At 42.4% G+C, this 51,536-nt stretch overlaps 1 protein-coding gene across 1 annotated transcript; it reads left to right on the top strand.

Annotated features, from left to right (window-relative positions):
• The first annotated feature begins 2,917 nt into the window (after nt 1-2,917).
• DDX47 (DEAD-box helicase 47) lies at nt 2,918-22,869 on the top strand. The gene is made up of 12 exons (XM_060166850.1): nt 2,918-3,021; nt 3,701-3,794; nt 14,044-14,232; nt 14,480-14,551; nt 14,770-14,888; nt 16,426-16,497; nt 16,623-16,739; nt 17,293-17,439; nt 17,988-18,125; nt 19,802-19,872; nt 20,446-20,575; nt 22,285-22,869. Exons 1-12 carry the CDS (start codon nt 2,935-2,937, stop codon nt 22,414-22,416), a joined length of 1,368 nt encoding a protein of 455 aa, XP_060022833.1. The 5' UTR covers nt 2,918-2,934; the 3' UTR covers nt 22,417-22,869.
• Nucleotides 22,870-51,536: the final 28,667 nt, after the last annotated feature.

The following is a 51,536-nucleotide window of genomic DNA, read 5'->3' as shown; positions in this document are numbered from 1 at the left end:
TTAGCGACCAGGGTTCTTGGACTCCTTAATCAACAGAAATTGATAAGAGGCTGGGACTTCCCTGCTGGTGCAGTGGTTAAGACTCCGTGCTTCCACTGCAGGGGGCATGGGTTCGATTCCTGGTCCGGGGGTGGGGGGTGGGGAAGAAATTGATAAGAGGCTAGATGCGAAATTCAGGGAAGGCTATATTGGGACTCGTGCTGCAGCACGAGGGAACAAGGGAGTGAAAATAAGTAACAGGTTCCCTTGCTCACTCCCCGGAGCGGTGGAGCTGGTCCCTTAAATGGGGTGAGCGTAGAGGTGGATACAGGGGTGGGGTCAGAGGCGCGACCTAGGTGGCCTGCCCACCCCCTTGGTGGTGCTGTGTGCAGGGACCATGGGTAGTACCTTGCTTTTGCTCCTGACACCCAGGTCCCAGCCTGTCTCATACTCAGTTGAATTTTGTTCTTATCACAACAGGAAGAGGAAGAGACAGAGCTTTTTGGGTGGGTTTTCTTTAGGATAAATCAACTCCCTCTTATCTCAAAGCATGTTATCTGCTTTGGACGTCATCTAAAGTGGCCTAATCCCGGTCCTAGGAAAATGGAGAGGTGGCCGTGAGGGAGAGCTGAACAGCGGGCCTGAGCATCTTAGGCTGCCGCGGCGTAAGCACCTGTTTCCGACTGCCTGATGGAGCCGATTTCAAGGTGACCTCTTGTTTCATACAATGTGTGTCTTCTCTCCTTACCTTTAACTTGGAGTAAATCAACATAAAAAGACAAAAGGCCTATTCTGCAGTGGTGTAATCTCAAAGATGGAAACAACTTCATTCCCTAAAGAAACAACCATTGATGTCCTTCCTGATCTGCCACCCTGCCTGATCCCAACGCTCCGCTGAGCTGTAATTCATTCAGGTGGGGTTCCTGGGTGTCTAGTTCGTGTCAGGCTGGGGGTATGCAGATCATCTCTTGCCTCTTAGATGACCTCTCTTTTTCATTATTTCCTCTCTGCATATAAAGTTAGAGTGATATTTTAAATATGTAGATCATGTCACTCACCTGCTCAAAACCTTCCAGTGGCCTCTTTCATATTTAGGATAACATCCAATCCCCATACCTTCGACTCTAGGGCCCTGCAGGGTCTGACCCGAGCCTCAGGGCCTTTGTACTTGCTGTTCCCTCAGCCTGAAATCATTGTCCCCTGGGTTCTTGAAGAAACTTTCTTCTGCTTCCCAGTGACGTCTCAGCTCAAACATCACTACTTCAGAGAGGCCTTCCCCAATCTTGCTGTTATCCCCATAATCCACCCCCCAAGTTGCTCTCCATCATTTGAAAGAATTTTATTTTATTGAAGTATAGCTGTTTTACGAGGTTCTGTTAATTTCTGCTGTACACCAAAGTGATTCAGTTATACACATATATACATTCTTTTTCATATTATTTTCCATTATTGTTTATCACAGGATATTGAATACAGTTCCCTGTGCTATACAGTAGAACCTTGTTGTTTATCCATTCTATATATAGTAGTTTGCATCTGCTAACCCCAAACTCCCAATCCATCCCTGCCCCAACCCCCTCCCCTTTGGCAACCATAAGTCTGTTCTCTATGTCTGTGAGCCTGTTTCTGTTTTGTAGCTCAGTTCGTTTGTGTCATATTTTTTAAATATTTTTTTATTTTATTTATTTATTATTTTTGGCTGCATCAGTCTTAGTTGTGGCACACGGGATCTTCGTTGCGGCACCACAGGCTGCTCTCTAGTTGTGGCGTGCGGGTTTTCTTTCTCTGGTTATGGGCTCCAGAACGCGTGGGCTCTGTAGTCTGCGGCACGTGGGCTCTCTAGTTGAGGTGCTCGGGCTCAGTAGTTGTGGCGTGAGGGCTTAGTTGCTCCGCGGCACGTGGGATCTTAGTTTCCCGACCAGGGATGGAACCCACGTCCCCTGTGTTGGAAGGCGGATTCTTTACGACTGGTCCATCAGGGAAGTCCCCATTTGTGTCATATTTTAGATCCGCATATAAATGATCCAAAATTTACAAACAGCTCATACAAGTCAACAACAAAAAACCCAAAAAACCCAATCGAGAAACGGGCAAAAGACCTAAACAGACATTTCCCCAAAGAAGATATACAGATGGCCAACAGGCACATGTAAAACGCTCAACATCGCTAATTATTAGAGAAATGCAAATCAAATCTCTATCATTTTTATATCTGTTGCATCATCACACTTTCCACAAATTGAAATGATCTGATCGCTTATTTATCATCTGTCTTCTCCATGACGGTAGAGGTCGCTGTCCTGTTCAGTAGGCATTTAGCATAGCCCTAGCATATGGTAGGCTCTCAAGATATTATTATTATTATTTACTTATTTATTATTATTATTATTTTTTGCGGTACGCGGGCCTCTCACTGTTGTGGCCTCTCCCGTTGCGGAGCACAGGCTCCGGACGCGCAGGCTCAGCGGCCATGGCTCACGGGCCCAGCCGCTCCGCGGCATGTGGGATCTTCCCGGACTGGGGCACGAACCCGTATCCCCTGCATCGGCATGCGGACTCTCAACCACTGCGCCACCAGGGAAGCCCTCTCAAGATATTATTGAATAAATGAATGAAATAATATTTATAATAAATAAATAGTACTGTAATATGAACATGTTCAAAACTCTATGGTTAGAAGAGGGAGGAGCACAGCGGTTGTGAAAGGTGGGGAAAACTTTCTAAAGGGACCTAAAGGGCAGATTAGAGGTCCTGGTCATCAGGCCCTTCTGCACTTGGCTCAGCTCCGCAACTCCAAACGCTTATACCCATACCTAATTTTTGTTTTTAACTGCTTTTCCGCGAAACCCCTCCAAGCCCGCAGGGGGCGCCCACAACACGCCACCCGGGAGAACGAGAACTACATTTCCCAGCATCCCGCGCGCCGCCGACCCACTTCCGGAGCCCGCGGACAGCATGGCGGCGTCCGAGGAGCGCGATTCACCGGCTGAGGTGCCCCAGATGGCGGTGGAGGAGGCGGAAACGAAAACCTTTAAAGACCTGGTAAGTGTAGATGACGCCGGTTTCCCTTTTTCCTACTGGCGCCAGGCGTGGGCAGAGTACGGTTGCCTTCGATACAGGCCGCTGGTGTGCAAAAAACAGCCGGGGCCTAGCTCAGGTTTCCCCCAGGGTGTCCGAAGCTCGGGTTCCGGACGAGCTCCCTCGGCTCTGAGTTTGGGTAGTGGGAGGGCGGCCGGTGCCCGGGAGCCCCCATTTGCCCTTTTGAATTCCACCTCGGTGTGGCAGCGTTGTGTCTGTGCAGGGTGTTGTCCATGCGGCGAATCCGAATTTTGTGTATCTTGGGCTTTGGATTCAGATGAACCGGTATTGAATTCTGACCCAGTCACTGACTAGAGGCAAGTTATCTCGGTGCCTCACTTTCCACATCTGTAACTTGGGGATTATGATAAGTACCGCATAGAGCTGTTTAGATTAAATGAAGTAACACAGGCAAAGAACTTGGCTTTGGCCCCGGCGAGTGGAGAGTGATTGGTAAGTCTTAAGTTCCTGTCCCAGTTCTCAGAGTTAAGGAGAAGACTGGGTAGACTCACAACAAAAACCTTTTGAATCAAAGCGTAGGGGACGCACATGTCGCCAGCAAGGCGGCCCTAACAGTCATTTAATTATGTGGGAGGTGAGTGTGTGTTTTCCTTTGCTAAACTGTGTTTTTCCGAATTCTAAGGGTGTGACAGATGTGTTGTGTGAAGCTTGTGACCAGTTGGGATGGACAAAGCCAACAAAGATCCAGATTGAAGCTATTCCTTTGGCCTTACAGGGTAGGTTGAAATTAAGTGTGTGGCCTGTTTCAGATTCAGTATGAAGTTACACATATTCAATTAAATACCACTTTTGAGAGCTATTGCTTTGCATACGTCAAGTGAAATAAAATATGGTCCCTAAAGATAAAAAGTTTGTGGCTTATTGCTTTTTTTTTTTTTTTTTTTTTTTTTTTTTTTTTTGCGGTACACGGGCCTCTCACCGCTGCGGCCTCTCCCGTTGCGGAGCACAGGCTCCGGACGCGCAGGCTCAGCGGCCATGGCTCACGGGCCCAGCCGCTCCGCGGCATGTGGGATCCTCCCGGACCGGGCACGAACCCGCGTCTCCCGCATCGGCAGGTGGACTGTCAACCACTGCGCCACCAGGGAAGCACGGCTTATTGGTTTTTGAAACAGTAATTCTCCAGTTTTACGGAGCTTACTTTCTACGAGGGGGTTTGTTGTCTTCTGTTTTCCTAGCCTTTTCTTTCTCAGTTTCCTTTGGCTCTTTTCCCTTTGCCTTGCGGTGTTAATTCTGTCTTTATCCTTTTTTCTCACTCTAAAATGTTACTAAGATTTCTCATCCAGTCCTGAAGCTTTAATACTGTCTGCATCAGTGAGTTTCAGCCAGTGCTCATTAGAATCACCTGTGGAACTTTTAAAACACTAGCGATTTCTGGGCTCCAACCTAGACCTTCTGAATTAGAATTTCCAGGCATGGGACCTAGGCATATATAGATAGTTCTGGGACTTCCCTGGTGGTCCAGTGGTTAAGAATCCGCCTGCCAATGCAGGGGACACGGGTTTGAGCCCTGGTCCGGGAAGATCCCACATGCCGGGGAGCAACTAAGCCCATGCACCACAACTACTTAGCCTGCACTCTAGAGCCCGTGAGCCACAACTACTGAAGCCTGCGTGCCTAGAGCCCGTGCTCCGCAGCAAGAGAAGCCACCACAATGAGAAGCCTGTGCAACGCAACAAAGAGTAGCCCCTGCTTGCCGCAACTAGAGAAAGCACGTACACAGCAATGGAGGCCCAGTGCAGCCAAACGTAAAAAATAATAATAATAATAATTAATTTAAAAAAAACTTAATAGTTTATTCTAATGTGTCTTCTCCTGGGGGAGCACACATGAGCACTGGTCAGATGCTCATGGCTCCCATGTCTATATTTCTAGCCCACACTTCTTTGCTGAGCTCCAAACAAGTATGTCCAACTGGTTTTTAGATACTTTTCTCTAAGCTTACTGCAGGAATCTCAAGTTCCCTATGTCCAAAACAGAGTCCTTATTTTTCTCACCAGAACTAATTTCCCTGTAGCCCTTATCTCAGTATATGGCTTTTGAGTTTCCCAAGCTAGAAACCTCTGTGTCAATCACATTTTCTTTTGTTACTTTCTTTTATTTTTTTATTTTCTTGAAGTATAGTTGATTTACAATGTTGTGTTAATTTCTCTTTCCTTTTTTTTTTGGAAGTCGCATGAAGAAAGAAAATGTATTCAATATATTTTTAACAATTTTGAGAATACGTGAACTTTACATTTATATTTGCAAAAATGTACATGGAAAATATGATGAGAATAAGTAACAGGTCAACAGTACTAACACCAGCAGAAACAATAAATTGTGTACATCACACCTATGAACTTTCTACATAAGAATGATTCCAAAGGTCTATAGAAACAAAATAACACTCACGAGAGAGGTTATTTTGTGAATAATCATATATGTGTTGATTCAAATAAATTAGAATTTCATGTTGTAATGCTTTGTAATGTTCCAGTTCTCATACAACTTGAGTTTATTATCCAATACTGCTTAGTCCTCTGGAGTCTCAGCAACAACATAGACTTTTACAGCTTGATGATTTTTCAGTCTCTAACCGGCCACGTAACATTTAACGTCAGGCCTAGTGTTACGGAAGCAGCTCTTGAAAAACCACCTAAAGAGGGCTTGAGATCCCCAGGCAGAGCCTGGTGTTTAAGGTTGAAAGGCAGTCTGTGATAAAGTAGCAAAGTGGAGCCTTTGATTTATTTCTTTATTTTAAATTAATTAATTAGCTAATCTGTTTATTCATTTATTTTGGTTGGGCATTGGGTTGTCTGCCTGACAGAGAGCATCCTTCCTCAGGAAATTCGACTCTTGCCCACTAAGGGAGAACAGAATAGTCGGGAAAGGCATGGATGACCTTTTTAATTTTTCTAATATGATACAATATAACATATCTCCTCAGAGCTCTGATTACAAAGGAAAATTCCCCACTGCAGTCTGGTGTGCCATCCCATTATTCAGTTTTAGAAGCATAAAATGAGCCTCAAGGCAAGACATCAGAGAGCTCACTTAACACATATTCTCCAACGTAAAGACAAAAAAATAAATGGAAGAATGGAAGGAAGGAAGGGAGGGAGGGAGGGAGGAAGGAAGGAAGGTCTTATTGTTCCACATTGTTTTGGCTATTATCAGCTTTTGTTAGATGTTTCCTTCTTTCTCTCCAAGGTGTGTGAAACCTAGGAAGCTGTATGTGCCAGACATTTGTCAGGCAATGTGGTCCTAATTATATAGCTGTTATTTAAACAAAATTCCAATCACTGATGTTAACAGCAGGTTATCTGCCTATGGCCTAGAGATTTGGATCTATACTGTACTATCAACTTTTATTGCATATAAACGAAAATTTGAAATTCATAATTCTGTTATTTGAAATCCAATCACAGTTTACATATCTGTATCTATACATGTGATCTCATATAATCTTTATCGTATCAGTTTTACAGTAAACAATATGATCTTTCTCCCTCAAGCTTTATTGCCAACTTAATGGGAAATGCACTTATTTTGATGACCAAAAATTGCCCCCCAAAATTGGATGCAAATTTGTCCAGTGGAGTATCATATTCTGACTCTGTAGTTGACTCAACTTAAGGATTTTGATGTATTTTATTCCTACTTACTTCAACTTGATGTGCTTGATAGCCCATTTTTATGCCAACTATCTGCAGGAAAACAAAAAGATTAGTAAAAATCATTAATCACGGCATTTTGTTGTTCATGTTCCAAACTGAGAGCAAAAGTTATGCAGATAGAGTATCTGTTCTATTTCTCTGAATATAATCAACAGTAACAATTTTAAATGCCTGTTTAAAGAATTGTAAGAAATAATTTCAGTAAGTTTTATCTATGACTTTTTTTTTAACATCTTTATTGGAGTATAATTGCTTTACATTGTTGTGTTAGTTGCTGCTGTATAACAAAGTGAATCAACTATACGTATACATATATCCCCATATCCCCTCCCTCTTGCGTCTCCCTCCCAACCTCCCTATCCCACCCCTCTAGGTGGTCACAAAGCACCGAGCTGATCTCCCTGTGCTATGCAGCTGCTTCCCCCTTGCTATCTATTTTACATTTGGTAGTGTATATATGTCAATGCCACTCTCTCACTTCATCTCAGCTTACCCTTCCCCCTCCCCGTGTCCTCAAGTCCATTCTGTACGTCTGCGTCTTTATTCCTGTCCTGTCCCTAGATTCTTCAGAACCGTTTTGTATTTTTTTTTAGATTAAATATATATGTGTTAGTATACGGTATTTGCTTTTCTCTTTCTGACTTCACTCTGTAGGACAGATTCTGGGTCCATCCACCTCACCACAAGTAACTCAATTTTGTTTCTTTTTATGGCTGAGTAATATTCCATTGTATATATGTGCCACATCTTCTTTAGCCATTCATCTGTCAGTGGACACTTAGGTTACTTCCATGTCCTGGCTATTGTAAATAGTGCTTCAGTGAACATTGTGGTACATGACTCTTTTTGAATTATGGTTTTCTCAGGGTATATGCCCAGTAGTGGGATTGCTGGGTCATATGGTAGTTCTAATTTTAGTTTTTTAAGAAACCTCCGTACTGTTCTCCATAGTGGCTGTATCAATTTACATTCCCACCAACAGTGCAAGAGGGTTCCCTTTTCTCCACAGCCTCTCCAGCATTTATTTTTTGTAGATGTTTTGATGATGGCCATTCTGACCGGTGTGAGGTGATACCTCATTGTAGTTTTGATTTGCATTTCTCTAATGATTAGTGATGTTGAGCATCTTTTCATGTGTTTTGTTGGCAATCCGTATATCTTCTTTGGAGAAATGTCTGTTTAGGTCTTCTGCCCATTTTTGGATTGGGTTGTTTGTTCTTTTGATATTGAGCTGCATGAGCTGCTTGTATATTTTGGAGATTAATCCTTTGTCAATTGCTTCATTTGCAAATATTTTCTCCCATTCTGAGGGGTGTCTTTTCGTCTTGTTTATGGTTTCCTTTGCTGTGCAAAAGCTTTGAAGTTTCATTAGGTCCCTTTGTTTATTTTTGTTTTTATTTCCATTTCTCTAGGAGGTGGGTCAAAAAGGATCTTGCTGTCATAGAGTGTTCTGCCTATGTTTTCCTGTAGGAGTTTTATAATGTCTGGGCTTACATTTAGGTGTTTAATCCATTTTGAGTTTATTTTTGTATATGGTGTTAGGGAGTGTTCTAATTTCATTCTTTTACATGTAGCTGTCCAGTTTGCCCAGCACCACTTATTAAAGAGGCTGTCTTTTCTCCATTGTACATTCTTGCCTCTGTTATCAAAGATAAGGTAACCACATGTACATGGGTTTATCTCTGGGCTTTCTACCCTTTTCCATTGATCTATACTTGTTTTTGTGCCAGTACCATACTGTCTTGATTACTGTAGCTTTGTGGTATAGTCTAAAGTCCGGGAGCCTGATTCCTCCAGGTCCGTTTTTCTTTCTCAAGATTGCTTTGGCTATTTGGGGTCTTCTGTGTTTCCATACAAATTGTGAATTTTTTGTCCTAGTTCTGTGAAAGGTGCCATTGGTAGTTTGATAGGGATTGCACTGAATCTGTAGATTGCTTTGGGTAATATAGTCATTTTCACAATGTTGATTCTTCCAGTCCAAGAACATGGTATATCTCTCCATCTGTTTGTATCACCTTTAATTTCTTTCATCAGTGTCTTATAGTTTTCTGCATACAGGTCTTTTGTCTCCTTAGGTAGGTTTATTCCTAGGTATTTTATTCTTGTTGTTGCAGTAGTGAATGGGAGTGTTTCCTTAATTTCTCTTTCACATTTTTCATCATTAGTCTGTAGGAATGCAAGAGATTTCTATGCATTAATTTTGTATCCTGCTACTTTACCAAATTCATTGATTATCTCTAGTAGTTTTCTGTTAGCATCTTTAGGAATCTCTATGTATAGTATCGTGTCATCTGCAAACAGTGACAGTTTTACTTCTTCTTTTCTGATTTGGATTCCTTTTATTTCTTTTTCTTCTCTGATTGCTGTGGCTAAAACTCCCAAAACTATGTTGAATAAGAGTGGTGAGAGTGGGCAACCTTGTCTTGTTCCTGATCTTAGAGGAAATGGTTTCAGTTTTTCACCATTGAGAATGATTTTTGCTGTGGGTTTGTCATATATGGCCTTTATTAAAGGGTTAGGTCCCTCTATGCCTACTTTCTGGAGAGTTTTTATCATAAATGGGTGTTGAATTTTGTCAAAAGCTTTTTCTGCATCTATTGCGATTATCATATGGTTTTTATCCTTCATTTTGTTAATATGGTGTATCACATTGATTGATTTGCATATATTGAAGTATCCTTGCATTCCTGGGATAAACCCCACTTCATCATGGTGTATGATCCTTTTAATGTGTTGCTGGATTCTGTTTGCTAGTATTTTGTTGACGATTTTTGCATCTATGTTTATCAGTGACATTGACCTGTAGTTTTCTTTTTTTGTAACATCTTTGTCTGGTTGTGGTATCAGGGTGATGGTGGCCTCATAGAATGAGTTTGGGAGTGTCCCTCCCTCTGCTATATTTTGGAAGGGTTTGAGAAGGATAGGTGTTAGCTCTTCTCTAAATGTTTGATAGAATTCACCCGTGAATCCATCTGGTCCTGGTCTTTTGTTTGTCGGAAGATTTTTAGTCACAGTTTCAATTTCAGTGGTTATGATTGGCCTGTTTATATTTTCTCTTTCTTCCTGGCTCAGTCTCAGAGTTGTGCTTTTCTAAGAATTTGTCCATTTCTTCCAGGTTTTCCATTTTATTGGCATATAGTTGCTTGTAGTAATCTGTCATGATCCTTTGCATTTCTGCAGTGTCAGTTGTTAGTCCTCCTTTTTCATTTCTAATTCTGTGGATTTGAGTCTTCTTCCTTTTTTTCTTGATGAGTCTGGCTAATGGTTTATCAATTTTGTTTATCTTCTCAAAGAACCAGCTTTTAGTTTTATTGATATTTACTATCATTTCCTTCATTTCTTTTTCATTTATTTCTGATCTGATCTTTATGATTTCTTTCCTTCTGCTAACTTAGGGTGTTTTTTTTTTTTTGTTCTTCTCTCTCTAATTGCTCTAGGTGTAAGGTTAGGTTGTTTATTTGAGATTTTTCTTGTTTCTTGAGGTAGGATTGTATTGCTATAAACTTCCCTCTTAGAACTGCTTTTGCTGCATCCCATAGGTTTTGGTCCGTCATATTTTCATTGTCATTTGTTTCTAGGTATTTTTTTATTTCCTCTTTCATTTCTTCAGTGATCTCTTGGTTATTTAGTAGCATATTCTTTAGCCTCTATGTGTTTATATTTTTTACAGTTTTTTTCCTGTAATTGATACCTAGTCTCATAGCATTGTGGTCAGAAAAGATACTTGATACGATTTCAATTTTCTTAAATTTACGAAGGCTTCATTTGTGACTCAAGATATGATCTCTCCTGGAGGATGCTCCATGAGCACTTGAGAAGAAAGTGTATTCTGTTGATTTTGGGTGGAATGTCATATAAGTATCAATTAAGTCCCTCTTGTTTAGTGTATCATTGAAAGCTTGTGTTTCCTTATTTATTTTCATTTTGGTTGATCTGTCCATTGGTGAAAGTGGGGTGTTAAAGTCCCCTACTATTATTGTGTTATTGTTGATTTCCCCTTTTATGGCTGTTAGCATTAGCCTTATGTATTGAGGTGCTCCTATGTTGGGTGCATAAATATTTATAATTGTTATATCTTCTTGGATTGATCTCTTGATCATTATGTAGTGTCCTTGTTTGTCTCTTGTAATAGTCTTTATTTGAGACTATTTTGTCTGATATGAGAATTGCTACTCCAGCTTTCTTTTGATTTCCATTTGCATGGAATATGTTTTTCCATCCCCTCATTTTCAGTCTGTATGTGTCCCTAAGTCTGAAGTGGGTCTCTTGTAGACAGCATATATACGGGTCTTGTTTTGTATCCATTCAGCCAGTCTGTGTCTTTTGTTTGGAGCATTTAATCCATTTACATTTAAGGTAATTATCAGTATGTATGTTCCTATTACCATTTTCTTAATTGTTTTGGGCTTGTTATTGTAGTTCTTTTCCTTCTCTTGTGTTTCCTGCCTAGAGAAGTTCCTTTAGCGTTTGCTGTAAAGCTGGTTTCTTGGTGCTCAGTTCTCTTAACTTTTGCTTGAATATAAAGCTTTTGATTTCTCCATCGAATCTGAATGAGATCCTTGCTGGGTAGAGTAACGTTGGTTGTAGGTTTTTCCCTTTCATTACTTTAAATATGTCCTGCCACTCCCTTCTGGCTTGCAGAGTTTCTGCTGAAAGATCAGCTATTAACCTTATGGGGATTCCCTTGTATGTTATTTGTTGCTTTTCCCTTGCTGCTTTTAATATTTTTTCTTTGTATTTAATTTTTGATAGTTTGATTAATATGTGTCTTGGCATGTTTCTCCTTGGATTTATCCTGTATGGGACTCTCTCTGCTTCCTGGACTTGATTGACTATTTCCTTTCCTATGTTCAGGAAGTTTTCAACTATAATCTCTTCAGATATTTTCTCAGTCCCTTCCTTTTTCTGTTCTTCTACTGGGAACCCTATTATTTGAATGTTGGTGCGTTTAATATTGTTCCAGAGGTCTCTGCGTCTGTCCTCAATTCTTTTCATTCTTTATTCTGCTCTGCGGTAGTTATATCCACTATTTTATCTTCCAGGTCACTTATCCGTTCTTCTGCCTCGGTTATTCTGCTATTGATTCCTTCTAGAGAATTTTTAATTTCATTTATTGTGTTCATCATTGTTTGTTTTCTCTTTAGTTCTTCTACATCTTTGTTAAATGTTTCTTTTATTTTCTCCATTGTATTTCCAAGATTTGGGATCATTTTTACTGTCATTACTCTGAATTCTTTTTCAGGTAGACTGCCTATTTCCTCTTCATGTGTTTGGTCTGGTGGGTTTTTTTCTTGCTCCTTCATCTGCTATGTGTTTCTCTGTCTTCTCATTTTGCTTAGCTTACTGTGTTTGGGGTCTCCTTTTCGCAGGCTGTAGGTTCGTAGTTCCTGTTGTTTTTGGTGTCTAACCCCAGTGGGTGAGGTTGGTTCACTGCGTTGTGTAGGCTTCCTGGTGGAGGGGACTGGTGCCTGTGTTCTGGTGGATGAGGGTGGATCTTGTCTTTCTGGTGGGCAGGTCCGCATCCGGTGGTGTGTTTTGGGGTGTCTGTGAACTTATGATTTTAGGAAGCCTCTCTGCTAATGGGTGGGGTTGTGTTCCTGTCTTGCTAGTTGTTTGGCATAGAGTGTCCAGCACTGGAGCTTGCTGGTCGTTGAGTGGAGCTGCGTCTTAGCATTGAGACGGAGATCTCTAGGAGAGCTCTCATCGATTGATATTACGTGGAGCTGGGAGGTCTCTGGTGTTCCAGTGTCCTGAACTCGGCTCTCCCACCTCAGAGGCTCAGGCCTGACACCCAGCCAGAGCACCAAGACCCTGTTAGCCACTTGGCTCAACTTGGTACGAGGGATGCTTGCCAGTGAATTAAGGTGCGAAAAAGACATAAGGCATAAATACCAAAGGTGTTGCCTGCGGTGCCAACTCTCTGGTTCCACGGACCTCTTTCCGTACTTTGTAATTCTCGCTTCAGCTGGCCTCCATTCAGGCCACCATCATAGCTCCCCTGGTACCCTAACTGAGCTCTGATTTTCCTGTGTGTTCCCCATTCTGCACTTTAGTTCATTTTAAGTTGTAGGGAAGAGAGTCATATTCAGGTTACCTCAGGGGAAGGGGGTTATTCTCTAGGTGAGGAAGCCTCAGCAGTCAACTGTGGAAGTCATTACTCGACAGGAAGGCTTCCCACTGGGTGCTGTCCTCGTGCTCAGCTACTTTGGGAGCTGCAGCACAGAGGCGGTGGTCTTGGCTTCGAAATTGATTGCCAGGTCTTCTCAGTTATGGCTTGATTGGTGACAACAAACCATGGGGATCCATTCTTAAGGTATTACTGCTGGCATTCTTCCCTCAGAAGGAGCAGTGTAAGTGGCTTTACTGTTAAGCTGCTTGGGTCCTTCTTATGCCATCAGGCCTGGGGTTTATCTTCTTAATGAATAACATTGGTCATGATATTCCCTGCTTAAAATCCTTCAGTTCCTCTCTCGTATAGGAAGATGTCAAAACTCCTTAGTATGGCTGTGGGTTTCCTTATTCTTCTCCCTTTCCCCCTTGACTTCTGTGTTCTGGCCACGTTGTACTTCTCCCTCTCTGAACTCATGCTGTGTTCTTTTTTTAAAATTAATTTATTTAATTTATTTATTTTTGGCTGCATTGGGTCTTCGTTGCTGTGCGTGGGCTTTCTCTAGTTGTGGAGAGCGGGGGCTACTCTTCGTTGCAGTGCACAGGCTTCATATTGCAGTTTCTTCTCTTGTTGCGGAGCTTGGGCTCTAGAGCGCAGGCTCAGTAGTTGTGGCACACAGGCTCTAGAGCGCAAGCTCAGTAGTTGTGGTGCACGGGCTTAGTTGCTCTATGGCATTTGGGATCTTCCCGGACCAGGGCTCGAACCTGTGTCCCCAGCATTGGCAGGCGGATTCTTAACCACTGCGCCACCAGGGAAGTCCCATGCTGTGTTCTTTAAAGCATCTTTCCTCATAAGGGACTGCCCTTCCTTTCCTTCTTTGCTTACTTACAGATTTAATTTACTCATCACCTCTGTTAACCTTTCCTGACTCTTCCTGGCAGTAGGTTGCTCATTCCGTTTTGTTCTCACTGTATCCTGTAGGGACCTATCATATTAGAACATATTTGTGTATTTCAGCCCTGGATTTTGAGCTAATTTAAGACAGAGACCGTGTCTTCTGTCTCATCAACTCCCCCTCCCCTGAATTCATCAAATATTTGTTCATGGTCTACTGTCTGCCAGCACTGGGTCCTTGTGGAATAATGTGGGAATGGTGCAGAGATCACTTCTTTGCTATTAGGTGTTTTCTTTGTCTTCTAGGTCGTGATATTATTGGGCTAGCGGAAACCGGCTCTGGGAAGACCGGGGCCTTTGCTCTGCCCATTCTGAATGTGCTGCTGGAGACGCCCCAGCGTTTGTTTGCCTTAGTTCTCACCCCCACTCGGGAGCTAGCCTTTCAGATCTCAGAGCAGTTTGAAGCCCTGGGGTCTTCTATTGGGGTGCAATGTGGTAAGTGTCCAGAGGAAAGGAATCTTCAGAATTTCTTCACAGGTTGAGAATGAGTGTGAAAGGAGAATGGAAGGAAGTGTCGTTAACATAAGTTCATTGACCTAAAGGGCTGATTTGGTATTTTAGCTTCGGGGAAAGTTGTAATTGTAAGGGAAGAAAAATGAAAGTAGAAATGTGTCATTGGCTTTACAGTGAACTATGGAAAAAAATTAAGGATCTCTTTTCAATATTCTTTTTCTTTCTGTAGCTGTGATTGTAGGTGGAATTGATTCAATGTCTCAATCTCTGGCCCTGGCCAAAAAGCCACATATAGTAATAGGTGAGTAATGACAACGGTAGAAGACACTGGTGATGATGAATTGGAGAAAATCTACTGATATTGGGTGCAACTTCTTTGTGCAGAAAGAGTTCAAAGAATGGATTTAATTTTTTGTTTAATTTTTTTTAATTTCTGAAATTCTGGTTGGGAGGGGGTGGTCACTTTCTTTCTGTCCTTTTTCTTAAACATTGCCCTCTCTCCTCAACTTTTCTTGTTAGCAACTCCTGGTCGACTAATTGACCACTTGGAAAATACAAAAGGTTTCAACTTAAGAGCTCTCAAGTACTTGGTCATGGATGAAGCAGACCGAATATTGAATATGGATTTTGAGACAGAGGTGAGCTCAACATCTTTCCTCTTCCTAGAGCATCTCAAAATCTGTTCAAAATCTGGTTCATTGCATACCTGCTTTTGTGGAGCACTTAACCATTGTTGGTTAATTTAACATCTCTGCTGCTTTTTTCATTCTTGATGCTCTTTACACTGTCTGCCTCAGCATCCTCTTTATTTATTTTTTCTTTCTTTTTTATTGAAGGATAGTTGATTTATATTATTATATTATTTTTAGGTGCAACATAGTGATTCAGTATTTCTGTAGATTATACTCCATTTAAAATTATTACAAAATAATGGCTATATTTCCCTGTGCTGTACAATACATCCTTGTTGCTTTTAAATTAAATTTAATATAATTAATTTTTTACTGAAGTATAGTTAATTTACAATGTTGTGTTTCTGGTGTACAGCAAAGTGATTCAGTTATACATACATATATAAATATGTGTATATATATATATACACATATATATATGTGTGTATGTGTGTATATACATATACCTACACAAACTCCTAATTTTCCTTCCCTCTTTTCCCCTTTGGTAACCATAAGTTTGTTTTCTATGTCTGTGAATGTGTTTCTGTTTTGTAAATAAGTTCATTTGTATCATATTTTAGATTCCACATATAAGTGGTATTATGTGATATTTGTCTTTGTCTGACTTCACTTAGTATGATAATCTCTAGGTCCATCCATGTGGCTGCAAATGGCATCATTTCATTCTTTACTATGGCTGAGTAGTATTCCATTCTGTATATATACCACATCTTCTTTATCCATTCATCTGTTGATGGACATTTAGGTTGCTTCCATCTCTTGGGTATTGTAAAGTCTCAGCATCCTCTTTCAAATATAGTCTGACTTGGGGGGTGAGGGATAAATTAGGAATATGGGATTAACATACACACACTACTGTATATAAAATAGATAAACAGCAAGGACCTACTGTATAGCACAGGGAGCTATATTCAATATCTTGTAATAACCTATAATGGAAAAGGATCTGAAAAAGTGTAAATATGTATGTATGTGTAACTGAATCTCTTTGCTGTACACCTGAAACACTGTAAATCAACTATACGTCAATTAAAAAAGACAGTTGGGCAAAAAACATGTATATATATATACATACATACATACATATAGACTGACTTTGTTTTCAGAGATGAGAAATACCAAAAACAGATTTTCTTTTTCCATTTCATTTGATTTCAACCTCTTCCATCTTTTCTTTGATGACCCATTCATCATAGCTTATTTAGTTGATTAATGCTTATTCTTTACTTTTCTCTTAGATTAGCTCTACTCTGCTGATTTAAACTGTGCTTTTCTCTGACTGGCATTATTTTTTGGTAGCATCTGGTATGGTATCAAATAGTAAATATTCAGTCAGTTTTAGCTGAACTGAATCAACGTTTTGAGTCCCCAAATCCCCACAGTGATGTATTTAGTTTGTTACCCCTCATCTTCACAAGCAGCATTTGCAGGTGCCCAGTCTAAATGTTATGTTGGTACCGTTGCTCTTTCTGCCTTTTAGGTTGACAAGATCCTGAAAGTGATTCCCCGAGATCGGAAGACATTTCTCTTCTCTGCTACGATGACCAAGAAGGTGAACTTTTCTAGGATTTCTCTTTTCTTCTTTATAAGAATTGATAAGTAGAAACAGTCACAGTGACAATAATAAAAATAGAGTATTTAGGAATCAGTGTACTACTCTAGGTTTTCTTTCTTCAGGTGCAAAAACTTCAGCGAGCAGCGCTGAAGAATCCTGTGAAATGTGCCGTTTCCTCTAAATACCAGACGGTTGAAAAGTTACAGCAATATTATCTTTTTATTCCTTCTAAGTTCAAGGTAAAGTGTTTGCTTTGATCATTTCTGCCTCTCCCTCTCCTTCTTCACCAAGACATCTGAAAATGTGTCAACTCTTGATTAGCTAAGAGCTGTGCTACAGATTGGAGTCCTTTCTGTTTGTTTTAGAGCTCATGCCGTGCTTTATTTTATCACTGATAAAGTCAAACATTCCGGGAATTCACAACATATTAAACCACAGTAATGAAGTCATGACACAATCCCTTCCTAACCCCATCCTTGAGGTAGTTTTTCTTTTGCCTGCTTATTATGTGGCTTTTTTATGGACAAAGGACCTAGTTTTGTGCTTTGATGTCAGGGCTTTGCGTGCTTGCTGAGTACAGATCTCCTTGTGCTCGGCTTCAGGCTGTGTGCGAAACTCATGGTTCACAGAGATGATAATGATAATGCCAGTTAAGGAGTGCAAAGCTGGCGGCTGGGGGTCTGGATAACTGAGAAGCAGCTATGGGCTTAGTCTTTTACATAATCTGTATGCCCAGGACGCCAACCTTCTTCCAGGTTCAGTTACATATATTATTTTGGCTTTGTGACTTAGGATACCTACCTGGTTTATATTCTAAATGAATTGGCTGGAAACTCCTTTATGATATTCTGCACCACCTGTAACAATACTCAGAGGACAGCTTTGCTACTCCGAAATCTTGGATTCACTGCCATTCCCCTCCATGGACAGATGAGTCAGGTAACTATTCTTTGGAATCATTAGTGGTGAACTGGGGGCATGAGAAAGCTAAATCTTGTAGCAGGAGATTTCTGCAATAGCAACACATGACATTAATGCATCTTCCCATAGTTGTCCTGATTTTATGGGCATTAAAGTGTTGCTTTGGATGCTACTTCCTCCTTTCAGGATAGCAAGAGGCTCAAATTAAAATATTCCACAGGTAGTTGTCTGGGATGGAAGCTACTGAGTTGATTTATTCAGCCCTCATGGTAATAGTGACTCTCGTCTCTAAAGACTTTCAGTAGATTATTTCTCAGTTATCCTTCTGTCATGTTTAACAAACTCTGTTTCATGCTAGTATTTTCTAGCTTTAGTCTTAAATATCTTTTTATTGCTTCCATGTTTCCTTTTGACCTGTGAAGCCTAGTTCAGACTAACGGGGAAACATCCTTTTAAAAATTTCTCTCTTGGTTCTTGTATTTATTTAGTATGTCTAGTTTGTGTGTCTTGGATTCCAAGTTTTTCAAGATTAAAATTCTTTCCATTTCTTCTTTTCATCGTCTCAGAGCAAGCGCCTAGGATCCCTTAATAAATTTAAGGCAAAAGCTCGTTCCATTCTTTTAGCAACTGATGTTGCAAGCCGTGGTTTGGACATACCTCATGTGGATGTAGTTGTTAACTTTGACATTCCTACCCATTCCAAGGTGAGTCCTGTTGCTGACCTGACTTTCTAGCCCCAAAGTGCTTTTCTTTTCTCTTTTCTTTTCCCCTTCTCTTCCCTTTCTTTCCTTTCCTGTCCTTTCTTTCACTTCCTCCTTTCCTCCCTCCCTCCGTCCCTCCCTCCCTCCCTTCCTCTTTCTCTCTCTCTCCCCCACCTCCTTCTTCCTCCTTTTCTTTTCTTTTTTTTAAAATTGAGATGTAATTGACATATTATATTAGTTTCAGGTGTAAAATGTAATGATTTAATATTCGTATATATTGCAGATTGGTCATAGTAAGTCTAGTTAACATCTGTCACCATTCATAATTACACATGTCTTTCCTTATGATGAGCATTTTCCCTTAGCATTTTCCCTTAGCAACTTTTAAATATGCAATACAGTATTATTACCTCTAGTCAGCATGTTGTACATTACATCCCCATGACTTATTTATTTTATAACTGAAATTTGTACCTTTTGCCCCCTTCACCCATTTCACACACACCCATCCCTGCCTCTGGCAACCACCAAATCTGTTCTCTGTATCTGTGAGCTCAGTTTTTTTTGTTTTTGTTTTAGATTCCACATATAAGTGAGATCTCAGTATTTGTCTCTGTCTAACTTATTTCACTTAGCTGAATACCCTCAAGGTCTATCCATGTTGTCACAAATAGAAAGATGTCATTCTTTTTTTATGGCCGAATACTATTCCATCGTATCCAAAGTGTATTTCTTAATGGAATGTTTTCTGTCTTTCCTTAGTTACAGTATTGGAGTTTTTTTGGTGTGTGTGTGTCCTTGATTAGTTAAGTGTCAAAAATAGGGAAAGCTCTAGATCTTTTCATTCTCCTCATCTTGCACATGCCTGTGGATGTGATATTAATGAATGTGAATGAAGGAGCCCAGGAGAGGGGTTAGAGGCTCACCGTCGGAGGCGCAGACGCACCGCGTGCTCACCTCTGTCGGTCTATCTGATGAGAAATGGCAGCCTGTGGTCCTCAGTGTATCCCAGGGTTTCTCAGCCTCGGCACTGTTAACATCTTGGTCTGGGAATTCTTCCTTGCGGGGCTGTCCTTTGTATTGTAGGATGCTTAGCAGAATTCCTGGCTTCTACTCACAGGTGACATTGTGACAACCAGATATATTTCCAGACATTTCCAAATGCCTGCTGGGGAGGATGAAACTGACCCCAGTTGTGAACAACTAGTGTGTCTCGACTTCGTATTAAACTGCTGTAGACAGGGTCCTGTCTCACGATTTTCACAGTAACTCTGTGTGAGTTTGGCCATGTATTTGTGTTCCTGTTTTATAGATACAAACCAGGATTCAGAGAAGTTCTGGACTTGTAGACAGTTGTGTCGCTGGTCGGTGGGAAAAGCAGATCTGTGACCCAGGTCTGCCTCTAGATCTAGTGCCATTTTCCTCTGCCTGTGCTATGTCCATGGAGATTTGCTTTATAGATTTGTCTTTATATAAAAGAAAGGAAAAAGGGGGTCAGTTTTGTGCTGTGAGGAGAATAAGAAAAGTGAAGTAGATTTATCTCTGTAACAGATTGCCAGTTCATCTCTCCACATTCCAACACAAATCTGTTTTCTTTCAAAGGTTTGCAGGAAGAATTTACATACAGTTTTAAATTTATCTTCCAGCTAACTCAAAGTTACTTACCGTTTTCGTTTCAGGATTACATCCATCGAGTAGGTCGAACAGCTCGAGCAGGGCGCTCTGGAAAGTCTATTACTTTTGTCACACAGTAAGTGACCCGACTTTGGGGCAGAGCAATGTAGAGAAAAGAGCAGAACTGTGGGGCAGACAGACTTGCAACCTGACTTCACGACTTACTGTAACAGTCACTTAACCTCCCTCATCCCGCCTTCACTGTTTGTAAAATAGAAATAATAATACCAGTCTAGCAGGGTTTTAATGAAGACTGGAGATGTATATGTAAAGAGCATATACTATACTACATATGTGTAGTATAGTACTTGGCATATAGAAGCACACACACAAAAAACCCTGTTATTTCTTTTAAATGCTGGAGCCAGAGAACAGTGACCATTCCCTCAACTCACAGTATTACAATAACTATTTCTGATTTTGTTTTCTAGGGAACAAATTGTTATGTACCCAGGGCTTTTCTGGGAGTAAGGGGTATGTTGGGTGGTTTTCTGCTGGGCTGTGCACAGAAGATTGCAATTAGTATTCTGAAAAGGAATAATAGGTTCGATATTGTTGAAAACTGTGGCCCCTGTTGCGTCATAGTTTTGGAATGGACAGACACGTGCATTGTCAGCCAGCCAGAGCCATGTCAATTTTCCTTTTTCAGATACGACGTGGAACTCTTCCAGCGCATAGAACACTTAATTGGGAAGAAATTGCCTGTCTTTCCAACCCAGGATGACGAGGTTATGATGCTGACAGAACGTGTGTCTGAGGCCCAAAGATTTGCCCGAATGGTATGCAATGCATTTTCTCACCAGCAAATGAAATTAACTTACATGCAAGACACTTTATTGTGTTAACCCTCAACTTGGAATATTTGATTCCAAATTTAAGATGAGCATACTAAAGTGCAGATGTAGGTAATTTGCTTTCGACTGTGCAACTAAATGGTTGAATCAGGGTTTGGACTCAGTCTGACCACAGTGACCACGTTCCCAGCCACTGTTCATGTTTCACATGAGGCAAGAAAAAAACCTTTGGACTTGAGATCAGATCAGGAGGTGCAGCTGTGAACTGTGAGCTTGGACAAGGTGTCTAACCTCTCAGAGTCAGTTCCTCATTTGTAGATTGGGAACAATAGTTACCTTGAATACAGGGTTTTATGAGCATCGATCAAGCTGATGTAAACAGCATAGTTACTGATAGTAGCGGTGGCGGTAGGAGTGGCGATGAGAAGGTTCTAAAGGAGCCCCTTCCAAAGTGCCGTCTGCTCTCTGGGGTGCTGGTCTGAGGGGTGAAGAAACTTTGCCCGTGGGGTGCTTTCTGAGTAGCTGAGATGTGGACTTGTTTTTGTTTTTCTCCCCACATGGAATTCTTTGTTTGGTATCTTTGTTTATAAAAATATTGCATGTGCGTTGGGAAACATTTTTAGAAAATACACAAAGGATTAAAATAGTAAGTGAAACACGTAAGCCACCCCCTGCAGAAAGCCATTGATAACAGTTGGCTATTTTTCTTTCCTTAGCCATAATTAGACTTTATCTAATTGTATATGACTTTATCTAAATGTATATCATTTTTCTATTTGAACTAGCAGAGATTCATGCGATCACTTCTTTTTTTTTTTTTTTCACATTTTAAACTTTATTCAAAAAATGTCATCTAGGCTGTGTCTTAGCCCTGAATCGATTCAGTTACCAAACTTTCCTAAACACCAGTGGCAGGAGTAATCTCTTGGAGTTGTTGCAAGGTCCTTAACTGCCTTCTGACTCATCAAGGGAAACCAAATTGGGTCTTCTAGACTTTGCATTAGGTATATTTCATTACTTTCCAATGTTTTCAAAATTGGTAATCTGAGGGGAGAGAATTAAGTTTTTTAAAAACAGCACTGCTTGCAAGTTTAGAAACTGATATCTTAGACGCTAGCATCTTAGAATTCTCATGGGATCATTTCTTAATGGCTACAGAGAATTCTGTCATGAATATGTAACGTGATTTACATTGATGTGTGTTTATGCTTTTCCCGGTTTTTTGTATTTTAACTAGAACTCTGTTGAATATCCTGATATGTACAGCTTTGCACACTTGTCTTGTTTCCTTAGAATAAATTCCTAGAAGTAGAATCAATTGTTGGGTGGAGGAGAATACACAGTTAAAATTCGAATTCATACATAATGTCAAACTGCTCCCCTAGAAAAGCTAAAGCACTTTTACATGATGAGCGACAGTGTATGTGACTGTCCGCACACCTGACCAGGTCTAGGTATTACCATTCTCTTAAATCTTTGCCAGAATAATAATAATAGCTTATTGTTTTAATCTTCCTGTCTTTGATTACTAATAAGATTAACATTTTTGTATCTTGGGATTTTGGTCTTATTCCTTTGCTAATGTGAGGTGTTAGGGAGTTACTTAGTGTTTGATTTTAAGGAGCAGTGACTAGGATGTGTCACTCTCAGTGACAGCCATTCATTTTCAATCCCATGCTTTCCGTTTCTTGCAGGAGTTAAGGGAGCATGGAGAGAAGAAGAAGCGCTCGTGGGAGGCTGCTGGGGATGGTGACGATAGGGAGGGTGCAATTGGTGTCAGGAACAAGGTGGCTGGAGGAAAAATGAAGAAACGGAAAGGCCATTAATCTCTTTTATAAAGACTTGACTTCTGCTTTCTGTTCTGTAAAGAGGATTGAAGGAGAGAATGGGACCTCTCCCTCCAGAGTGCTGCAGGCCGAAATCCGTCAGAATTGTGTCCAGAATCTGCCCAGCTCACTCAGTGCTCATCCCCCTTTCCGTGTGTTAGAACATCGTTGCCTGCAGAATATTTTTGAAGTGCTGATGTCAAGACTCGGACTGTTCTTCAGCTTTGGTTCCTTGCTCCTGACTAGTAAGATACGTTCTTCTATCCCTTCACACAGACCTGTGCTTTTTTCAGCTGCAAGTCAAGGACTGGGCTAATGAAGCCCTTGACTTGTGATTGTAAAGGAAAGGAGCTTCTAGATCTAAAAACAGTGATACTTCCGCAGTCTCAGCTTGTGTTTCGTGAGACCAAATGGGAAATAATAAATTTAAATATTATTAAAAAAAAATTCAAACTCCTTGAGGACCTTTTTGGGTTACAGACTTTTTAGATTTAGTAAGATCTTCCTAATAGGTAAGAAACTGACAGTGGTGATTCCAAGGCAGATTCATTGGTTGTCCTTAATTTGAGGTAAACATTATTTATGACTTTAAAAAAATCAACAAAGAAACAAGAGGATGGATGGCTTTGAAAGGGAAGTCCTGCTTGAAAGGAGGTTGTGTTTTTCTTGGGGATGGAGCAGAGTCTCTTAGATCCCTGAATAGATTCACATCCCTGGCTCCTTGGATTAAAGTCCTCTGTGGGGGGCTTCCCTGGTGGCACAGTGGTTAAGAATCCACCTGCCAATGCAGGGGATATGGGTTCGAGCCCTGGTCCAGGAAGATCCCACGTGCCGCGGAGCAGCTAAGCCCGTGCACCACAACTACTGAGCCTGTGCTCTAGAGCCCGCGAGCCACAACTACTGAGCCCACGTGCCACAACTACTGAAGCCCACGCGCCTAGAGCCCGTGCTCTGCAACAAGAAAAGCCACTGCAATGAGAAGCCCACGCACTGCAACAAAGAGTAGCCCCCGCTTGCCGCAACTAGAGAAAGCCCGCATGCAGCAATGAAGACCCAACACAGCCAAAAATAAATAAATTAAAAAAATATATTCTCTGTGGGAGTCAAGTGTGGATGTTGATTGCAGGAAGATCTTTATAAAAATAGGGGGTGGGGTGCCTACCTCTGGGGGGCTAATTCTCCATTTGTTTCCTGATGGGACTCTCCAGAGTGGGTTAGCTAATAGCAGCTCTCTCTCCCTCTGGGCTGGTGGGTAAAAGCTAGTGGATGGGTGCTGTTTCAGCTCAGTGGAAGACTTCAGAAGCAAGCTGAATTTGAATCGGGTTATGGGTGGTGGGTAAGAAGGGATTGGAATTATCCTGAAGGAGTCTGAACTTTCTAAATGGGCAGGATCTCTAACTTAGGGTCTGTGGACCCCTGAGGTATATGCATATTTCTGGGGAGACTAAAAAGGTTAAAAACCTCTTCTAAAGCTTATCTGTTGTTTCTGAAGTATATACGTATTATGCTTTGCTAGGATGGGAAGATAGGGCTCTAAGGGGAGAAAGGTGGATGATGTGTCTTCAGGCATATTAGTAGGCCCAGACCATAAACTAGAGTCCCAAGCAGAACAAGTAAAATGCCATTGTGAAGGGCAGGAGGCACAGAAATAAACGAACGCGATCTAGTAGTAAAGGAGGGCAAAGCTGCTGGTTTGTATCACTAATCTGAACTGTTCTCATGCTCCCTGTCTGCAAAGGCAAGATTGCAGAAGTCTTGAGGCTGAAACCCTAATCGAGGTGTCTGTGAGTTTCCTGGGGCTGCTGAAACAAAGTACCAGAAACCGGGGGACTTAAAACAGCAATTTGTTGGATCACAGTTCTGGAGTCTAGATGTCCAAGACCAAGTTATCAGCAGGGTTCCATCTGAAACGTCTCGGGAAGGGTCTGTCCTTGCTGCCTCCTAGCGTCTGGTGGTGGCCAGGGGTCCTTGGCTTGTGGCAACATAGCTCCAGTCTCTGCCTCCATGTCTTCACGTAACCTTCTTCCCTGTGTGTCTGCCTTCACACGGCCTTCTTATAAGGATGCTTTCATTGGATTTAGGGCACATCCTAATCCAGTATGACCTCGTCTTGACTCATTATCTCCACAAAGACCCTATTTCCAAATAAGGTCACATTCTGGGATTCCACGTGGACATGAATTTTGGGGGGGACACCATTTAGCCCAGTACAAACCGTCTTTCTGGACTGTTGTGTTTTGGGGGGTTTAAGATTGTGTTGTGGAATACAAGTGGTAGATAGAGTTAATTACAAAGAAAGTGGAGAAAAGACAGGAGACAGGTCTTCAGAAACAGGATGGGTAGAAGTAGAGAAATTTACAATGACATCCTCTGAAATGAAATGTAAATTGTTTTGTAGTCAAGGTCCCAAAGGGTCTCGTTTTAGAAATGGAGAAGGTTTCCGGCCTTTCTTCTTGTCCCATTTTAGTGTAATTCCTTAGTTCTGCTTGCCTGATTTAAGAAACTGAGGGCTTCAAAACAACCAACCAACCTCTCCCCCTCCCTCAATTGCAAACGATTCCCACACCTAACTTTTATGACTTAAAGGGAGTATCTTGCAATAGTCATTAATAATGCTGGCCCAGAGAAAATTCTCCCTTATTTCTCATCCGAATCATAAAACCACTTTATGCAGTATTCATTGTATCATGGCTTCATACTAGCTAACATGGTTTTACTTCCTCTGTACAGAGCTAAAGTGAGATGAGGAAAATGTCTCTACCTTGTGAAGGGGTCTTAGGATCCCAGTGATGGGGTTTCAGCTGAGCAGGCTATTCTAGGCTTAAAAGCAGGCCCAGAATTCCAGGCTCTCGAATTTAAGGGCACTCGGGATTCTAGTAGTTGCCCAGAGGGATCTAGACTCAACTAGATCTTGATGATTCTTTTCTTAGTCCCTCAAAAATGTGATGAATATCCTAGAACTTGGCTGACTCTATAAAGACATCTGGCTTACAGCCAGAGTGTTTTCCAGGTAGCTTCCTACCTGCAGATACATCCAAAAATCCAAATCAAAGACTCTGTGTACCCCAGGTCCCTCAAAGCCCTGGGAAATGAGACCAGAAAGAACCACAGGCTGTGGTATTGGTTACAGAAAATGAAGGCGTCCAAGTTATCAAAAGCAGGTAACAAAATAACATCAAGCAAGTATGCTCCAAAGACTTGAATGCAGAATTAGAGAGTATACGAGAAGTTTTAATCCACATAGTTCTCAAGGTGAAATCTAGCCTCAGGGCTGATAATAAATCAGGGTGTGAGTCACCCCTCTTCAGTAGGAATGATGAGAGACCCAGACCCTGGCACTAGAGACTCAAGGGCTACCCACACCCACATTCTTTTTCATGCCTCACCTGTCCCAGGTATGCACTAAAAATAACTGCAGAAACTTGAACTCTGGGAAATCACACTGAACAGTCTCACCTAGAAGAAAGAGTTGATTTGTGCCCAGTGGAAGAGAGATGGGGAAAAATGGGCTCATGTAGAGACTGTGTAATCTCTAGTTGCTGGGCCCTGATGTCTTCATATTCTTGAAGTTTTTATCTGTTTGTAGTCCACCCAATACCTTCCAAAACTATAATTCTTCATTAACCTGTGGATGCCATCTAGGGACTGGAAGAAACTGGAGGGATGCGGAACACAGCGAAGTGTGGGGAAAGTGTTAAGAGACTTGCTCACGCTGTAGCTCTGTGACCTCGTGAGAGTTACTGAACCTCGATTTCTCTCACTTGTTAATACGGAAATAAGAGCATCTCGCCAATCTGCCTCAGAGTCTTGAAGCTGGTTTTATTGATTTTTAAATTCTGTTCCCTCCCTCTCTCCCTTCCAGTGTCTGCTCTGTCCCAGCCACTGTGCCACGTACCAGGAAGACCACACTGAAGAGAAAGGTCAGACGCTGTCTTGGATGAACTCAGTCTTAGCCTGGTATTGTGGTTGTGCTTGCCCAGGGAGCAGGGCCTCTTCGTGGGTGTGACTCTAACATCTTGCAGGGCCCAGCACACAGTGAAGGTTCAATATCTGTCCTTTTCTGAAACTGTGTATTGGCATCTTCACACGTGTCTTTAGTTCCCTTCAATCCTGAAAGGTGGATGTTACTGTTCCCATTATAAGCTAAGGAGCCGGACTATCCAGTCTGCCTCTTACCAGCTTGTGAGACCTTGGGCAAAGTATTCAACCTTTTCTTGTTTCAATCTCCTTATCTGAAGAAACACAGATAGTAATAAACCTACCTTGTGAGGTTTAAATGAACTCTACTGCGGCTGTCCTCATAATGATCAGTAAGTGTTAGCCATTGTGATTGTCATTATTATTACTATTATTACAGATGAAGAGTGGCTAAGTACCTTGCCCATACAGCTTGTCATACAGCGTGTAATGGACCAAATTTGATTTCAAGCCTCTACTCTTTATGCTAAATACACTATGTGTGTGTTAAGTGTGTGCGTATAATTTCATATTATTCATTCAGCAAGTGCTTATTGCATGAAGACTGAGCCATCATTTTTAATTTCTTCCTTTGGAAAAATGTATTCCATGTAACAAACAAGTATGACACAAATGAGCTTTCGGACTCCAGCCTATTCAATATTTGCAGATTGGAACGGCCAGGTGGGAGAATATGACATTTTCATTTCCACCAGTAGATGGCAGAAGGGAGAAAAGATACCCCTAAATGGGAGGAGTTTTCACAGTGGCTGATTAAAAGAGCTCTTTGTCTAATGTTTGGCCCACAGTGACTAAGGGCCCGGGGGTCAGGGTGGGTATGAGAACTACCTTCAGGTATTTGAAGGTGTCAGCCTTCAAGAAGGTCTACTAGGTCGACCCAGAAGATGGGGACTGGGGATAGAAGTAAACTGAGGCTCAGATGTAGTAAGAAGAAGAAGTTGCATTCCACTATTATCTCTTCCTCACATTCCCAGCCTGCATTCCCTACTGTTCAGCCTGCAAGCAGCTTTGTTCTTTTGAAAAATCTGCCCTTCCCTCCTGGGATTTTAAGTCCCTTGTCCTCCGTTTATGTCCCCTCCAGCTCCCACCCCAGGCTGTAACCTCAGAGTACTGTTATTCTCCCCCCAACATCACTGCCTATTCCCACTACATGTTCGTGTTTCTGAGTGTAAACTTGCCAAGCCATGAACCCCCCTTCTGTTGTACCTTCTCTTTTACTGCACACCCATCTAGTAAGCTTTGTCCATAGCCCTCACTCCTCTGTCAGATAAGCCTGGTGCCGGTGAACTGGAGAGCCACTTGTTCCTTCATTCTGTCCTAAAGACATATCTTTCAGCTCCAAGTGATGGGCCATTGTCCCTCTGGTTCCAGAAGAGTGGTAGCAGCCTTCAGGTGTGGTGGTCAGAAATAACGGAGCTAACTCCACCGTCACTGATTTCTGTGCTGGCTCGCTCTTCACACATTCCTTTTGGGGGAGGAGTCCACTGGTGACTCCTGCCCAATACCTGACCTCTTAGAAACTCTCCAACCCAAGCTGTTCTATCCTGTGCCGACTTCAAACCAACATCCTTATTGTGTTTTCTGGGTCGGTCAAAACAGCAGGGACCAGGAGAAGGCTTCTTATCTGACATATTTCTACTTGTATATTTGTAATGGATTGTTGCTCTTTACATAAGGATGTGGAGAGCCTGCTGTGCGCTAGGCATTTGCTAGGTGCTTGGCATATACTGTTCCATTCACTGGAGATAATGAGTCATTTCTTGAGGAAACAGAAAAGCTTGTTTGTGATATTTTAAAATCACAACCTGGTCACTCCTTATTCTTTGTCTTCCGTGATTTCTTAAATTCATCCAAAGCTGTTCAGGAAATTAGCATGGTGAGCTGATGCTGACAAAATGAAATAGAGATTTGATCACATCAGAGATAATCTGTGACTTCTCTGTCCATTTCGTTGATCTGGGTAGAATCCAAAGACCTGAGGGTGAGGGGGGAGTGGAAGAGATGCCTCTCTTCACCATAGTTTTATATTTTCACCAAGTCTCTATAAAATTAATAAATTTGATGTTTAGACTCTGTCATAATATTCATGTGAAACCTCACCCCAAACCAGAATTTTAGGGTTGAGAGGACCTTGGTGGTCAACCAGATCGTTCATTTTTCCTTTGAGGATACTTAAAGGCAGTATGTGTATCTTTGTAAGTTTGTATATGTTTTACAATGTGTAAGTTTGTGTTTGTTTTATAACATGCTCACAAGGTTATAACAATTTAAAGAGAGACACTATTCTTCAAAAAAGTTCTACTCACTGCTGAGGTCCTGGGTTTGACCCCCCATTTCGGGAACTAAGATCCCACCAGCCATGCAGCACAGCCAAAAAAAAAAAAGCTCTGATGGAATTTTGTTCATAATAGCTGCCTAAAGCGAAAAAACGCTTGCTTTTCAGGGTAATAGCTTAAGACTGAAGTCTCCTTTTTGAGAAACATGGTGGAAGATGTTGAGGCACAAATACGTGTTTTAGATGGCCCTGGTTAGCCTAATTTTCCTAACGAACGCCAGTGTTGTCCCCAACCAGGTTCCAGGTGCTATCTTGGGAGGAGTACGGGTAAGTCATATTTCATAGCTCACCTCTTTAACATCTTTGCCCAGGTGAACTCCAGTTGATGTGATCACCAAGAGCGGCCTGGAAGGAGGCCAAAAGCCCCAAAAGGACAAGGTTCAGGCCAGCAGTTTACGTGGGAAAGAGGGAAGAGCCACCTCTGGGCTGATCACCGGGGTAGGGTGTGGGGAGGGAGAGGAAAGAAGGAGTGAGTGTATCTCCTGAGACTGACAGCCTGACGTAGGCTGCGGAGTTTATGGTACTGGCAGGAGTACCGTCATTTCCTGCCTCTTCTCCTCCACTCTGCAGACTCCCTGAGTCACTCACTGGTCAGTGGCCCGTGGCCAGGGCTCGTTTCTTTTTCCTCTGACCTCGAGGAGCAGTGGCCACAGTGGGGCACAGACATCCAGGGGAGTGCATGACAGTTTATCGGAGTATGAGAAGAAGACACTAGAATTTTTACTTATATTTAACTCATCCTTTTTGAATTTCTATTCTTGTATATTTTTTATAATGCACATAAAATATTATTTTAATGACAACATATACAAGTATGGAAGTATCTTAAAAATGTTAAATAGGGGTGCACTATTGGGAAAGTTGGAGACTAAAGCCCTAGGAAATTATTCTGACAACAGTCCTTTAGAAGAATTACGTTTCATTCTGAAATTAATTTTCAAACAAAACTCTGATATATCCTTACAGTTAAAAAAATTGTTTTTTAAAGAGCAGTTTTAGGTTCACAGCAAAATTGAGAGGAAGGTACGGAGATTTCCCATATACCCTGCTGTCTCCATGCTTGTATAGCTTCCCCCATTATCAACATCCCCTACCAGAGTGGTACATTTAACCACAGTACAGTTAACAATCACTGAACCCACATTGACCCATCATAATCACCTGAAGTCCATAATTTACCTTAGGGTTCGCTCTTGGTGTTGTACCTTCTATGGGTTTGGACAAATGTATAATGATGTGTATCTACCATTGTAGTATCATAGAGTATTTTCACTGCCCTGTAAATCCTCTGTGCTCCACCTGTTTGTCCCTCCCTGTGCCCTGAAACCCTGGCAACCACTGATATTTTTACGGTCTCCATAGTTTTGCCTTTTCCAGGATGTCACATCGTTGGAATCATACAGTATATATATAGCCTTTCCGGTTAGCTTCCATCGCATTATAGCTCATTTCTTTTAAGCGCTGAATAATATTCCATTGCCTGGATGTATCATAGTTTATCCATTCACCTACTGAAGGACATCTTGGTTGCTTTCAAGTTTTGGCAATTATGAAAATAAATTATGTTGCTATAAACATTCCTGTGCAGGTTTTTCCTCCCCCTACTTCTCTTTTAATGTGGTAAAATACACATAACATAAAATTTACCATCTTAACCATTTTAAAGTATACAGTTCAGTGGTATTAAATACATTCACATTGTTGTGCAACCACTACCGCCATCCATCCCCATGGCTCTTTTCATCTTGCAGAATTGAAACTCTACCCATTAAACAATAACCCCCCTTTCTCCCCTCCCCTCAACTCCTGGCAACCACCATTATACTATCCATCCTTATGATTTTGACTAAGTACCTCATGTAAGTAGAATCATACCGTGTTTGTCTTTTTTGTGACTGGTTTATTTCACTCAGCATAATATCCTCAAGGTTCATCCATGTTATAGCATATTGCAGAATTGCCTTCCTTTAAAGAAGGCAATAAAGAGTTGTATGTACAGACCACTTGTATATAGCCACATTTTGCTTATGCATTCGTCTGTTAAGTGTGCACTTGGATTGCTTTCATGTTTTAGCTATTGTGAATAAGGCTGCTATGAATGTGGGTGTACAAATATCTCTTGGAGACCCTGCTTGCAATTCTTTTGGGTATATATACCCAGAAGGGAAATTGTTGGGTCATAGGTAATTCTATTTTTAATTTTTTGAGGAAGCACCAAACTATTTTCCACAGAAGCTGTACCACTTTACATTTCCACAAACAGTGCACAAGGGTTCCAATTTCTACATCCTCACCAAAAGCTGTTTTTTTTCTGCTTTTTGTTTGTTTCTTGTTAGCTGCCATCCTAATTTGTGTGAGGTGGAATCTCATTGTAGTTTTGATTTGAATTTCCCTAGGTGATGTTGAATATCTTTTCATGTGCTTACTGGCCATTTGTATATCTTCTTTGGAGAAAAGTATTCAAGTCCTTTGCTCAGTTTTGAATCAGCTGCAAACAGAGATAATGTATTCCTTTCCAATTTGGGTGTCTTTTACTTCTTTTTTCTTGCCTAATTGTTCAGGCTAGCACTTCTAGTACTATGTTAAATAGACAGGGTGAAAGCGGACATCTTTACCTTGTTCCCAGTCTTAGAGGAAAAGCTTTCAGTCTTTTATCATTGCATATGAGGTTTACTATGGCTTTTTAATATATGGCTTTTATTATGTTGAAGTAGTTTCCTCTACTCCTAGTTTGCTGAATGTTTTTATCATGAAAGGGTATCAGATTCTTTTTCTGCATTAATTATATGATCACGTGTCTTTTCCCCTTCGTTCTGTTGATGTCATGCATTATATCCATCAATTTTCCAACGTTGTACCATTCCTGCATTCCAGGAGTAAATCCCAGTTGCTCACTTGTAATCCTTTTAATATGCTGCTGAATTCTGTTTCCTACTATTTTGTTGAGGATTTTTGCATAAATGTTCATGGGGAATATTGTTTTGTGGTTTTCTTGTAGTGTTTTTGTCTGGCTTTGGTATCAGGGTAATCCAGGCCTCAGATAATCACTTAGAAAGTATTCCTTCCTGGGAATTCCCTGGCAGTCCAGTGGTTAGGACTTGGTGCTTTCACTGCTGTGGCCCAGGTTCAATACCTGGTTGGGGAACTAAGATCCCGCAAGCTGCACAGCATGACAAAAAAAAAAAAAAAGTATTCCTTCCTTTTCAGTTTTTTGAAAAAGTTTGAGAAGGATTGGTATCAGTTCTTTAAAGAGGTTTAAAGTCATTTAAAGAATATTTGGTAGAATTCATAAGTGAAACCATCAGGTCCAGGGCTTTTCTTTGTTGAGAGATTTTTATTACTGGTTTACTTTCCTTGCTAGTTATAGATCTGTTTAGATTTTCTATTTCTTCATGATTTAGTCTTCGTAAGGTCTTGTGTTTCTAGGAATTTGTCCATTTCATTGAGGTTATCCAATTTGTTGACATACAGTTGTTCATAGTACCTCTTACAACCCTTCTTATCTCTGAAGAATCAGGAGTAATGTTTCCACTTTCATTTCTTTTTATTTTTAATTTTTGGCTGCATTGGGTGTTCATTGCTGCATGCAGGCTTTCTCTAGTTGCAGTAAGCAGGGGCTACTCTTTGTCACTGTGTGTGGGCTTCTCATTGCTGTGACTTCTCTTGTTGCAGAGCACAGGCTCTAGGTGCACGGGCTTCAGTAGTGGCAGCACACAGGCTCAGTAGTTGCAGCATGAAGGCCCTAGAGCTTGTGGGCTTCAGTAGTTGTGGTGTGTAGGCTCAGAAATTGTGGCTCATGGGCTCTAGAGCACAGGCTCAGTAGTTGTGGTGCAACGGCTTAGTTGCTCCACAGCATGTGGGATCTTCCCGGACCAGGGATCGAACTTGTGTCCCCTGCATTGGCAGGCAGATTCTTAACCACTGTGCCATCAGGGAAGTCCCTCTACTTTCATTTCTGATTTTAGTAATTTGAGCCTTCTTTTTTCTTAGTCCATCTAGCTAAAAGTTTGTCCATTTTGTTGATCTTTTTAAAGCAACAATTTTTGGTTTCATTGATTTTTTCTATTGTTTTCTATTCTATATTTGCTTCTCTCTGCTCTAATCTTTATTATTTCCTTCCTCCTGCTAGCTTTGAGTTTAGTTTCTTCTTTTTCTAGTTTCTTAAGTTGTAAAATTAGGTTGTTGATTTGAGGTCTTTGTTGGTTTTATTTTTCCTTTCTTTATCACTTTTCTTTTAATCTACCTGTGTCTTTATATTTAAAGTGGATTTCTTGTAGACAACATATTACTAGGTCTTGTTTTTTGGTCCACTCTGGCATTCTCTGTCTTTTAATTGGTATGTTTAGACCATTCACATTTAAAGTGATTATTAATATAGCCAGATGAACATTTACCATGTGTAACTATTTTCTTATCATTGCACTTGTTTTTTGATCCTATTTTTATCTTCCTCTTTCCTTCCTTTTTGTTTTTGTTTTTTGATGTGTTTATAGCTGTACAGTTTCCCCATAGCACCACTTTTGCCACATTCCATAAGTTTTGGTAAGTTGTATTTTCATTTTCACTACCCTCTAAGTATTTTCTACTTTTCCTTGTGACTTCTTCCTTGATCCATTGGTTGTTTAAAAATGTGTTGTTTAGTTTCTCCACAATTTTGTCAATTTCCAGCTTTCCTTTTGTTATTGATTTGTAACTTCATCTGGTTATGGTCAGAGATCATACTTTGTATGATATCTGTTTTTAAAAGTCTACTGAGACTTAATTTGTGGACTATCCTGGACAATGTCCCACATGCACTTGAGAAGAATGTGTATGTTGCTGTTGTTGGGTAGGGTGTTCTGTGTTTGTCTGCTAGAGCTAGTTGGATTATTTTGTTGTTTAAGTCCTCTATTTCCTTACTTCTGTCTCATTGTTCTATCCATTATTGTGAGTGGGGTATTGAAGTCTCCAACTATTATTGTAGAAGTTTTTCTCCCTTCAATTCTGCCAGTTTTTGCTTCATATATTTTGATGGTCTATCATTAGGTACGTGAATGTTTATAGTTGTTACATCATCTTGCTGTATTAAACATTTTATAATATATAATGCTTTTCTTTGTCTCTTGTAAACTTATTTGATTTAAAGTTGGAACTTCCCAGGTGGTCCAGTGGGTAAGACTCCACACTCCCAATGCAGTGGGCCTGGGTTCAATCCCTGGTCGGGGAACTAGATCCCACATGCATGCTGCAACTAAAAGTTCACATGGGGCTTCCCTGGTGGCACAGTGGTTGAGAGTCCGCCTGCCAATGCGGGGGGCGTGGGTTCGTGCCCCGGTCTGGGAGGATCCCACGTGCCGTGGAGCGGCTGGGCCTGTGAGCCATGGCCGCTGAGGCTGTGCGTCCAGAGCCTGTGCTCCACAACGGGAGAGGCCACAACAGTGAGAGGCCCGCGTAACGCAAAAAAAAAAAAAAAAAAAAGTTCACATGTCACAACTAAGAAGCCCACATGGTGCAACTAAAAAGCCCACATGCCACAACTAAGAGTCCGCATGCTGTAACTAAAGATCCCACATGCCGCAACAAAGATCCTGCATGCCACAACTAAGACCCGGTTCAGCCTAAATAAATAAATAAAGTCTATTTTGTCTGATATTAGTATAGCATCTCTGCTCTCTTTTGGTTACTATTTTCATGGAATATCTTTTCCATCCTTTTACTTTCAATCTGTTTGTGTCTCTAGAGCTGAAGTGTGTCTCTTGTAGACAGTCTATGATTGGTTCATGTGTTTTTATCCATTCTGCCAATCTCTGTCATGTGATTGGAGGGTTTAACTCATTTACATTTAAAGTAATTACTGATAAGGAGGGACTTCTGTCATTTTGCTGTTTGTTTTCTATATGCCTTATGGCTTTTTTTGGTCCCTCATTTCTGCATTGCTGTCTTCTTTTGTGTTTAGTTGATTTTTTGTAATGAAGTGTTTACTTTCCTTTTTCATTTCCTTTTAGCTATTGTCTTTGTGGTTACCATGAGGATTACATTTAAAATCCTAAAGTTATAACACTCTAATTTGAATTTATGCCAGCTTAATTTCAATAACATACAAAAACTCTGCTTCTTTACAGTTCTGTCCCCAGTCATTTCTGCTGTTGATGCCACAAAACTGGACTTTTATACATTGTGTGCCCCAAAACATGAGCTAATAATTCTTTTAAATGCATTTGTTTCTTAAGTTATGTAGAAAGCAAGATTTGGAGTTGCAAACCAAAGTCATAGTAATAATAGCTTTTACACAAATAATTTTTTTCCTTTAAATGTATTAGTGACTTAAATCATGTAGAAAACAAAAAGTACAGTTACAAAACATTGTTATAATAATACTAGCTTTTATAATTGCCCATGTATTTACCTTTATTGAGGTCCTTATTTCTTCATATGGCTTCTAGCTACTATCTAGTGTCCTTTCATTTCACCTTGCAGGAATCTGTTGAGCATTTCTTGCAGGGCAGGTCTAGTGGCCACAATGTCCCTTAGCTTTTGTTTATCTGGGAATGTCTTAATTTATCCCTCACTTTTGAAGGACAGTTGCCACTTAGGATTCATAGTTGACAGGTTTTCTGTTGTTGTCATTTTAGCATTTTGAGTATATCTATCAGCCCACTGGCTTCTGGCCTCCAAGTTTCTGATGAGAACTATGCTGATAATCTTATTTTATTGAGGATCAATAATATTAATACTCTTATTGTATGTGATGATTCACTTCTCTCGCTGCTTTCAATATTCTCTCTTTGTCTATGCCTTTTGAAAGTTTGGTTATAATGTGTCTCAGTGAGGATCTCTTTGAGTTTATCTTACTTGGAGTTCATTAAGCTTCTTAGATGTTTATACTCATGTCTTTCATCAAATTTGGGAAGTTTTTCAGCTGTTATTTCTTCAACTATTCTCTCTGCCCTCTTTTCTCTCTCTTCTCCTTCTGGGACTCTTCCTATGTGTATGCAGGTCTTCTTGATGGTGTCTCACAGGTCCCTTAGGCTCTGTTTACTTTTCATCGATCTTTTTTCTTTCTTTTCCTCCGATTTGATAATTTCCATCGTCCTTTCTTCAAATTCACTAACTCTTTCTTCTGCCTGCTCAAATCTGCCTTTGAATTCCTCTAGTGAATTTTTTCATTTCAGTTATTGAACTTTTCAGTTCTAGAATTTGTTTTTGGTTTCTTTTTAGGTTTTCTCTCTTTATTAATATTTTCCCCAAATTAATGTCAGACACCAAACCATAGATGCAAGGAGTTCAGAAAACACCAAGCAGATAAATGCCAAAAATCATACACCTAGGTGTATCATATTCAAATTACAGAAGTTCAAAGATAAAGAAAAAATCCTGAAAGAAGCTAGAGGGAAAAAATACCTCACCTATAGAAGAACAAAGATAAGAATTTCATCCAACTTTTCTTCAGAAACCATGCAAGCAAGAAGAAAGTGGAGAGAAATATTTAAAGCATTAAGAGAAAAAAAGTCCCACCAACCTAGAATTCTGTACCCGATGAGATTATCCTTCAAAAATGAAGGAGAAACAAAGACTTTCTCAGACAACGTGGAGGAAATTTGTTGCCAGTAGATCTGGGGTTGCTGAGGAAGGGAAAATCATCATATATGCCCCTAAGTAACTTGAGTTTTGAACAATGTGAATACGTATCAAAAACAAATAAAAATAAGTAACATGTAAATATAACTTACTGAATGAATATCCTCAATTAGCTAGGCACTGTGGAGTTCATAAACAGTTAATCCCAGTGCCTACACTTAAGGGGATTATAACCTAGTGGGAGTGAAAAGATAAGTATGCAAATTACTATAATGTAATTGATGCAGTGATAATTGCTATATCAAAGGGAGATGAAAAACTATAGAAGCCAATGTCTCACAAATGGTTTATTGTTAGTTATATGACCCATTTCCTAATGGTTTGGGACATTTAACTTTTGTTGATTAGCAGATTCAGGATCCTAGGCTGAGCTTGGCTCTGCTCCAGACACCCCTTCCCTTCCCGTACACATACCATCCTACCTCACCCTTACCCTTTCTGGTCTGGTAATTTGTGCAACCATCACCATAATTCAGTTTTAGAACACTTATAACCCCCGAAGTTTTCCTAATGCTCATTTGTTTTCCGTTCCTACTGTTTTGCCGTTCCTTGTATATTTTTTTCAAGAGGAAAAAATCATGAATTTGTACTGTTATTTTCAACTCAGGTTGCCCTGTAGGCAGCATCTTCTTTTGCCACACCTTGTGAATCAGAGACAGGTTTGGTTGGTGTTGAACCTAAACCTAGGATTGCCGCCATGTTAAATGGTGCATGACTCTCCCACTTTCCTTTGGAAGAGCTACCTAAGTGGGTGATAAAAATACTCATTCTGCTTTCAGCTCTCTGTCAATTCAACTTGGAGTGGCTTGGCTCATTTCCCCTTCATCACCTGAGTTTGGAAAAATAACATGAGGATCTCTTCTGCAAGGTAGAAGCCAAAATAGGGTTTCTCTGGTGGCACAGTGGTTAAGAATCCACCTGCCAATGCAGGGAACACAGGTTCGAGCCCTGGTCCAGGAAGATCCCACATGCCGCGGAGCAACTAAGCCATTGCACCACAACTACTGAGCCTGTGCTCTAGAGCCCACGAGCCACAACTTCTGAGCCTACACACCACAACTACTGAAGCCCACAAGCTCCAGGGCCTGCGTGCTGCAACTACTGAGCCTGTGTGCTGCAACTACTGAAGCCTGCGCACCTAGAGTCCGTGCTCTGCAACAAGAGAAGCCACTGCAATGAGAAGCCCATGCACCACAACGAAGACTAACCCCCGCTCGCCACAACTAGAGAAAGCCCGCGTGCAGCAATGAAGACCAAATCCAGCCAAAAATAAATAAATAAACTTTTAAAAATAAATAATTAATTTTAAAAAAAGCCAAAATAAATGCAGTGATGCCACATAAGGTTTTCTAATTTAACTTTTATCAGATGCCAAAATGCACAAAGTACTGTACAAAGCACAGCATTAAACCAAGTTACTAGCTACAGGGGCTGCAGTGGGATTACAGAGGCCAGGAAAACTCAGGAAAATGTATGGCACAGAAGTGTGTCTGACCTTATCCCAATGGTTGAGAGGTAAATGTGGAGAACAGCTACAGCTCACTTCTACGCTGTTGAAGTGTGGATTTCTGATGAGAGTCCCTTCTTTTCACCTCTTGCTTTTCAAATTAGGAAACGGCAAATGGAGAATTCAGGTGATTTGCCTTAAACCTCTAACTAGGTGGAGCAGAACACAACCAGGATTGACCTGGGCAGCACCCTGCTGCCTGCGGTGCAAGCCCGATGCAGCAGAGACTGTGAAGGAATAGGGAAGGCAAAGGGAGTCCTGCAGAGACCCAAGGTGGTGGCAGAAACCTCGAGTCCTCTATACTTCCGTGACATGGCTGTACTACGTGTGGGCTGTAACACACTGGGTGTTTAAGCTCTCTGCACTGCTGTACCTTCCTTCTTGTATAATGGGGGTAGCAGTAATGATACCACCCTCGCAGGGTTATTGTGACGATTAAAAGAATTAATTCATGTACTAATAGTAGACACTCAGTAAATATTAATGATGATGGTAATCATCATCATGATGATGATTTCTGTTTCTGGGTCCTGAGCAGTTTCTAAGTGCACCCTGGCATGTGCACTTTGGACCACTCAACTCTGAAGATCAATGCTCATAATCAGAACCAAATTCCCTTCTCCGACCTCTTTTCACCTGCCCACATCATTCTTCCACTTTCCTATGCTGCCTCCATCATTCAAAATAAATGGGAGTGGCTATTTGGGGTCTTTTGTGTTTCCATACACATTGTGAAATTTTTTGTTCTAGTTCTGTGAAAAATGCCATTGGTAGTTTGATAGGGATTGCATTGAATCTGTAGCTGGCTTTGGGTAGTAGAGTCATCTTCGCAATGTTGATTCTTCCAAACCAAGAACATTGCAGTGAGGTGGATGGACCTGGAGACTGTCATACAGAGTGAAGTAAGTCAGAAAGAGAAAAACAAATACCGTATGCCAACACATATATATGGTATCTAAACAAAAACAAAAATGGTTCTGAAGAACCTAGGGGCAGGACAGGAATAAAGACGCAAACATAGAGAATGGACTTGAGGACACGGGGAGGGGGAAGGGTAAGCTGGGACGATGTGAGAGAGTAGCGTTGACATATACACACTACCAAAATGTAAAATAGCTAGTGGGAAGCAGCTGCATAGCACAGGGAGATCAGATCAGCTTGGTGCTTTGTGACCACCTAGAGGGGTGGGATAGCGAGGGTGGGAGGGAGGGAGACACAAGAGGGAAGAGATATGGGGATAAATGTATATGTATAGCTGATTCACTTTATTATACAGCAGAAACCAACACACCATTGTAAAGCAATTATACTCCAATTAAGGTGTTAAAAAATTTTAAAAAATAAGTAAATGGGAGTAGATGCAGATCAAACTCTGAAAAACTAATCAATCAACAAATATTTAGGTCAGCAGCATGTCAGATGATGAGAGAGCTAATAGTTTTTACCTCTAAGGAGCTTTCAGTCTTAAATTGTATACTTAAAATTAAGTATACAATTAAAGGATGATTCAAGAAAATTTAAATGGAGTGCTGGTTATATGGCATATAATTAAAGAATGGATCAATAAATAATATAATGCTTACAATGTAATAGTAAAATAACAACAGCTAATATTCCTGAGCCCATGCTATTATCAGATGCTTTTCTAAGTGCTTTATATGCATGATTTAATTTAATCTAATTTACACAAAAATTCTCAAAGGTAGCTACTATCAGTATCTTTCTTTTCAGAAGAAGAAGTTAAAGCTCAAACAAATAACTTGCTCAAGGTTGCACAGGGAAGGGGGCACAAAAACAACACAGAGTAGATGAGTCCAGAGGAGGCAGACAATGTCAGCCCAAGTAGAGGTTTGTCACTAATTCTGGTCTTTTCCCAGAGTTCTTTGCTAGGTGAAGCAATACTTGTCAACCCTCAAAAAGACAAACCAACAACTAACCCACCCACCCATCTACCCTTCATTGTCTTTCCATTGCTCTTTGGAGAAAGAATAAATACAAAGCCACTTAGCATGGCCTACAAGGCTCTACATGGCCCCACTGACCTCTCCAGCAACTCTTTCACTTGTCCTTCCTGCCCAAGGGCCTTTTTTCAGTCCCAAAGCTCTTGCCTGCCACAGGGCCTTTGCACATGCTGTTTTCTCTACCTGCTCTCCTCTTCTGCTCTCTTCACCTATGCAACTTCTACTCATCCTTCAGATCCCAGCTCAGTCATACCCTTCCTCAGGAAAGTCTTGCTTGACAACACTGACTAGGTTAAATCCTCCTAGTATCATCTCTTGGTAACTTGGTAACTAACACTTGTCATGTATTATATTTGCCTGGTTATTTGAGCAGTATCTATTTCTCTCACTACTTTATAAGCACAATGAGAGGTAAGACTGAATATGTTTTTACCCATCATTGTACTTTCAGCACCAAGTAACATGCCTAGCACATAATGGGTGCTCAATGAATATTTGTGGAATGAGTTGAAGGATAAGTTAAGGAAGACTCCACATTGCAGCTAGAACATGGAGGGGCCTAATGATAGAAAAGAGTTGCAGAGGTGAGAGGAAGCATTCAAGGCAGAGGACAAGTAGCTCCCAAGAATACATACAGTGAGAAAACTCTGTGTCAAAATATAGCTAATATTTACTGAGTGATTATTGTATGCCAAATCTTTTGCATGTATTATCTAATCAAATCCCTTTTTTGATAATCCTTGTGACAGAGACAGCTAATTGTACTCCAATATTTGTTCCATCCATTCTTTCTTGGTAATAAATCCTCTAATTTTTAGCTGGACAAATAAAAACTATGTTTCCTTTTTTTTTTTTTTTTTTGGCCACGCCATGTGGCATGCGGGATCTTAGTTCCCCGACGAGGAATCGAACCCGGGCCCTTGGCAGTAAGAGCCCTGAGTCCTAACCGCTGGTCTGCCAGGGAATTCCCTAAAGTACCCTTTAGAGTTGTCTTTACATCTTATAGTTACGCTCCTATCTTTGCCTCATAATTCTTTGTTTTGTTTTGTTTTGTTTTGTTGCGGTACGCGGGTCTCTCACTGTTGTGGCCTCTCCCGTTGCAGAGCACAGGCTCCGGACGCGCAGGCTCAGCGGCCATGGCTCACGGGCCCAGCCGCTCCGCGGCACGTGGGATCTTCCCGGACCGGGGCACGAACCCGTGTCCCCTGCATCGGCAGGCGAACTCTCAACCACTGCGCCACCAGAGAAGCCCAGCCTCATAATTCTTTATGTTAAACTTTCCCTGTTAAATTACTGTGTAGTTTTTGCCTCCTGATTGGACCCAGACTGATACAGGTACATCCCCTCTTTGACCGGAAGCTAAAATGCAGAGCCTTCTGTTTTACTAAAGACGTTCTTTGTCTCCTGATAACTTGTTTGATCTCGCAGACTGGGATTCCTTTCATCCATGAATTGCACATATTCAGTTATGATTCTGAGGGTACCTACATGCCTGGCCCTCATTCTGCTCCGGTTATTGGACAGTTATCTCAGCTAGATTGCCTTCACCAACTTATCTTACCTTTCAAAGGTTATTTACATATTTGTGTAATGATTTGAAGATAAACTCTCTGTGGCAGTGAAAGTGCTCTCTAGCTAGTTAAGTCAAGCCACACTTTTCCTTTCTGAAAAGGGTCATCCCTGGGGACTTCCCTGGCGGTCCAGTGGTTGACTCTGCGCTTCCAATGTAGGGGTTGAGGGTTTGATCCCTGGTTGGGGAACTAAGATCCCACATGCCGCGTGGCGCAGCCCAAAAAAATAGATGAAAAACATCATCCCTGAATCCATGGTACAAGTAATATAAAGCAAGGTGTTGAATGCTGGAGAGTGGTTTCAATCAGAAGCAGCTATATAACCTATATCATAGGGTGGTTTTGAGAAGTAGGTGAGATATTCTAGGTAAAATTCTCAGCCTAGATCTTGCACTTCATATTGTGAGTTCTCCTCCTCCTTTGTTCATTCATTCACTCATTCATTCATTCAACTTACCCTTAGTAAGCAGCTACCGAGATTCAGATGCCGTTATCAGCATGGAGCAACGAGGATGACCGAGATTCAGATGCCGTTATCAGCATGGAGCAACGAGGATGACCGAGATTCAGATGCCGTTATCAGCATGGAGCAACGAGGATGACCGAGATTCAGATGCCGTTATCAGCATGGAGCAACGAGGATGACCGAGATTCAGATGCCGTTATCAGCATGGAGCAACGAGGATGACCGAGATTCAGATGCCGTTATCAGCATGGAGCAACGAGGATGACCGAGATTCAGTTCTCTCCCTGAAACAGTGACCAGTCCAGTCTCCCGTTTAATATGCACCAAAGTCTAAGGAATAATCCCCCTCTTCATGCTCTTTCCAAAGATATGGGTTTTCCAGTAAATGGAATAGAATGAATGATTTAGTCATAAAATGTACAGCCTGGAGATGAGGTCATATGTCTAGAGGGAATTTTCCGCTGTGTTAGTTTGATGTGAACTTTGACAAGCCCGGATTATTGTTGGACCATATTCTTTTTCTGTAATTAACTTTAACTATATTTAATCACATGTGATATATATGTAATATAGTCACTCCAAAAGCAAGTACAGGGCCAGGATTCGAAGACCTCCTTTTGACTCAAAAGCCCATGCTTTTATCACCCACACCATTCTGCTTTCTTTTGTTGGTTTTCAGCTTGGTGGCGCTAAGGACTGGACAGTCATCCCCTTGCTCTTACCCGCCACTCAAACTCATCACACTGTGTTGTACTTGCATCTTGTACTTGCCTGTTTGCTTGATTTTGCCATTAGACTAAGACTTCCTTGAGGGTAGACACAATCTATGGTTCACCACTGTATCCCCATCATTCTGGTTATCTATTGCTGCTTAACAAAACCACCCCAAAGATGAGTGGCTTAAAGTAACAAGTCACAGTTCAGTGGGTTGACTGGACTTGCTATGTGGCTCCCTCTTGGGGTCTTTTATACAGTTGTAGTCAGTGGGTGGCTGAGGATGGTGTCATCTGAAGGCTCAACCAAGCTGGATGTCCAAGACACTTGCTCTATCACCCACCTGGTGCATGGCCTTGGATGGCTGGAACAGCTGAGAATTGGCTGGGTGTCTCTCTATCTCCATGTGGCTACCTTGGCTTCCCCACAGCATGAGGTACTTCTTACACAGTGTCTGATTTATCTCACAGTGAGTGATCCAGAAGATTTTGGTGGAAGCTGCCAGGCTCCTTACGACCTAGGCCCAGAAGTTAGCATCACGTCTACCATATTCTGTTGTGAGTCACAGGGCCAGCTGAGATTAAATACGTGAGGGAACTACATCAGGGCATGAGTGTCAGGAGACATCATTTGTGGGGGGCCATCTTTGGGGAGAGGGCAGTCTGGGGAGGGAAAGCTCAGAGGAGGAGATACATACATGGGGAATCTCAGACGAAGGGTAGGAGTTAGCCAAGTGGTGAAAGGCTGGGGAAGAGAAAGGGTAGGAAGAGAAGTCTTCCAGGTGAAAGGGACCCCGTGCACAACGACTTGGAGATAAGAAGAGGGGACGAGGGGACGGTAAGTACAGTGTACTCACGTTCTACCACTTACTTGCCGGGTGACTTTGGATAATTATTTAACCTTTCTGCATCCCGGTTTCCTCATCTGTGAAATGGACATGGATCACAGCATTATCCAGTAGTGTTATAAAGATTAAGTTAGTTCATGCACAAAAAGTTGTTTAGAACAATATCTGGTACATAGAAAACACTCAATACATTGGTTATTGTTAGTACCATACAGGGGAACGTGGGAGGTGAAACACGGCTGGAACATAGGACTCCAAAAGGGGAAGGGGGAGATAGGAGTCTGGAATGATAAGCAGAGGCCGGAGCACGGCTTTGTAAGTTGTGCAGAGGTGTGTGAATTTTATCCAAGAGTAAATGAAGAGATTTTAAGGAGGGGGGACTTGATGAGATTTGGGATTTAGGGAGATCTCTATCCTAAAGATCTCCAGAGTGGGAAAGACTAGGGGGAGGAGAAAAACTAGAGACAGAGATCAGTAGGAAGCTGTGTGGTCCAGGAGAGGGACAAAGTGGCCTGGCCTAAGGTGATGATTACAGGGCTGGAGAGAGGTGGCCCTGCTAAAGGTCACAGTGCTGGTTAGTGACACAGCAGGAACTGGAGCTGCTGACTAATTACACAGGAATTTCCTGCCAGGAAATTAACATTTTTCCCTTGTTTATTTAGGCACCAGTTTAATGTGTATAATTTGATGAGGCAGATAAGTAGCTACAAGTAAATGGGAAGAGATGGTTTAGCTGGGAGGTGTGGGTCGCATTTCCATTGTTTGCGCCTGCAACTGCTAATAATAAATAGCTTGCTGCAGGTGCCACTGCCCTGAAGGGAGACTGAGCAAGGTGAGTGAATCTCTTTGAAGGAGAAGCTTTTTCCCAGCTGTATTGGAAGGGTCACACCCCGTCTTTCATAACTGCCTCATCTGTTCTCCTTTGGGTCAGACTGGCAGTGTTTATTTGCTTTTTCTGGTTTATTTGGTGTGTAAAACACTAGGAAGGTCTGATTGGCTACTCTGCCGGGGTATCCTTGGCCTTTCAAGCTGTGATTCTCAAATATTCTTTGTAGACACACGTTGGTTGTGGAGCCCACAGTTCTTAGAAGGTCTGAGAACAGCTGGGAACAGGGGACCCCAGTGGCAGCAAAGGGGACCTTGGGCAACGAATGAGCCTCATGGTGTCTCATCCACTGAACTAGGGGACCCTGAAGGTCTAAGATTATGTTTTAAATAACTTCTGACAGGGACTTCCCTGGCGGTCCAGCGGTTAAGACTCCATGCTTCCACTGCAGGGGGGCACGTGTTCCATCTCTGGCTGGGAAACTAAGATCCCGCATGCTGCGTGGTGTGGCAAAATAATAAAATAAAATGGCTAGGTGTCTATTTAAAAAATAAGTAAATAAAATAAATAACTAGCCTCTGACAGGAGCCACAAGAACACCCCATGCTTGCCCCTGATTCCACATGGGGCCTACACATCCTTCAAGGCACAGCTCAGGTCCCACGTCTGTGGGAACCTCTCTTCGCTCTCTTAGCCCCTGTGGGTCACTGCCCCACACCTGTGTCCCGCCCCCAACATTTAAAGAACCCCAGAGGAAGTGTAGGCGCCATATAACTCCGCCCTTACTCACATGCTGTGTATGTTCTTCCTCCAACAGGACGCTACTCCGAGCATCTCCCAGCTTTACTGGAAGCCCTCTGAGGGTTGAGGGTTTTCCCTCCATTGTGGCCACAACACGTCTCAGAGTTTTCAGGCAACCTCTGTTGAGGGACAGATCTAGAAGTTTGGAGGATGTGTTAGCTCTAACTTACAGATTGGGAAGCTGAGGAGGAAAGGGTTCAGTCACCTGCCCAAGCTTGTGAAGGCTGGCCTTTGTTCAGGAGGCAAGTGGGAACAGTTAACAGTTCCCTTACATTGGTTTTCAATCTTTCCGACAACCCTAAGAGGTCGGTCCTAGTAGCCAGGTTTTACCGCTGAGGAAACAGAAACACACAGGTGTTCAAAAAGGCCCACCGCACTCGTGTGCCGAACACACCTAAACTAAACTAAACTAAAACAGAACTAAACTAAACAGAACTAAAACCCAGCTGGTTTGGCTCCCAGCTGCTTCCTGTGTCATCACTTCCTGCCTCGTAGCACCTGTGTACCTACCTGTCCCCTCTACAGGTGAGACTATGACCTTTTCTGAGGGCAGGGCCTATGCTTCTGTTTTCATTTAAATCTCGGTGACCCCAGGGCCTAGCACAGATCGTGAGACCTAGTTGATGTCCAGTAAGAGATTGTTCAGTAAATGCTGAGCAACGGCCTATGCGGAAGCTTACTCTGTCCGGCCCTTTCAGGGTAGGACCTCACGGGAGCCGCTACTCCCCTCCAGGTGGCGCCGTCAGAAACCTCTTCCTTCCTGGTTTCCTCTGAAGGCCCCATGGCGGGAGGCTGGGACTGAGGTGCACAGGAAGCTCCCTTGGGGACAGCAGGAGCCTTCAGACCTGCTGGGCTGGGCCTCCCTTCCGGGATTAGGGGTCTAGTTTCAATCCACAGAAATGCTTGGAGAGAGTGACCACTCACCTCAACGGTGGGGCTGAAAAGCCCTGTCTCTGGTCAGGGCGACTTGGGGTGGGTCCTGGTTCTCCTCCTGGCCGGCTTTGTGGTCACTGAACCTTAGGAAGCCTCCATTTTGTAACGCCTGCCTCCTGGGGTCGTGGTGAGGATTAAATGAGAAAACGTGTGCACGGGCCTCCTCCTGGCATGCGGTGGACGGCAGCCACGGTTGTGGGCTGTTTAAAGGCCTGAGACAGGAACGTGAAGGAGGACCAGTAACAACGCTGGTGGACTTCCCCGGTGGCCTAGTGGTTAGGATTCGGAGCTTTCACTGCCATGGCCCACCCCGCAAGCTGCGTGGAGTGACAAAAAAAAAATTTTAATTAATATCAAATAAATAAAGGAAACAACGGAACTCGAAAAGGTGAATTAAAATATACAGGGCAAACAAAAAGAAAAGTTTAAAAAACCAAAACAACATGGGTCCCTGGGATACTTTGCCCATCACTTTTTTTTTTTTTTTTTTTTGGCTGCACGGCACGGCTGGTGGGATATTAGTTCCCCCACCGGGGATTGAACCTGCACCCTCAGCAGTGAAAGTGCGGAGCCCTAACCACTGGACCGCCAGGGAAGCCCCTGCCCATGACTCTCCACAGACGGTGTCTCAGTCCCCTGTGTTCCCTCTCAGAGGGCCTCCCCAGGAAACACCGTCAACAGCGGGAATGTATTTTCCAGGCCTTTCCGTCTTCCCTCTTCAGCTCCTTGGTACAGTTACCTGAGGGCAGGATCCCTAAGGAAGTGCTCTCAGGGGGGATGGGGGACAGCGCACGGGGCAAAGGAAGGCTCCAGGCAAGGTGGGGCCCTGCCAGTCTGCCTGGGAGTGAGGGCTGAGGAGACTGGACCGACCCGGACTTTCAAACTCCTGTTCCAGCAGACAGCAGGGCCTGGGTTCAGGGCCATGAGAGGCATCAGTGCCCAGATTCTGCTGCCTCTTCACAGGTGCAGGCAGAGTGGGCTCCAAAGGCGGATGATATCTAGCAACTATGAGGAGAGGAGAGGACTTCCCTGGCGGTCCAGTGGTTAAGACTCTGCCCTTCCAATGCAGGGGGCATGGGTTCCATCCCAGGTTGGGGAACTAAGATTCCACGTTGCCATGCCGTGAGGCCAAAAAAAATTTTTTAAATTTAAAAAAAAAGAGAGGAGAATTGAATTATAATTTACACACAAGGTATGAAAAATAATCATCTAATGACCAGATTAATATACTGATGTTTCATCAGACGCAGAGAACGGACTTGGGGACACAGAGGGGGAAGGGGAAGCTGGGATGAAGTGAGAGAGCAGCATTGGCATGTGTACACAGCTAAATGTAAAATGGATGGCTAGTGGGAAGCAGCAGCATAGCACAGAGAGATCAGCTCGATGCTTTGTGATGACATGGGGGGTGGGATAGGGAGGGTGGGAGGGAGGCTCAAGAGGGAGGAGATATGGGGACATATGTACACATATAGCTGATTCACTTTGTTGTAGAGCAGAAGCTAACACAGCATTGTAAAGCAATTATACTCCAATAAAGACATAAAAAAATAAAAAATTTAAAAATGAAAAAAAAAATACTGGTGTTTCATGGCACCCTGGCATTTCAAAGTAAGACTCTTGAGAACAAACGTATGGACACCAGGAGGGGAAAGCAGTAGGGGGATGGGGGTGGTGGGGTGATGAATTGGGCGATTGTATAAAAAATAAGTAAAATAAAATTCAAAAATTAAAAAAAAAACCCAAAAATCGAAGTAAGACTCTTACTAATGGTCATGGTCCACCTTTAGGCAGATGACAAGGTTCTTTCTGGCAGGAGATTTGGGGGGTCGATGGGCCTTCCTGACACAGCTTATGTCAAAGTTTGAATTTCACTTAGCCAGAAATGGGAGTAGGCTTGAATTGGACTTATAAAGCGCCTGGGCTCACCAACCCCTGCTGTAAAGTGTCTGCCACCCCAGCCTAGATGTTTGCAATGCAAATAGTTTTTCTCACTCCATGGGGAAAGGGGAAAGGGGGAGAGCCGTGGGTGCTTTGACTGTGTGTTGCTGCCGTTGCAGAGTTGAAGGCTGTGTGGTTAGTGCATAGCGTGCATGGGTGTTGGATCAGTGTGTGTTGGGTGAGTGCTTTGCAGGAATGAGGTGGCCCCCGGAGGGGTAGCATGCTCTGTGTCTTTTTTATTAGTCTGGTCTTCACTTATTCGTCAGCTCATAAGTCACTTTTCCTGTGAAACCTTTCCTGCTTTCTTTATCCTTCCAGGAGAAATTGCTCTCTTTCTTTCGAATTTCCAATTATTTACTTCTTTGCATTTAACTCACTGTCTTGTAATCAAGTGCTTAGATGTCTGTCTCTCATTAGACTGTGAGAGCCTTAAGTATGGAACCTACTTTACTTCTGTCCTTAACTCCAGAGCCTGGTTCCAGGTAGGACGATAAATGTTGATTATTTAATGAATGAATGAATGAACCGGGTGGCTAAGGAGGGTGTCTGTTGACTTAAATTACAATATAAATATGTACACGGGTGTCTGTGTGTGTGTTTGTGTGCATGAACTTAAAAAATTGCTTTTCTCGATGACTCCCTTCACTCAGGGCAAATCTAGCCAAGAAAACACACTAAACAGTAGATTTATAAGGAGTAATAGCACCAAATGGATGAGGTTAAAGAAGAGATTGGTCAGCTCATGGGCCTTTCCGACTCAGTCAAGTGTCTTACTTTGTTTTGAGTCCAGACTGATACTCCATGAGCAGAGGAGAGAGTGCAAGTGAGGAGAGGGTCCTTCTGTTCCCGAAGGTCACAGCATGCCTCCATGACAGATGGTGACAGAGAGAGGGGACTTCATTTTTCTATGTGTTTACGTATTAGTTCTGCTTCCACGTTCATTCTTTTTACAAAGTATCTTAACACCTGGGTCTTATAACTGAAATCTGTAAAGCAGTCGTTCTGAACCACAAGTGACTTGAAGGTCCTTGAAAATCTCAGAAAGATATGAAACTTCTTCCTTAAGAGGTGTAAAGAGACAGTCATGAACTTTCTGTAGTTTCAAGAGTTTGGCAAGGGGGCACAGTGGTTAAGAATCTGCCTGCCAACACAGGGGACACGGGTTCGATCCCTAGTCTGGGAAGATTCCACATGCCATGGAGCAACGAAGCCCGTGTGCCACAACTACTGAGCCTGCGCTCTAGAGCCCTCGAGCCACAACTACTGAAGCCCGCGCACCTGGAGCCCATGCTCTGCAACAAGAGAAGCCACTGCCATGAGAAGCCCGCGCACAGCAACGAAGAGGAGCCCCCGCTCGCTGCAACTAGAGAAAGCCTGAGGCAGCAATGAAGACCCCACGCAGCCAAAAATAAAATTAAGTAAAAGAAAAAGAGTTCAGCAGCCTCCTTTGTGTTACCAGAGTAATATAATCCCCTCACACCGCAGGTGCTTAGTAAGTACCATTGTGTTGAATCTACTGAGTAATGATACACGCCAAGGACACAGCCTTGCAAAAGACCCTACAAGTGACTGCGCACCAGATAACATGATGCAAGTTCTTAAAGGAAGGTACCTCCTATCAAACTAAATCAAACCATGCACCGCCTTCCTTAACTGTAAATACTTTTGTATTTACAGCGGACAGACAGCTTTGGTGGAAGTTCTGTTTTTCCCCTAGAGTGTCCCAGGGTTAACCCATTAAACCTTATCTGTCCTATATTCCTTGTCGTAAAGGTGTTTATCAGCTTCTTCCTGGGAGGGGGAAAGGATTGAGATAATGGATGTAAAGGATTGAGATAACGCTGTGTCTGGCATACGAAGGTTCCCAACAGATGTAAGCTGAAAACAGAAAACAAAACAGAAGAGCAGATTAGACGGGGCAGGTGCTCTGGCTCACGGAAGAGCTATGGGGAGGGATGTGGAATCAGTGGGGGGTAGGGGGGCGGGGACAGGAGACCCAGGACAGGGAGTCTCCCCTTCCTAGCTTGTTTGGGAAGCCCTTAAGATTCCAGGTGAGCTGCAACCAGGAAACGAGGTAAAGTCCCTGACTAATGCCCAGGGATGTATCTCAGAATGTGTAGAAATACAGCAGTAGCACCAAATCCAAGTCACGGCAAACAAGTGGTGAATGGAGGTGTTTGCTCAGAGATGTCAGCCTGGCCCCACGAAGTCAGTTTGTCAGCTCTTTTCACTTGGGAAAGAGAAACGAAGGGAGGAGCCGCAGTTCCTGCCAAACCTAAACTGTGGAAAAGCAAGCTGTTGTTGAAGGCCGCAGGGCAACACCAGCTGCAAATGAGCTCAGAAGGGCGAGACCAGCAGGGAGACCGCCAGAGCTCCAGGGAAAACACAGCAGAGACACAGCCCTGAGGTCCCTGCAGAGTCAGCCGCAGGGGGACTAGGAGGCCAAGGGCAGAGGGAGGCCCCAAAGACGGCCTGACTCTGGAGCGAGGAGGGCCCAGCTGCGTGGCATCCCATTCTGAAGGTTGAACCATGTGCAGGTCGCTTGCCTCTCTGAGCCTCGATTTCCTCATCTGTAAATTGAGGATGATAACACCCGCGTTGGAGAGTTTCTGGAAAGATGGAACATGAGACAGAAAACACAAGTGCTGCGGCAACTGAAAATTCTGGATAGCAGGTGTCCTGATCATGAAAAAGAAAGTAAACTGGTTGTCTGAGTCTGCTCGGGCGGCCTTAACAAAATACCATGCCCAGGGAGACTTAAACAACAGAGATTTATTTTCTCATTCTTCTGGAGGCTGCAAGTCCAAGATCAAGGTGCCGGCAAGGTCATTTCATCCCGAGGCTGCTTCTCTTGGCCCGCAGGTGACTACCATCTCGTTGTGTGCTCACATGTTTTTTTTTGCTCGCACCGTGTGGCATGTGGGATCTTAGTATCTTAGTTCCCTGACCAGGGATGGAACCCCCCATGCCCCCTGTAGTGGAAGTGCGGAGTCCTAGCCCCTGGACCGCCAGGGAAGTTCCTCTGGTGTCTCTTTTTGTAAGGGCGCTATTCCCACCATGAAGGCCCCACTCTCGTGACCCTAACCCTAATTACTCCTCAAAGGCTCCACCTCCAAATACCATCACTGAGTGTTAGGGCTTCAACATAGGGATCTGGGTGGGACACAAACATCAAGTCCATTACACTGGTTAAAAAGAAACCATTCTGGGCTTTCCGGGTGGCGCAGTGGTTGAGAGTCCACCTGCCAATGCAGGGAACGCGGGTTCGTGCCCCGGTCCAGAAAGATCCCACATGCCACGGAGCGGCTGGGCCCGTGAGCCATGGCCGCTGAGCCTGCGCGTCCGGAGCCTGTGCTCCGCAATGGGAGAGGCCACAGCAGTGAGAGGCCCGCGTACCGCAAAAAAAAAAGAAACCATTCCTTCTTATGGATATTCTGTGATGTTATGTATATTCCGTGATGTTATTTATATTCCATGATGTTATGTGTTTTAGTGACAAGATCCTGGGTAGTGTTGTTGGTATATCACTACCGTACTCTTTTTGTTTTTTAATTTTTGGCTGTGCTGCTCGGCATGCCCGGGATCTTAGTTCCCTGACCAGGAATTGACCCCGTGCCACCTGC

The sequence above is a fragment of the Lagenorhynchus albirostris genome, chromosome 11 (assembly GCF_949774975.1).
Source record: "Lagenorhynchus albirostris chromosome 11, mLagAlb1.1, whole genome shotgun sequence".
Taxonomy (NCBI): Eukaryota; Metazoa; Chordata; class Mammalia; order Artiodactyla; family Delphinidae; genus Lagenorhynchus; species Lagenorhynchus albirostris.
Note: the sequence above shows the minus strand (reverse complement) of the source record. Positions and strands in the feature narration are given on the sequence as shown.

What these genes read in the sequence shown, in the direction of transcription:
- DDX47 (XM_060166850.1), top strand. Translation starts at nt 2,935, where the DNA reads ATGGCGGCGTCCGAGGAGCGCGATTCACCGGCTGAGGTGCCCCAGATG. An exon ending in ATATGGATTTTGAGACAGAG is followed by an intron (nt 14,889 to 16,425) that starts GTGAGCTCAACA and finishes TCTGCCTTTTAG; the next exon opens with GTTGACAAGATCCTGAAAGT. An exon ending in TCTATTACTTTTGTCACACA is followed by an intron (nt 19,873 to 20,445) that starts GTAAGTGACCCG and finishes TTCCTTTTTCAG; the next exon opens with ATACGACGTGGAACTCTTCC.